The sequence below is a fragment of the Notothenia rossii genome (genome assembly GCF_949606895.1).
Source record: "Notothenia rossii genome assembly, contig: scaffold_245, whole genome shotgun sequence".
In the NCBI taxonomy this organism is placed as follows: Eukaryota; Metazoa; Chordata; class Actinopteri; order Perciformes; family Nototheniidae; genus Notothenia; species Notothenia rossii.
In genome coordinates, this window is record NW_027640347.1 from 1 (window position 1) to 62,500 (window position 62,500).

The 62,500-nt window shown below is 41.7% G+C and overlaps 4 protein-coding genes across 5 annotated transcripts in view; 1 reads left to right on the forward strand and 3 right to left on the reverse strand.

Moving 5' to 3' along the window:
* Positions 1-351: 351 nt before the first annotated feature.
* Positions 352-29,912, reverse strand: LOC307026763 (HEAT repeat-containing protein 5A-like; the record flags this gene model as incomplete). Its single annotated transcript, XM_079694892.1, is given in 27 exon segments — positions 352-492; positions 495-546; positions 548-606; positions 1,968-2,150; positions 2,821-2,965; positions 3,734-3,760; positions 7,658-7,827; positions 8,306-8,495; positions 9,533-9,692; positions 10,879-11,069; positions 11,336-11,441; positions 13,786-13,949; positions 14,867-15,036; positions 15,751-15,860; positions 16,396-16,495; positions 16,928-17,080; positions 17,408-17,519; positions 17,973-18,223; positions 18,421-18,576; positions 19,584-19,833; positions 21,244-21,404; positions 22,851-23,022; positions 24,661-24,810; positions 25,227-25,335; positions 25,671-25,882; positions 26,496-26,710; positions 29,776-29,912. Coding segments are annotated over 26 exon segments (3,823 nt in total), but the record flags the coding sequence as incomplete, so codon positions are not given.
* A 2,900-nt stretch (positions 29,913-32,812) lies between these two features.
* Positions 32,813-36,107, reverse strand: LOC307026766 (tripartite motif-containing protein 16-like). Of its 2 annotated transcripts, XM_079694895.1 has the most exons (4): positions 35,863-36,107; positions 35,595-35,663; positions 35,009-35,087; positions 32,813-34,926 (listed from the first exon to the last, which is right to left on the reverse strand). In XM_079694895.1, exons 1-4 carry the CDS (start codon positions 35,900-35,902, stop codon positions 33,204-33,206), a joined length of 1,911 nt encoding a protein of 636 aa, XP_079551021.1. In that variant the 5' UTR covers positions 35,903-36,107; the 3' UTR covers positions 32,813-33,203. The 2 variants fall into 2 exon arrangements, with proteins under 2 accessions (XP_079551021.1, XP_079551022.1); XM_079694896.1 differs by having other exon boundaries at positions 35,009-35,663; positions 35,996-36,020.
* Positions 36,108-43,322: 7,215 nt separating this feature from the next.
* On the reverse strand, positions 43,323-48,342 carry LOC307026764 (tripartite motif-containing protein 16-like). The gene is made up of 4 exons (XM_079694893.1): positions 48,271-48,342; positions 46,098-46,166; positions 45,513-45,591; positions 43,323-45,430 (listed from the first exon to the last, which is right to left on the reverse strand). Exons 1-4 carry the CDS (start codon positions 48,311-48,313, stop codon positions 43,714-43,716), a joined length of 1,908 nt encoding a protein of 635 aa, XP_079551019.1. The 5' UTR covers positions 48,314-48,342; the 3' UTR covers positions 43,323-43,713.
* Positions 48,343-52,201: 3,859 nt separating this feature from the next.
* Positions 52,202-62,500, forward strand: part of LOC307026765 (sec1 family domain-containing protein 1-like) — a 13,843-nt gene continuing 3,544 nt past the window's right edge. Inside the window, exons 1-10 of the mRNA XM_079694894.1 lie at positions 52,202-52,303; positions 53,636-53,706; positions 54,053-54,141; positions 54,468-54,558; positions 55,468-55,590; positions 56,024-56,111; positions 57,550-57,639; positions 58,196-58,251; positions 58,585-58,670; positions 58,793-58,892. Of these exons, the coding sequence (XP_079551020.1) occupies positions 52,273-52,303; positions 53,636-53,706; positions 54,053-54,141; positions 54,468-54,558; positions 55,468-55,590; positions 56,024-56,111; positions 57,550-57,639; positions 58,196-58,251; positions 58,585-58,670; positions 58,793-58,892 (825 nt within the window). The 5' untranslated portion in view covers positions 52,202-52,272. The remainder of the gene's footprint in view (positions 52,304-53,635; positions 53,707-54,052; positions 54,142-54,467; positions 54,559-55,467; positions 55,591-56,023; positions 56,112-57,549; positions 57,640-58,195; positions 58,252-58,584; positions 58,671-58,792; positions 58,893-62,500) is intronic.

Consider the following 62,500-nt stretch of genomic DNA (forward strand, 5'->3'; position numbering starts at 1 on the left):
CTTCCTGCCTTTCTTTCACACACATGCTCTCCAGTACAGGTTAGCTCTGAGTGTTAGCCATGCTAATGTAAACACCGACCATATTACGTCCAAAACAGTCGGGCATTGTTTCTGATAGCAACGTTTCTGATAGGGCCGTGGGTCCACATTTCAGATATTACGTCATATCGGACGCAAATCTGGATCAGCTCCGTTGTTCCCCCGTTTTTAGAGATTTGGGTACGGAGCAAAAGAGAGAGGGTTTATTTCCTGACGCTGCGTGAGTTCCCCGACACACCGGGGACACATCTTTATGTAGAAAAGACATCACAAAGTGACTTTTGACACCTTTAACATTCTGCACTCTCTTACCTGTGCTCTCCTGCAGGCGGCGCTCCTGAGCCAGAGCCATGTCGAAGTGCGCCGGGTCAGAAGTCTCACACTGAGCGATGATGCGACACACACACTCCATGGCGAAGCGGCGCGTGGCCCAGCGCAGCGCGGTGAACGGCCGCTGGACTCAGAGCGAGCTTTGAAGGCCGAGGAGTCGTCGTCTCGACTGGCGTCCCGCCTCCTCCTCCTCCTCCTCCTCGTCCTCCTGACGCAACTCCACCGGAGCCCGACAGTCTGAGAGAGATTACAGAAAGGTTCATCCCTGACAGTAGAAACTAAAGGTCCACTAACGAGCTTGTGTTAGCATTTTAGGATCTTCATTACCTTCATAAATATTAACTCAACCGCTCGCAACTTGGGTCACAAAGTTTATCGGCTGGTATTTATATTTTATAGATTTGTATTTGAATCCGTCTGTATAACTGTTAGTGTGATAGAGAATATGTAATGTTTCAATGTTTGATGATTGGGATTTATATTTATGATTTATATGTATTTAGAAACCACCTTCTTACATTACATTAAATGAATGTAATGATATTGATCTAAGGACAACAGAAAGTCAACACATCTTCACTTGCAGACTGAGAAACACCTGTTTCCACTGCACCCTGGCTTTTTCAGTTAATATCTTAACAGTTGATTGCACTTTTTGTTTTATTTGGCTGGCGCTTCTGATGAAAGCGACAGCCAAATAAAATGCAAGGTAATAAATAAAAACATCACCCTTTGCAGGCTGCTTCACGTCTAAGCTCACCAAATATACAGTTGTTTATTTCTATTAGAACAAGTACTATTGGGTTGGGGGGATGGGGAGGGTCGGGCTCTCTCCGGCATAATTATTGGTTCACAACACTTTGCTGCTGGTGTTTTTTTTTATTTTCTATAAAATGCTGAATGAATGTAATGCTACATGTTTTCACAACTCACGGCATTGTAGGCGCTTTCACACCGCAGTACTTTTCCCAGTAGGCTATAGTTCCGAAAATGTGCGTTCACACTAGGGATGCCAGAAACTGACCATGATCAAATTCGAAAATCGGACAGCCCTGGCGAATATTAATCGATTATTCCATAATAAAATCGAATTTTAAAAAATAATTTTCGATTATGGAGACTGTAACGAATATTTGAATAATCTAATAATCGCTGGCATCCCTAGTTCAAACCAAAAAAATCCAGAACTAGAACTTAGTTCATAGGAACCTTTTCACCCCCTTTTCAGTCCCTGCTAGAGAGCAGGTACTTTCATGGGAGAAAAAGGTTCCCATTTCTGATTGGCTGGGCAGACTGCAAGCCACGCCCCGTAAAACTCAAAAAAACGTTTTGTGACGACGCCATTTTATTTACTCGCATTAGCATTATTAGCATTAGCATTAGCCCAGCGCACCAACGGAGAGAGACTAATTTATGGCAACACAAAAGAAAACATGGGAGCGGTGGAGATGAGGAGGTGTCGGCGTTCTGGCGATTTACTCTGAAGGCTTCAGTAGAAGCTGCTGTTTCGGCCCATCTGTGGGAATTCTGTGTTGAACAAGAAAATTCATAAAAATATTTGGAAAAGAAAGAACAATTACTGCAACAATTGAACCCACCGGTGGTTGCAGACAGGACGTCCTTGCAAAGTTTGAGCCAGTGTCCAAGCTTCCCGCTGGTGGCGCTGGAGGACATCATGTGGACCAGCGTCTCCTGGATGTCCCGCCTCAGACCGGGATCAGACTCTCGGTCCAGAAGAGTGAACAGAGCTCCTTCCAGACCCACCTCCTTTATGGTGACGTCTGCAGAGAGAGGGGGGGTGTTAGGTGTCAGTGTAGGGAGAAATAATTGTCTTGATGTTCTGAATGATGGGAAAGAAATATGTGTAATAAACTGTGAATGCAACATGAAATACAATAAAGATAATCACTGTGTTTCGGACTGAATGTGCTGCAAATGTTATTCATAAAAAAGGGAAACAAATAAGTTTATGATTAAACTATTCTGACGGAATAAGTGGAACTAACGCTATTTGTCATTCTAGTCGGACCCATTCGAGCGTAAAAACTGTAACTATAAGTATCTGAAAGAAATATGTGTACTGAAACAAATACCAATAACTTTATTGCATCGTTTTCTTATGCGCAATTACTTCATACTGTCTTTGTCTTTTTCGTCCTGCATTTATTGGGCCCCCCTCAGAAAATAACTGGCCCCCCCAGTCAAATTGGTCTAGAGCCGCCACTGCTTGAATGTGCTTTTCATAACAGGAACGTAATGGAATTTTTGTGAATTCTGAATGTGGAAAATTAGATATTAATGAAGAAGTAATGTAATTTTTTCTGGAAACATCATATAGGAAACACATTGTAATGCCAGGAACAGTATTATTAAATGTATTCAAACATGCCTGGATGCTTAAACTGACATGATAATATAATATAATGAATGTATTAAGCTTTAGCTGCTGACCCAGCTGTGTGTTGTCTCGTCTGGGCAGCTCTTTGACCAGCGTCACAGCGTGTTCAGAAACCTCCAGCGCCTCCCGCTGAACCAGCTGCCGCAGACACGCCACCACGGCCCGGCGCAGACACAGGTACGAGCTGCACAGGTGGGCCTGACACACACACACACAATTTAGTTAACACTGTTTCCCTGTTATCACAGCAGGTGTAAGGTGTATAAGGCATGCAGCTACACACAATGTTTCCTCCAGTTTCCGAAATTAAACTTTGCAAACATTTTCATAAAAGAATATCTGTTAAAATAGTGATAATTATTAGCTACGAGTTCCCTAATCTAGAAAAACACAGATTTATTACATTAGATTTAAGATTAGATATACTTTTTGGATATCAAAACCAAGAAGATGTCGGATATTTTTTTCCTTGACGAAAAAATTAATGTTTTATCCAAATAGTATTTTTATTATAATAATTATTATTATCTAAAAGAACAATGCTGAAGTAATAATGCTCCAGAGTGAAAAGAGGTTACTCTCTGCTGGTTACTGTCAGGATCCTTTATCATTAAATAAATTCACAGGATGACTCTTAGTAATAATATTTAGATGAGTTCTTTCTGGAGGAAACACTGAGTATTTTCACTGTAGGAGAAACAAACAGCCAGCAGGCAGGGGGTTAGTGCAGTGCTGTGGGTAAAGTTATTGAGTTGTGCGTTAGTCTGCAAAGCAAACAGTGTTAAAATAAACTGAAAAACACGTGCGGGTTATTAGGGTACCAACAGAAAAGATGATGTTAAAAGCTCACAACAAGCCTGTGTGACGTGTTTCATGTTATTAGAATAACATGAAAGGGTTGATGGAGAAACAAGCTGAAAAGTAAAGTGAGACAAACAGCTTCAGGCCTTTCGAGAGAGAACCTACCAACAAAGAATAATCCAACAAGATCTCCTGCAAGACACAACACAGGGTCAAAGTACTCAACATAAGCCCTTGATATTTGTTTGGTTACAGTGTTACTAACAGATCATTGAATTGATGTTCATTGCATTGTTTTTGGGTATTTGGTTGATTCTGTGTCTAAAATCTTATAAATGTTTTTTCTTGTCTTATTTTTCACCACAACTAAGACTAAAGAGGTGTGAACAATTGGCTTAGTCAAAGCTCTTCCCCTTCCCCTTCAGACATTTGCTAAAAACAATTTAACTATGCTGTAGGTGTATATCAGGTGTATATCAGGTGTGTATCAGGTGTATATCAGGTGTGTATCAGGTGTGTATCAGGGGTGTATATCACCCTTACATTCACTGCATATGTTCAAAACTATATTATTTGACATATAAATCTTTAAATCTGTCCATAGATAAAAGCCAGGTGGTATAGTGTATATCATGAGTAGTTCAAGTGTAGTTCAGGTGTATATCAGGTGTAGTTCAGGTGTACTCAGGTGTATATCAGGTGTAGTCAGGAGTATATCAGGTGTACTCAGATGTGTATCAGGTGTAGTCAGGAGTATATCAGGTGTACTCAGGAGTATATCAGGTGTACTCAGGTGTGTATCAGGTGTACTCAGGTGTATATCAGGTGTACTCAGGTGTATATCAGGTGTAGTCAGGAGTATATCAGGTGTACTCAGGTGTATATCAGGTGTAGTCAGGTGTACAGGACTGTCTCAGAAAATTAGAATATTGCGATAAAGTTCTTTATTTTCTGTAATGCAATTAAAAAAACAAAAATGTCATACATTCTGGATTCATTACAAATCAACTGAAATATTGCAAGCCTTTTATTATTTTAATATTGCTGATTATGGCATACAGCTTAAGAAAACTCAAATATCCTATCTCTAAATATTAGAATATCATGAAAAAGTATACTAGTAGGGTGTTCAACGAATCACTTGAATCGTCTAATTAACTCGAAACACCTGCAAGGGTTTCCTGAGCCTTGAAAAACACTCAGCTTGGTTCAGTAAACTAAATCACAAGTATGGGGAAGACTGCTGATCTGACTGCTGTCCAGAGGACCGTCATTGACACCCTCCATCAGGAGGGTAAGACACAAAAAGAAATTTCTCAAAGAGCAAGCTGTTCACAGAGTGCAGTTTCAAAGCACATCCACAAAAAGTCTGTTGGAAGGGGGAAATGTGGCAGGAAACGCTGCACAACCAAGAGAGATGACCGCAGCCTTAACAGCATTGTGAAGAAGAGTCGCTTCCAGAATTTGGGGGAGCTTCAAAGACAGTGGACTGAAGCTGGAGTCCAGGTATCAAAAGTCACTGTTCACAGACGTGTCCGGGAAATGGGCTACAATAGCCGTATTCACATGGTCAAGCCACTTCTGAACTCAAGACAACGGAAGAGGCGTCTGACTTGGGCTAAGGAAAAGAAGCACTGGACAGTTGCACAGTGGTCCAAAGTCCTCTTTTCAGACGAAAGCAAGTTTTGTATTTCATTTGGAAGTCAAGGCGCCAGAGTCTGGAGAAAGGCTGGAGAGGAGCAAAATCCAAGTTGCTTGAAATCCAGTGTGAAGTTCCCACAGTCAGCGATGGTTTGGGGAGCCATGTCAGCTGCTGGTGTTGGTCCACTGTGTTTCATCAAGCCCAGAGTAAATGCAGCTGTGTACCAAGAGATTTTAGAGCACTACATGCTTCCGTCTGCTGAAAAGCTCTATGGAGATGAGGAATTCATTTTCCAGCATGATCTGGCACCTGCCCACAGTGCCAAAACCACCAGTAACTGGTGTACTGACCATGGCATTACTGTCCTCGATTGGCCTGCAAATTCCCCTGACCTGAACCCCATAGAGAATATGTGGGGTATTGTGAAGAAGAAGCTGAAAGACACCAGACCCAACAATGCTAATGAGCTAAAGGCCGCTATTGAAGCATCCTGGGCATCCATAACACCTCAGCAATGCCACAGGCTGATTGCCTCCATGCCACGCCGCATTGATGCAGTAATCCGTGCAAAAGGATTCCCAACCAAGTACTGAGTGCATTAATGGACATTTTCAAATGTTTGATTGTGTTTTGCTGTTATAAATCTTTTTTTTTTACTTGGTCTGAGGAACTATTCTAATTTTTTGAGATAGGATTTTTGAGTTTTCTTAAGCTGTATGCCATAATCAGCAATATTAAAATAATAAAAGGCTTGCAATATTTCAGTTGATTTGTAATGAATCCAGAATGTATGACATTTTTGTTTTTTTAAATTGCATTACAGAAAATAAAGAACTTTATCACAATATTCTAATTTTCTGAGACAGTCCTGTATATCAGGTGTACTCAGGAGTATATCAGGTGTACTCAGATGTACTCAGGTGTACTCAGGTGTATATCAGGTGTACTCAGGTGTGTATCAGGTGAAGTCAGGAGTATATCAGGTGTACTCAGGTGTGTATCAGGTGTAGTCAGTTGTACTCAGGTGTACTCAGGAGTATATCAGGTGTACTCAGGTGTACTCAGGAGTATATCAGGTGTACTCAGGTGTGTATCAGGTGTACTCAGATGTACTCAGGTGTACTCAGGTGTATATCAGGTGTACTCAGGAATATATCAGGTGTACTCAGATGTACTCAGGTGTACTCAGGTGTACTCAGGTGTATATCAGGTGTACTCAGGAGTATATCAGGTGTACTCAGGTGTGTATCAGGTGTACTCAGGTGTATATCAGGTGTACTCAGGAGTATATCAGGTGTACTCAGGTGTACTCAGATGTACTCAGATGTACTCAGGAGTATATCAGGTGTACTCAGATGTACTCAGGTGTATATCAGGTGTACTCAGATGTACTCAGGAGTATATCAGGTGTACTCAGATGTACTCAGGTGTATATCAGGTGTACTCAGGTGTGTATCAGGTGTACTCAGATGTACTCAGGAGTATATCAGGTGTACTCAGGTGTGTATCAGGTGTACTCAGATGTACTCAGGAGTATATCAGGTGTACTCAGGTGTACTCAGATGTACTCAGATGTACTCAGGAGTATATCAGGTGTACTCAGATGTACTCAGGTGTATATCAGGTGTACTCAGATGTACTCAGGATTATATCAGGTGTACTCAGGTGTGTATCAGGTGTAGTCAGGTGTATATCAGGTGTACTCAGGAGTATATCAGGTGTACTCAGATGTACTCAGGTGTATATCAGGTGTACTCAGATGTACTCAGGAGTATATCAGGTGTACTCAGATGTACTCAGGTGTATATCAGGTGTACTCAGGTGTGTATCAGGTGTACTCAGATGTACTCAGGAGTATATCAGGTGTACTCAGGTGTGTATCAGGTGTACTCAGATGTACTCAGGAGTATATCAGGTGTACTCAGGTGTACTCAGATGTACTCAGATGTACTCAGGAGTATATCAGGTGTACTCAGATGTACTCAGGTGTATATCAGGTGTACTCAGATGTACTCAGGATTATATCAGGTGTACTCAGGTGTGTATCAGGTGTAGTCAGGTGTATATCAGGTGTACTCAGGAGTATATCAGGTGTACTCAGATGTACTCAGGAGTATATCAGGTGTACTCAGATGTACTCAGGAGTATATCAGGTGTACTCAGATGTACTCAGGTGTATATCAGGTGTACTCAGGTGTGTATCAGGTGTAGTCAGGTGTATATCAGGTGTACTCAGGAGTATATCAGGTGTACTCAGATGTACTCAGGTGTACTCAGGTGTATATCAGGTGTACTCAGGTGTGTATCAGGGGAAGTCAGGAGTATATCAGGTGTACTCAGGTGTGTATCAGGTGTATATCAGGTGTAGTTCAGGTGTACTCAGGAGTATATCAGTTGTACTCAGGTGTGTATCAGGTGTATATCAGGTGTAGTTCAGGTGTACTCACGCAGAGTGCAGGTACGAGGCTGGCCAGGTTGACGTGTGGAGGTGAGAACATGTGCAGCTGCTGCATACAGGAAATGGCTCTGGCCTGAACCAGAGAGTCCGGACTGTCCTGCATCACCCCGCAGCCAATCAGACAGCTGGAGCGCAGAGAGGACACTGCTGCACCCTCACCTGACGGAGGAAACACACAGCATTCACACAAGGAGATTCAAGATTCAAGATTCCTACAGCTCCTTCACATAAAAACACAAACACACACCACTAGGGCTGCCTGATATTGCAATTGCGAAATGATTCACATTATTGAAGGGATTGATAATTCCGTAACCATAATTCTTCTTATCATTGAAAAGTTTATTAAATGATTATGCTGCTATAAGAGGATTTGAACCAAACACATACTGGATGTGTTATTAAGTCTGGAGGCCTTGATATCTCTCCAGTTCCACAATACTTGATACAAATATGTTATTTTAACACATTTAGCCTTCAACAAATATTGTGCTTCCTGATATTTGAATCTGCACTTGATCATATTGCGTTTTCCATAAAATAGGGATTAATTGTGAAGCAATTATTCACACCTGCTGCACCCTCCCCTTACAGAAACACACACACACACCACTTGTGTCTCTGTTTCTGTCCTTACCTTGCAGGTCGGGGCCCAGGCAGGTGATGAGGGCGTGCAGGCAGCGGCCCAGGCTGTGGTGCACCTCAGGGTGCGTGGGGGGGGCAGACAGCAGCAGCCGGAGCACCAGAGTGAAGGACGCCTCGGCATGGGCACGGTACAAACCCCCCGACAGATCCACCACCAGAGACATGCTGTGGAGAGACCAGGTCTGCACACAACGCAGGGAGGAGAGTTTGGGTTTATTAGCACTTCTTTCATCAAATGCTTGAGGGTTAAGACTTTGTTTTATGGTTCAAGGTTTACTTTCAGTTCAAGAAGTCTTTTGCGCTTTTGCACAGTTATGGTCAAAGACTCTTTTTCCACCTTGCTTCCTTTCCTATTTTGAACGCAATCCTGTTTTTCATAGTTCTGACTTTTCTTTTGGACTTTTTTTCAGAACGTTGACTTTTTTTCAGAATTTTCACTTTTCTTTCAAAGTTCTGACTTTTTCAGTTTTAGGGTTCAAGGTTTACTTGAAAAGGCCTTTTGCGCAATTATGGTCAAAGACTCTGGGTGTTTCTCAATGTCGAGGAAGGATGCTCCAGAGCCACTATTTCAAGCATACTACGTCATCGAGTGCCGCCGAAGGACTGCTCCCAATGTCCAGCATACTTGGAATTATACCGAGCCCGGCGTACTTCGTAGCGAGAAATTTCGAGGCTGCACATGTGTAGACTCCGCGGTCTTAAAATCCCCACAATGCTTTGCGCACGGACCAATTTCCCCAAATCTGTGGCGGAAAATGTAAGGCGGGGCCTCTCGTATGACGCACACCTGCACACTTGCTCGCCTGTTCCACTCTTTGTTTTCCGAATGCCAGGAAGTATTCTTGCCTCGCTTCTGAAGCAAGTGACTCGGAAGACATGTGCTACCAAGCAAGCGTACTCGACATTGAGAAACACCCTCTCTTTCCACTTTGCTACCTTTCCAATTTTGAACGCAATACATTTGCAAAGAAAATAGACAAACCCACTAAAACAAAGTTAAAGTTAACAGACAGCGTTTGTATTTCTCGTTATTTTCTATAGATATTGCGATAATTTTGTTATTGCAAACCTTCTGGGGAATATAATATCTAATCGACGGTCATTCTTTTATTGCAAATGTACCCAAAACAAAGTCAGAATCACCTCATCTGTGGATCTTTTTTGAAAAATGTAAGTAACAATGGACAAACAGACAGAGAAAGGACTGATGTGTGCGTACCTGGACCTCAGGTGAGGTGCTGTCCTGGCTCAGGGTGAACAGCACTCCCAGGCAGGTGGACAGGTGTTGAGCGGAGCTGATTCCTCCGGTGTAGCGGTGCAGCGCCCCCAGAGCCAGGGAGTAGCCACTGCGAGACGCTGCGTCCCGAGACGTCTTCAGCCTGGAGGATCAGCACGGTTAGAGGCAGCAGCAGCAGCAAAGGTAAAAGAAGACTGGACCTCAGGATGCTAGAATATACCTGTTTCAAGTCTCTTTATGATGGATCAATAATAACTCAATATTTAATAACTATTAGTTACAAGGATTACAGAAGCTCTTGAGAATTTTTTCCGAATTGAGATTATTTTCCAGAATTTTGACTTTATTTTACATTTTTCATACTTTTTCGGAAGTTTTGAAAAAAAAAATCATTATTTTGACTTTTCTTAAAAAGTTCTTGCTCTTAGAATTTAGACTTTTTTCAGAATTTAGATTTTTTTTCCAGAATTTTGACTTTTTTTCATAGTTCATACTTTTTCAGAAGTTTGGACCTTCTTTCATAATTTTAACTTTTTTTCCATAATTATTATTTTTCACAGAATTTTGACTTTTCTAAAAAACATCCGACTTTTTCCAGATATTTTGACATTTTTTTCATAATTCTGACTTTCTCAGTATTTTGCCTTTCTATCAGATTTTTGACTTTTTAGTATTCTTAGAAAAAATTAATTTGACTTTTATTTCAGAATTTCGACTTTTGGGGTAAACGCAGACTAAAAGTCACTGTACGTGGGATGCTGTGTACATGGACATGTGTGAAGATTAAAGAGGAAATCATTAATACTCCATTTCCACCTTCCACACTGAAACAAGTCCAAAGGCTGCTCATGAGCCAAAGAAGTGCATTAAGAGATGTTTCCTGCCTTACCCAATGAAGACACATTTCATCAAAGCATCATGTTGAGACGCACTGATATATTTGGATCTCAAAGTTATTTAAAGCTTTTTGAACTATTTCTGGTTTGTTATGTAACAGTCTCTCTTTGTGAAGAATATTTTTGGAACATGACCTTTTTGTTTTTGCTGTTTCTACTTTAAGATCATAAAGACTGGAAATAGATTGCAATGATTTTGAAGACTTGTTGTTTCATGTAGTCTGTTCACAACAGCAGGAATTATGCTTCATTGTAATAGGAATATAAGAATACTTATTCAAATATAAATACCACAAAAAAACATCTATATAGCTTGATCAGATAAGTAAGGGAGCATTCGTCAAAGGTCCTCTCCTGCAGTGAGAGTCCACTCCAACACCGTCTGCAGCATCTTGAATCTAAAGCAATGTTTGAAGGTGTGTGTTAACGTACCTGTCGAAGCAGAGCAGGGAGACGGACACGGTGAATCCGGGGTCTCCGACCACCTGAACCAGCCGAGCCAGACCCTCCGCAGCCAGACATCTGAGCAGGGGACTGACGCTCTCTAGCGCCCCCGAGAGGAGAGAGAGAGCAGGGGAGCGAACCTCCTCTGGACCCAAAGAGCCACGGATACATCCCTGGTGCTGAGGAGGACGAGGACGAGGACGAGGAAGAGAATAAAGGTAGGTTCCTTGAATCATGCTTTGTCAGAGGGTTGACTTTCAATGTTTGGTCGTAAACAAAACAAAAAACAAATAACTTTTGAAATGCTTGCTTTCTAAATGCAGTTCACAAAGGAGCATCTCAATACTGAGGCTTTTGCGACACTGCTTAATTCACGTCTTTGCATTAACACTTCATGTAATTGCTTCACATTTGGTCTCCACGCAGGTCGTGGTGGGTGTGTTACCTTGAGCAGACTGCAGAGGGCGGCACAAACGTGTGTCTGGACCGCCTGCTGGCGCTGACCCTTCAGCTGGTTCACTGTTTCCACAAACTGCTCCAATATCTTCACTCTGAGAAACACAGACAAATAATACATAAGCCACAAATGAGATAACAAAGAATAAATAAGTACAACATATAGGCCATATAAGGTGTAACACAATAAGGGTATAATACAATAAGGGGGCAGCAAACATAACAGGTATGGAGGGATGTGTGATGGGGTGTTGAATGACGTGTGGCTGCTGTAGTTAAATCAAATAATCAGTGGTTTGAAGTGTAATTTAAGTAAATACTGCACATGTGATGGCAGCACTTAGACTTGTTCATAGAGCTCAGCTTTGCTTATATTGTGCATACATAAAGAAATATGCTCATCCTATTAGTTTGCAGAGTTGCGATAGCGTAGGTTTTCTGTAATTAAAACTGTCAGCACAAGTAGGTATAACATATTCAGCAATATCTGAGCAGTGTATCAGTTTAAAATGTGCAAAGAGGAACAGCACAAATGAACCGTGAGCTCCCCACTAGTGTTAGTAACAGCATTACGGCAAAAAGAATTAGCCATAGCCTTAGTTTCCAAAACTGAAACGCTGTATGTAATGTACATAATAATGTTCCTCCTTCTACTCCAGTTGGACTCAGATGTCGCACTTTTCCTTGTTCATGTGATGTTTTGGTGTTTTTGTTTCTTTCCCATTAACTAAGTCTTTGCGTTTCTCTTATTTTGACGATACTGTTATGATTGGACAGTGGTGTAGTGGGGATGTTTTTACTGGGTGGACGCTATTTTAATTAGGTCATCCCAAACATTCGTGCAGTGCACTCACAAAACGGGCAGACAGGTCTACAGAAACCACCGGTAAGCTTAGTCCTACTTTAGTTACTGCCTCTCTTACAACCTCAGATCCAGTGCCTGATACGGTTCCAGGTTCCTGCTGTGCGGACTGAGGCTGGAAAAAGGAGTCTTTTTTATGATGGTCCTTGGTCTTGGAATGACCTTCAATCAAACCTAAAACTGAGGGCACTTGTCTCAATCGCATGTTTTAAGTTGAAGTTGTCTGAAGTCCTTACCACCAGCTGCTCTTGCAGTAATAAGTAGTGCACCTTAATGTCCCAAATGTGCACAATGTAGTGACTCCTCTAGTCTTTTGTTTACTTAGTTGTGTTCTCTGTATTTTATATGTCTGTGTTATGTGTAATAATGAGTAACGTTGCCAATCTCAATGCTTCTTATCTGGTTAAATAAAGGTTAAAAAAAATGTAGTTACTGTACTGCAAAAAGTAGTATGGTTTCTCAAAACCATGAAAAAAAAAAAATCATACTTCAAAAAAGTGGGGGCTCCAAAAAAGTGGGGGAACGGCGATCCCCCGCGTCCAACGACCACCACTACACCACTGGCTGTGAATAAGAAAATATGAAGGACAGACCATCTTTTTCTATTTGTTTTTTGGAGAAAGCAGCAGGCTATGTAGATTATTTTCTTCTCCCTGCTCCTTTTTGGGTATGGTGTGTTTATTGAGACATGTTTTGTTAGTAATCGTTATACATTAGGTTGTGCATAGTTACCATGAGCGGAAAAAATACAAATTAAATGAATGTACAGTAGGTTCCTTCTGACCAACATCAGCAGTGAGTATGGATATAATTTAAAGGGGACCTATCATGCAAAATGCACTTTTTGATGTCTTTTATACATAAACATGTGTCCCCGGTGTCGGGGAACTCACGCAGCGTCAGGAAATAAAACCCTCTCTTTTCCTCCGTACCCAAATCTCTAAAAACGGGGGAACAACGGAGCTGATCCAGATTTGCGTCCGATATGACGTAATATCTGAAATGTGGACCCACGGCCCGATCAGAAACGTTGCTATCAGAAACAATGCCCGACTGTTTTGGACGTAATATGGTCGGTGTTTACATTAGCATGGCTAACACTCAGAGCTAACCTGTACTGGAGAGCATGTGTGTGAAGAAGCAGGAAGTAAAAAGGAACTCACCTTGTGGTATAACCGGCAAGAGAGAAAGCCTTTGAGCTCCATACTGTTTCAGAGATAATCCTTGATAATCCATGATATGGCGTTTCATCACGGCAGCATTTAGTTTAGACGGTAGCTGCCGGGTCCCGCATGAGCTCAGACCCCTCCTTTTTTATTTTTTAAAGCTTTATACCCCAAATCAGCACTTTAGAAACAGGAAGTGAAACAGAGGGATATGAGGCATGGCTAGAATGGGTGATCTGTTTGGTGTTTGGAGCAAAACACTTCATAGACATGTTTTTTATATATTTGTATCTGAGACCTATGCTATTGCCTAAACATAGCACGATAGGTGACCTTTAAGCTGTAGGGCGCTCCTTCTGTTCAAGTTGACTTGTAGTTTTTATCTCGAGCAGCTGAGAGGATGTGATTTACCTCTGAGCGGAGATGACGTGGGGGTAAAGCGCTCCGAAGAGTCGAGCAGCTGCAGCGGTCAGAGCGACGGGAGGAGGAAGAGGAGCTGGAGTCGCATCACTTTTCTCACACAGGCTGAAGGCGTCGTTGTCCAGAGAGCCTCCTCCCACACTGCTGCCGTGGAGCTGGGAACAGAACACACAGATTCAAAGGTTGTATAGTCCTATGCACAAAGCTACAGTGAAATGGCAATGAAATTCTTCTGACCTGAGCTCCTCCAACAACGCAACATATATAGTCAAATACAAAAATACAAAATACAAAGTAGTGCAAAAAGTCTATATACATGTCAATAGAATATGATATGTACAAGAACAGAATATGAAATTAAATCATGTACATTAAGACAAAATGATATACGGTTTATTGTGGTGATAACTATTTAAAAACTTAACACAAAAAAGTAAGGGAATTTGTGTTTGGTAGATTATTTCTTTGTTGTAAAAATGCTTCTTGGCAATAAATTGTATACCATTGAAAGCCTGTTTTCTTACCTTTCAAATGGTGCCACATTGGTGAGGACCATGCATTTATGGGATGAGCAGCAGAGCCGAGTATGTGGGGTGCGCCCATGAAAAATGTGACAAATCTCCTCTGCCCAGATTATAAATAATTATACTTATAAAACGGACAAGTCAAATCAAGCAATCTGATTGGTTCTTAGCCGTGATATAATGAGCGTATATCACGGGTAGAATTGTAGTTACTTTTCACAACAAGTCAGTATCCCTCCGCGTCTGACAAAAGCTACAACCGTTACAACTGTTACATTACATCCGTTACGAAACTAACTAACTAACAAAGCTTAAGATGGAAACATGTAAGGGATAATGTGTAGCAAGGACTTATTGACCGTTGTTAAGGACCCTCACATCTGCAGAAAGAAGTCCGGTCGATTTAACTGTATACAGTTTGGTTTGCGTCGGGCCGAACCACGCCCCTGAACAGTGATATAATGGCCATATACCACGGCCTGTCGTGAGCTATTGCTTAAATATACAGCCCTGCGCTGTGCAGTTGGCATCCTGTTAGCATCCCTCACCTGTTCCTCGATGTATCTGTGGTCGGTGTTCTGGAGGGCGGGGCCAACGAGAGGCAGGTCGTCACGGTGACAGAGGGGGGGCAGCAGCGTGAGCTCTGAACACGGCTGGTTCAGATTGTTCTGACCCGACAGATCTGAGACCAGCTGGTTCATCACCAAACCAAAACTCTCTGCAGGAGGACGAGAGAGGGGCTTTCAGTTCAGTGTCTCACAACAAATAAATAGCCACCAATAAAATGTTGACTTTTTTCCTAATTTCGATTTTCTTTCATAATTCTGACTTTTGTTTTGAATTTTATACATTTTCAGTATTTTTTGAAAAAAAAGACTTTTTTCAGAGTTATGACTTTTTCTCACAACAAAAACAAAACAACTAAAGAGTTTAAAGGGAATTAGGAAGGCTTTAAACATAAAAATGTATAAGACAGATATACACAATAAGACACAAAGAAATCAAGGAGAGAAGGAAGTAACAATAACCAGGTTTTGATAAAAATGTTTTGCATATTTTAAACACATTTCGATAAATCTACAAGAGCAATTTTAAGTAGTTTGATCATCAAGTGAGATGTAGGCGGTCCAGGTGCTGCTCAACTCAGAACATTATTATACCATGACTTAACCATTTTACGATTCTTTCAAATGTTTCAATGTTAAAAGGCGGCGGGCCATATGCAGTGGGTTCGGAGCCTGTGGAACATTTAAAGCAATGTCATCCCCTCTATCTCTAATAAAGGCCCTCTCTGGCCCAGAAATGTCTTAAACTAGTGGACCTAAAGACACGGGGCAAATAAGAAATTGAAAAGCAGCACAGCAAACACAAAGGAAAGTGGGAAAGAAAGGTAGAAGAGAGGCAGGAGGTAGGAAAGGAGGTGAGTGGTAACCTTGGTAGATGTGAGGAGGCAGCAGAGCCAGCAGCTCGTAGACTCTCAGTCTGTAGATCAGAGACCAGCTGCGCACTGAACTGCCGTAAGACCGGAGGAGAGCAGGCAACCTGAACACACACACACACACACACACACACACACACACACACACACACACACACACACACACACACACACACACACACACACACACACACACACACACACACACACACACACACACACACACACACACACACACACACACACACACACACACACACACACACACACACACACACACACACACACACATAAATAAGCATGTTCTGGATAATACAAAATGTTTGTATTTGAATTAGGTCTGCACACATTGTTGTTTCAGTGTTGACATTGGGACGTGCACATACAAAAAAGTTATAATACATGAAGAGCAAGTTCAAATAACGCAAACTAACTCTTTACTTTTTTGTACCGTTCAGTTATCATGAGAAAATCATTCTTGTTGAAGGCCGAGTCAGTTTTCTGTCATCTGCTGAAAATAACTGTATTTCTTTTCAAATTGTTATATACGTTGGAAAAAGTAAATGTCCTCTCCTACCAATACCACGCAGCTCTGATTTCAATGTATTATATATATATTTGTGTTATAAAGCGACTGACTTGGTGAGCAGGGCGACGGCGCAGGAGAGGGGCGTGAGCAGACGGCTCATGATGTCATCGCTGACGAGCTCCCTGCAGTGAAGAAGCAGGTTCTTCATCGCTGAAAGACAGAAACACAGCCGTTTTCTTTTGATGCCTTTGTTTGTTGTTAACCTCAGCTCTTAGATGGTTAGTTAAACACAAAGATCCCTCCCACTGCGTCATGCTGTGCTTACAAAAGAGAGTTTATAAACAACACATAGTTCCCTGGATGACTACTTTAAGCTGCCGCCATTAAGGTCTTTTAAAAATGTAGTTAAAAGTTAAAAATAAACCACAAGAAATTCCCCAGAAACAGAAATAAAAGTAAAAAGATAATAGATAAAAAATGTTGCTATTGAAACTGTTAAATAAATAATATAAGATGAATGAAGGAAAATGATTGATCTCAGGCTCCCTGAAACGATTCTCATAAAATATTTTAAAAAACGAAATCACACGAATAAAAAATTGGAATCTAACACATAAAATAGTGCAGCAGTGTGGGACTGACCAAAGAGCGCCCCAGCACGTCCCTCCAGCGTAACCTGCCACGTAAAGTAGTCCCCGCGCCTCAGCTCCATCTCCTGCTCTCTGAGTGAAGCAGGAAACACACACCGCCACAGGAGGAGGAGACGAGGCAGGTGGTGCTCCACTACAGCCGGGCCTGCACACACAGGTCACACACACAGGTCACACACACAGGTCACACACACAGGTCACACAGGTCACACACACACACACACACACACACACACACACACACACACACACACACACACACACACACACACACACACACACACACACACACACACACACACACACACACACACACACACACACACACACACACACACACACACACACACACACACACACACACACACACACACACACACACACACACACACACACACACACACACACACACACACATTAACCAAACGGCTACAGCTTGTTTCTCTCACTACAGTGACAGAAGTGTTTTTACCTAAAGTGATGAGCGAGGAGACGAGCAGCCAGCCGGCCTGAGTCCTCTGCAGAGAGATCCGGCTGCTCTGAGAGGCGGAGCGCAGCAGGTCCTCAGCCAGACTCAGCACCATCTGCACACACAAGAGCACGTTAATACATTTAAATATACTGTCAAATAATGTTGTCACGGGACTGGCATTTCTAACTTCAATACAACCTTCAGCTGGCTTGAGTAAATATGGATATCTGATGCCATTTTTAATAACAAAATGAAATGATTCTTAACACATAAATAATGTTTAAAGATAAATATAACAAGGCTATAAAATGACTTATCTTTTCTTGGTTAGTAGCAGAGAACCACAAAATGATTGCAGTTAAAAATAATTCAACATGTTAACATCAATAAAACAAGACCTGACATTATCCCACAGTTAAGGCAAGAAAGCGCCCAAAAACAGAACGTGTTCGCTTTACGTTTTTTGTGTTACATGTTACATTTTTTATGTTACTAAATGCAAACATTAGCATGGGATGTGTAGTAGTAGAAATACTTAGTCATGTAGTGGGCTTATTTCACCCACCATGCCTTTGGTGTGTGGTATTCCCAGGGGGCAGTGCTGCACCGCTGCCACCAGGGCGGCGACGGCGGCTCCATATCCGGCCACGGCTTCAGGGGAAGACTTCAGCGCCGCCAGCCGCTCGGTGCAGCGATCCAGCAGCAAGGAACACTGGGATGGCATCGCCGTGGCAACGCAGCGTAGACACCATGCGGCAGCGAGAGAGGCGGAGGGGGCGGGGTGAAGGAGGACCGAGATCACCGTGTCCAATAGGGCTGCAGCACCGGTACACACATCAGAACAATACAACCTCCTGGTTTTTCTGATGTGTGTGTGTGTGTGTGTGTGTGTGTGTGTGTGTGTGTGTGTGTGTGTGTGTGTGTGTGTGTGTGTGTGTGTGTGTGTGTGTGTGTGTGTGTGTGTGTGTGTGTGTGTGTGTGTGTGTGTGAGTGAGTGAGTGAGTGAGACCCACCTGTGCTGCTGTCAGTGAGCAGGGGGGCTGCAGTGGATCCCAGTCCCTGTACGAGTCCTCCGAGCTCCAGCAGGCAGCAGACCAGCACGTGCTGACTGGCTGAAATGTCTGCAGAGGAAACTCTGGTCTCCACGTTCCCATCATTTACAGCTGCATCTGCACACACACACATTTGAATACTTTATTTGGTTCCACACATTACATTATATATCAAATACATCGGGGCTAAGCAGCACAGAACACTTAAGGGTACACATAGCATCTCCTTCTCCACACTAGAGGTGTCAATAAAAGCTGAGACAGAGAAATATTTGTTTGGCTTTTCTCTTTGACATTCCAGCAACTCTCAGACCAATCATGGTGCTTTTATATACATGGCCAAGACTTCCGAATATGAGTATACGATATCTATTCTTGTACCCAAAGCTGGTTATCACATCGAGCAGTGGTTGGTATTTGATACTTGTCCTGGAAAGCCTGGTCGTCCATGTACAGGTCAAAGGCACAGCCTACTTCTAAGGTTAGCACCTCCTTGTGATTGGTGTCAACTAAAACAACATCAGGTGTATTTGGGATGTTAGCAAAGACATCATTGGTAAAACCAAACCATTCTGGTAACACTCTAGTGCAGGGGTCTCAAACTCAAGGCCCGGGGGCCAAATCCGGCCCGCGACTTCATTTTATGTGGCCCCACAAGAGCTTGCAAAGAATATAATACGTTTATTATACGATTACATGCCACTTTACAGAAGCAGGTTGCCCATAAGCTACATGTCCCACAATGCATCTCGTTTTGTGACATGCACACTGAAGAGACTTGCAATTATTTGCCCTGGACTTCTGCTTTCAGGCGTAGTTAATTACTAAGCAATTATCCTATCCGATAATAATCCAATTCAGAGGCAATAATTTAATACATTATTTTATATATAAATTATATATTTATATAGTTACAACCGGCCCTTTGAGTGCAACCTTTATGCGAATGTGGCCCGTGATGAAATTGAGTTTTATAGTGTTGCATTGCTGGAGGAGCCTGTGACCTCAGACTTTCATGTACATATCTACACTGTAGCTATGTACACATGAGAATAAAAGCCTTGAATCTTGAAGTCATTCAATCTGAACGTCATGTCTGAGAGTCTTTCCGGCTCTCTGCTCACCGATGGCTTGTTTCTGTGCCGCCACAGCGAGGCACAGCTGTATGGCGGCGTTAGTTTGAGCCTTTTCCCCCAGCAGAGACCCCAGGGTGCTCCTCAGGATGAAGGAGATGCAGCAGTGCGTCACCACAGCATCGCCTGCCGTCTGCGTGGCTTTGCCGTGCGACGCCAGCTCCATCAGCAGCGACAGGAAGGCGGGGAAGTTCGCCTCCAACCAGGAGCCTCCGAGGGTGGAGACGAAGACAACGCAGGCCTGAGGAAGACGACGAAGAGGAGAAGTGATGATGAAGAGACCGCACACATAGAGACTATGCAAAACATGTGGACTGTTGAGAAAATCCTGAATGTCCTCTTCCAATATATGGAGAGAGACATATGACAAGCATGCTCATTTCTGACGTGGAGCTAATATTATATATATATATTCCTCCATCTAGTGACTGTGGAACTCCCTCTCTTGGATATCAGCATTTGAAGGACACTGTTCAGGAACTAGTTGATGCTCTGTATGTGATGACTACTTCCATTCTGGAGAGGATCACAGATACATGGATCCTGAGATTCAAGCTCAAGCCGGGGACTAGTGATTATTAACATTTTTTAGAAAAAGTCAGAATTTTGAGAAAAAGTCAATTTTTGGGGGGGGAAAAGTAAGAATTCTCAGGTAAAAGTAAGAATTTTGAGATTTTGAAAAAAAGTAAGAATTTTAAGAAAAAGTAAGAATTTTGAGTTTTTGAGAAAAAATAAGAATTTTGAGATTTTGAGAAAAAGTACGATTTTTGAGTTTTTGAGGAAAGGTAAGAATTTTAAGAAAAAGTAAGAATTTTGAGATTTTGAGAAAAGGTAAGAATTTTGAGATTTTGAGAAAAAGTAAGAATTTTGAGAAAAATTCAGAATTTTGAGTTTTGGAGGAAAAAGTAAGAATTTTGAGAGAAATTCAGAAATTTTGAGAAAAAATAAGAATTTTGAGAAAAAGTAAGAATTTTTAGAAAAAGTAAGAATTTTAAGGAAAAGTAAGAATTTTGATTTTCTGAGAAAAGGTAAGGATTTTGAGATTTTGAGAAAAAGTAAGAATTTTGAGTTCTTGAGGAAAAAGTAAATATTTTAGATTTTGATAGAAAATGTCAGAATTTGGAGAAAATGTCAGAATTTTGAGAGTTTTGAGAAGGGTCAGGATTTTGAGATGTTGAGAAGAAAAAAAACTCTCTTTTGCTTTTTTGGCTTGAGCTTCAATCTCAGGATCATAAATACATGATCCTGAGATTGAAGCTCAAGCCGGTGACGAGTGATATTTTTCTGGACGATCATCAGTCGGGGCTCTGAGTCTGCGTCAGACGCCTCTTAACTCTCTGTGCATACTGTTACATATGGTCTGTTAACTGTGTGTGTTGATACACAGCTTGGTGAAATACTCAATTCTGATTGGTCAATTTCTGACATTTGCAAGGTTATTAATATTTGATAACACACTGATGCTAAGCAAAATAATGACCGAGGAAGTAGTGAGGGTTTTGTTTTGGTTTGTTTTGGTGTTTAGTTCTTCACATTTACTCTGAGTTTAAGAGTCCTCTTGTTGTTATATTTGTTTGCTGAACCCAGCACACGTTTGTTTCTCCTTTAAAGCTGCTAAATCTACTTCCCTAAATTCCCCCCCCCCCCCCACCTGTGTGACCCCGATGCGGATGTCCTTGCTGACGGAGCTGGTTCCCTTCAGCATGTCTCCGCTGGCTCGTAGGAACCCGGCGCCCCCGCGCAGGAACCCCCCCGACAACAGATCCATCACCTCCTCCAGGGAGCTGCGACCCCGCCCACTCTGCCTGGGAACTGCTGGGGGACAAGATCAGATCAAAAAGAGAAAGAAAGGAGGTCAAACATCAGTCGGTTAAGTTAACAGTAAATCGTAAACTATCACATTACATTTCTTATCTCTCCTGATTTTTTTCTGCGTTTTGAAACATTATATTCCAGGGTATTTCCCTTCAGTTTTATTGGAAGATATTTGTGATTTTTTTAGATTTGACAGTGATGCAAATAGGACTACGAAGAAAACAGAAATCATAAATCATTTAGCACTTTTCACACTTGACGAGGCTGCTTGTAAATGGTGAAATATCCAAAACATTTCATATAAAATGTAATGCTGTCAAAATTATCGCGTAAACGGTGGTAATTATTTTATGAATTAATTGCGTTAAAATATTTAACGCATTTAACGCATGTGCAGAATGGCCCGCCCCGTACATCCCACCATTAGCAGCGCTGGGGTGGGCTACAGCCATACCAAGAAATGGCTTAGCCCCACCTTAGCCCCACCATGAACAATGATGTTAAAGTGAGCAAAATAAAGTCCACCAACTCGCGCGGAGTAAATCACACAGACAGCAGTTAGTCAGATTGATTTCAGTAGCCACTTGTCTGGAAATACCGAAGACCAGAAACGGTTTTGAACACTTTTGGCACGTAGTGATCGTCTTCTCAATAGAACATCTTTGATAATGTCTTCTGGCCAATCAGAATCAAGATAACGGCGTGGTGTTGTTGCAGGAAGTCCTGACGGAGAATACTTTTGCTGTCGTACATCTCTATATACATCGATACAACATTACGTGTTGATAGAAATCAACACGTAATGAAATAAGACCCCACGGTTTGATGATTGATAGGTGTGTGGGCTGTCTTTCATTTTGACTCACAGAACAATGTTATAATAAACATACTGTGTGTTAAATGGATATATCCGCCTTCTTTCATTTATCTTTCCATTCCCACAACAATACATAAAGAAATGGCATATTTTGGACATAGTTCGAATGGTGATTAATCTGATTAATTCATTTTTAAGTTGTGATTAATCTGATTAATTAATTTTTAAGCTGTGATTAATCTGATTACAATTTTTCATCGTTTGACAGCCCTAATAAAATGTATATTTCTTTTATATATAAATGTATAATATTAGTCTTTACCTGGTTAAATAAAGGTTATATATAATATTAGATGCCATCAAGCAGACACTTTAATCCTAAGTGACTTGAATACACTTTAGTATCAAAGTAACGCCTATGGGAGCAAGTTAAGTTTAAGTATCTTATCTAAGGAATCCAAGACATGTTGGCTGAAGTAGATTGAAGTGCTGACCATCAGACCACCTGATTGGTAGACGCCCATTCACCCCCGTGAACCAAAGCCACCCAAATTAAAAACGTCTGTGTTTATCTCTGCGTTAGATTAGTTTCCCCCTCAGAGCATCCGTGACCCCTCCTCTCGTACCGGTGGGCTGTCGCGGCTCCACAGCAGCAGCCAGCAGCGTCCCCAGCAGTTTGGAGACGGACACCCTGACGCTGTAGTTGGATCCTTCGAAGGCTCTGAAGCAAAGCGTGGCCACGTTCTCCAGCTCGCTCGTCCACAGGAACACCGCCTCCCTCTGCAGCTCCATCAGACACTGAGAGGACGACACTCAGAGAGTTAGAGAGACACACACTCTGCAGCCAGAGGTGGAGGACAAATACTTTGTTACTGTCCTTACTGTAAGTACATTTTTCTGGTATCAGTACTTTACTCCACTACTTATTTTTCTGACAACTTTTTACTTTGACTTCTTACTTTTCTAACACAAATACCTGTACTTTCTACTTCTTACATGTTGAACTCAAATACCTGTACTTTCTACTTCTTACATGTTGAACTCAAATACCTGTACTTTCTACTTCTTACATGTTGAACTCAAATACCTGTACTTTCTACTTCTTACATGTTGAACTCAAATACCTGTACTTTCTACTTCTTACATGTTGAACTCAAATACCTGTACTTTCTACTTCTTACATGTTGAACACAAATACCTGTACTTTCTACTTCTTACATGTTGAACACAAATATCTGTACTTTCTACTTCTCACATGTTGAACTCAAATACCTGTACTTTCTACTTCTTACATGTTGAACACAAATATCTGTACTTTCTACTTCTCACATGTTGAACTCAAATACCTGTACTTTCTACTTCTTACATGTTGAACTCAAATACCTGTACTTTCTACTTCTTACATGTTGAACACAAATACCTGTACTTTCTACTTCTTACATGTTGAACTCAAATACCTGTACTTTCTACTTCTTACATGTTGAACACAAATACCTGTACTTTCTACTTCTTACATGTTGAACACAAATATCTGTACTTTCTACTTCTTACATGTTGAACACAAATACCTGTACTTTGTACTTCTCTCATTTTCCAAACAGGCTGGTTCCTTTAGTCTGAATGTGTGTTTGGTGGCGTGATCATTATTATTTAGAGTCATTGCGTGCCTATTGATTTGAACACGATCCGTGTATCCATCATTTCCTGGTCTTCTCTAAAGAAGAGGGACCAATGAAAACGTTGTCATGTTGCCGTTGGTCACCATGGAAACATTCATTTGCTAACAATGACATTATTGTTCTATTAATATAAAGGGAGGTCAGGTACTCTTTAAAACAGCTGCTAGTTATGGGTACTTTTTACTGAAGTACATTTCAAAGCCTCTTTACTTTGACTTGAGTAAAGAAGTTTAGTCAGTACTTCTACTTTTACCATACACGAGTATCTGTACTTCTACTTGAGGAAAGGATGTGTGTACTTTTGCCCTCTCTGTCTGGAGCTCTAGCGTCACAGAAACAAACAGCTGAGTGTACTTCTTATTTATTTACTTAGTTTGTACAATACAAACTCGTGCTTTTACACAGTATGAATAAAACAAGACAAAGAAAAATTTTTTATCGTATGCCTACAGAACCAAGTGGGTTTTTTTACGTAAAGGAAATAAAAAATAATTATAATAAATATATTCAGAATAATAAATAGAAAAGAAAAGCCTTAAATAGAAAAAATTACAAAAACATTTAGTTTTTTGCATGTGAAGAAAAAACTAAAATAATAATAAAAATAATCCAATAAATTGAAAATAAATGTATTTTATCAAGGGGGATTTTTATAGAAATCAATAAACACTAATCTAAATTGAGAATTTGGAAGATAATGATCAGCAGCGATGTGACGATCAGCTGTTAGGAGGCGGTGTATATCGTTTGCTGTTACCTTTGCAGCGGCGCAGCGTACGGCCATGGATCGGTCCGTCAGACACGTCCTCGCCGCCTTGTAGACGTCACGATGACACGGCACGGCGCTGACGCCCAGACCCTGAAGGATCTTCTCCAAACTCAACATGATCTCATACCGACCCTGAGACTGAGGGAGGAAGAGGAGGAACGTTACCACGCGTGTTTTAATGTAATCAATACACAGCTAAACATTTCAGACATCTGATCAGAATACACATCGTATCAAACATTCAATATTATTGACACTGAAAACTCATTTGATAACTCAGAGATGTTTTTAATCTCAGTGGAGCTAAACACAAATAATAATTTTAAAAAGAAGCGCAGGGTGAATTACTCCTACTGTAATTTCTCACATGGTAAATTCAGTACAATGTTCTAATTCCTAGCGGGGGGGATTATGTGCTTTAATCCATTGAAAGTCTTTTAACATCTGTGCATGAAGATGAGAGCTTGTGGGTGGAAAAGTGAAACACACACGTACTCTGGTTTTTAATTTAATTAAAGAACAAATATAAAAAAACTAGGGAGATAAAAATGAACCTCTGCGTTCTTCATGGCCTTCAGCAGGTTGGTCAGAGTTTCTTTAAAAGTGCCGATCAGCATCCGACCCAGCTGCTCAAACAGAGCACCGAGACACGCGATGGCTGCCCTGAAACACACACACACACACACACACACACACACACACACACACACACACACACACACACACACACACACACACACACACACACACACACACACACACACACACACACACACACACACACACACACACACACACACACACACACACACACACACACACACACACACACACACACACACACACACACACACACACACACACACACACACACACACACACACACACACACACACACACACACACACACACACACACACACGTTCAACTTCATGTAAAGAAAACTTTTATTTGTTTGACATTTCCCTCCCATCTTTTCTGTGTGCATCGTGACTTACAGTCGGGTCGGGAGTCCCGACGGAGAGTCGTCTCTGCTGCGTATGATGTCATTGCACCTGTCCACAAACAGGCAAGCAGAAATGGGGTCTCCCAGGCGGTAAAGCAGGGCCAAGCAGTGGGCTAGCAGCCAGCGGGTCGGCGGGCCGGGAGAGCCAATCAGAACGCCCGAGAGCTGGTCGAGCAGACGCCGCTGGTTGTGTTTGAGGTCGGTCTGAAACGAAGAAACATATTCTGATGTTTTTAATTCTGTCAACACTTTTAGGTTTTTGACCTCTTTAAATCATGTGAGTCTAATTTAAAGAGTCCTCTCCTGCTGATGTTCAGGTGTATATCAGTATGTAGTGTCTCTACTTTAAAGAGTCCTCTCCTGCTGATGTTCAGGTGTATATCAGTATTTAGTGTCTCTACTTTAAAGAGTCCTCTCCTGCTGATGTTCAGGTGTATATCAGTATGTAGTGTCTCTACTTTAAAGAGTCCTCTCTTGCTGATGTTCAGGTGTATATCAGTATGTAGTGTCTCTACTTTAAAGAGTCCTCTCCTGCTGATGTTCAGGTGTATATCAGTATGTAGTGTCTCTATTGTGTTGTGATTGGTCAACCGCTTAGAGATTTCCCATTTCTCATGTACAATGTGTTGGAGCGCCAGCCAATAGAAGCGTGAGTGTTACATAGTGATGTCATCATGTTACAGAAGTAAACAAAGCCGTTGCAGACCATTTACATGCACACAAACCTATAGAACACATTACAGGAAAGGGAAAACCCCTTAAAGCATAATAAGGCCCCTTCGATGAAATGATCAGTCTGATCTCGCTCAGTACTCACCCGGTCGGTGGCAGGAAGCAGCTTCTTCAGGTGGTTCAGCCACTCAAAGATGAACTCCGCCCTCTGATGTTCGGCCAGCTGACTGAACGCCTCCTCGTTCAGCAGGAGGCTGTGAGCTCGCTCCATCATTAACCTCCTCCTCTTCCTCCTCCTCTTCCTCCTCTCCTTTCAGTGAGGGTGATCTCTTCTGTCCTGCTCCGACATCCTCCCAAATCCTGTCAGACACAAAGAGAAGTGGGAATAAATAGACTGATTCCTTACAGCAGCTTCTGAAAGGCTGGTGTGTTATTTAACATCAACCAAAACAAAACATATGAATACATCACCTTGGACTAGGATTTAAAAAAAGCTGTGATTTCTCCTTTTCAGAACAAATGTCCAGCAGGGAATAATAGGAAAACTAATCAAAAATGAAAGTAATCTTTATACGCAGCCATACACTTATTTGCTGCCCATTTTCGCGATTGTATATTATATATTTTAAAGGTGTTGTGATTGCTGTCATTAACTCTTAAACTGTTTTTTGGATGAGCCAAAGACACATTTAGATAATGTCTCTCGGGCGTGACAAACTTTTTAAGAACCCTAAAAGAATTCTGGTTTCTAGAGACTGACTAAATGTGACTTTTAAATCAAAGTTGACTTCCACAATTCGTTGGATTTCCCCCTTTAAGTGTTCCATGTTGTGCTGTGTTCATGTGCGTCTGAAAACTAGGTTTTTTAACGTGTCGTACGGTGGGAAAAAACCCGACCTTGAAGACAAACACTGAACCAAATAAAGAACTGCGAGCTCCGCTGAGAGACTCAAGTGTTTCAGCAGAACTGTTGAGTCTTTGTGTCCCATTGAGAACTGACAGAGCGGATCCGCACGGGAAGAAGAGACGCTGGGAGAATATCTGAGACAGAGCAGAGCTCATACATTATTCAACGATACAACTCTGTCTCCCACACACACACACACACACACACACACACACACACACACACACACACACACACACACACACACACACACACACACACACACACACACACACACACACACACACACACACACACACACACACACACACACACACACACACACACACACACACACACACACACACACACCACTAAGATGCAGGACGAATCTAAAAATAACCGTCTGTCAAAAGAAGAACACACTCTGATTCAAACAGAAACGGTACTGCAGAAGAAGAACACATCATCCACGCCTACAAGCATCCCAGTGCAGTGTGTGTGTGTGTGTGTGTGTGTGTGTGTGTGTGTGTGTGTGTGTGTATTTGTATGCATGTAATCATAGTCAGTGAATAGCTGGAGTTTATTTTCTCTACAATACCATTAACAACTTTTAACTTTATTTTTGAACTGAGAAATTACTTTTCGCTTGCTATTTCTTTACTTTACACAGGAGTATACAACACCCGGCTCTACCTATTTGCTTATTGAATTACCAGAAGACATTAAATGACTTATAATTATTGAGAAATGAAATGACTTATATCAAGATAGAAGATGTTCTACTGACAAGAATCCAAAAATATGCAGTTTTATAATATATAAAAACAGAGACATAAATGTAATGTTGAATTCCTGTCACCATGCTTATAAGAGTCGGTTACATACCAGAGCCACAGCCTCACCCATCTCATGTTAACATACTAATGATCCCTGGGTCTGGGAACAACAGAGGAAAGGTGTTGGATAACCTTAATCAACTCGGCACCACTTTACAATAAGGCTCTCTTTTGGCAGTTATAAATGTTAGTGACTCATAAATATTTCCAGACTCCGGCCTTCACTCTCTGACTCAGAGGCAGAAACACTCGTACAGCCTTCATTACATCCCGTCTGGACTACTGCAACGGAGTCCTGTCCGGGGTTCCCAGCAAAACCCTGGATAGGCTCCAATACGTCCAGAACTCTGCAGCCAGGCTTCTCACCCGCACCAAGCCATGGCAACACATCACCCCCACCCTCATCCACCTCCACTGGCTGCCTGTCAAGTCCTGGATTCAATACAAAACACTCCTCCTCACGTACAAGTCCCTCCATTCCCTCGCCCCCCAGTACTTATTGGACCTCCTCCATCCCTACACCCCAGTGTTGCGGCCCCCACCCTTGGAATGCACTGCCTCCCTGGACATCTTCAAATCATCATTAAAAACACAGCTGTTCACCCCGGCCTTCGTGCCCTAGCCCTTTCTTGGTCCCCCGGCTTCCTTTCTTTTTTGTTTGCCCTTTGATTGTCTGTTTGTCCATCATGTACAGCGACCTTGGGTCCCTTGAAAGGCGCTATATAAATATCATTTATTATTATTATTATTATTATTATAAATAAATGGTCATAAAGTGATGCCAAGAAACATCAAGATGGAAGAGGGGGAATCAACTCAGTGAACAACGGATACCAAGGATGCTGGCTGATGAAGAACATGAAGTAAGCTATGTAGCCAATATAAGGCTTAGTCATCTTGCCAAATAGTGAGCCTGTGCTGATGTATGAAAACTATGTAGGAACTGATTTATAAATGGTTCTTAATGATTCATAAATTGTTTACCACATAATTAAAAGCCTAATTATAAATAACCTTATTGTAAAGTGGTACGCTCAACTCTAACTCAAGGGTTTATTGTCAAATAGCTACAGCTACAGTCTAGTCATGAACATCTGAAGTCTCCTTCAACAATGCAACATATATATATATATATATATATATATGACATAAAACAATAACATTAGTGCAAGAAGAAACAAAAGAAATAAAAGAGTGCAAAGGAATGTTGAAAGTGACAAAGTAATTCAGGAGAAGACCACACACTTGTGAAATAAATACTGTAGAAGAATAAAATACTGATTCTTGTAGTTATAACAATAAACATCAGTAGATTATCTGAGTTAGGAAACTGTAGTGTTAGAGGAGAAACATAGCTTTTTGTCTGCTATGCAATGATTAGCCTGTCATTTTGTAGCTTTGTTTTATATCACATTAAATACCAGGAATAATACAAACAGTCTACTCTTTTACAGACATATAAAAGACATATAACGCATCACTTATAAGTGATATGTGTTCTTAAGTATACCAACAGTTGATATAAAACCACAAACTGTCCCTTGTCATCTCACAAACAACAACAAAACAGCTTCTTCATTCATGTTTTTTAATACACAAACAGCATTTAACAAGCTTCGCTGATAGCATTGGGTGGCTAACCGGGTTAGCTAACGAGCAAAAGTTTAGAAACAACGCGAAATTATAATGAGACTGTTTACCTGTTAGTGTCCGTTAAAAGCCCTTTAATCCAAACAGAAGAGTGTCGGTTGAAAAACAAACAAGCAGGGAGTTTATTTCTGTTTATTTTGATGCTCTTAATGTCGCCAAGCAGCTCAACCGACCCGCCGCTGACTGGACCAACTGTCAAGCTAGCGGAACTCACAACATACTACATCCGGTTACTTAATTTTTTCAGGCTTCTCTCTGCACTTTTTCCCCTAAAAATGAATTGTAATCAATACTTTTAGATGTAAATGGTTTATTGTATCATTACTATGGGTCTCTGAAACAAACAGACTTTTACCAAACTGTTATCAGAACTTTAGCAGACTGTTGTCAGACATTTAGCACTCTTTCAGCACTCTTTTCCCCGCTGAAACGACTTTAAATCATCAGTGTCACTATTGTGGGGATGTAGGAATTTGCATGTGCCTGGCGTGGAGCCCCCTTGCACTTTAAATCAATTTATTTGCCTTTTTTTAATTGTGTTTTCTACTGTTAATGCGCTATGCGCCCCGTAGAGCCCTCCTGTGGCGAAAACTGAAACTGCACCTAAATACTACACACGGTTACCTTTCTTTCAAAAATAAAAGCCACTTGTTCAGCATTGAATTATTTGTGGCATACCAGAGTAGATTACACATTTTGTTAGCATATTTAAATACTCAAACACGTAAAAGGGTCAAACAAGAAATAAAGACACCCTTTAGGCCCTGTTAAAGCACCGTAAATCAGCACAACATATATATATATTTAGGGAATTCAGTCCATGAGGAATTAGATATTTAGCAAATGTGTTATTCCTTAGTCATCCGTTGAAATGGGGCTCAATCTTGAAACAAGAACACCTAAGAATTAAGTGCAGTTTACCCCAAATAAATCAAGTAGTAGCTTGAATCAAGGTCAAATTCAGATTAATTCACACTGTGGTACAGTCTCAATATCACTCCCTTACTAAATCAATTATTCAATTATTTTCCTAGCTTCTCCATCACTTTATTCTTAAAACACGTTTTCATTTCAGTTGTTTAGTGTAGTATTGTGTTGCTTCGCGAATTGTGAGCTTTTATTGTTTAGGATTTTCCCTTCCGGTCTCCTGCTTTCTCGACATCTCACTGTAGCACCAAGTCGATAACAGAATCATCGAGCGCCTTCACGGCTCACAACAAACAGAAGGGCGGGTTTTCCCTTTATTTAGTCTCCTAGGCAAAACACGTATACCATGGGTGTTTCTCAATGTCGAGGATGATGGACGATGGATGAAGACTGTCCACACCAACGGAGATATGACATCTTATTGAACTTTGGCCACAAGACACAGATGTGCACTTACTGTGAATGAAGGTCCTTGTTGTGTTTGTGATATATAATATGCAACATAATGGTTCACTTTATTAACAAAGAAACAATGCATTATTCATACACTTTGACAGTAGCCTACATCTCCCCTTTGAAGCCAGTCTCCTTAACTGTTGCTGAACATCAGACAGTGCAGCCTCTAAGTTATAGAAAAGTGCTGAATGTTTCAAATGTAGCTTAGTCATTTAGCATCATGGTACAAGGCTTTACTGGAGCAACATTAAGAAAGTCACAAGAGTCAGTCTGGATTGCAGAGGTTTTTTACACGAGGCACATCATTTCTCTTTATTCTGAGAAACATAATCTAATTTTAAAGATTATTTTTGTTAAACCTATTCAGCAATTGTTGGTCAGCAAGATCTCCTAAATCAGAGCTGTGGTCTGTTCCTATTCAGTTTCATAGAAAGGCCTTGTGGCAGTCATTTGACTATTCCCCTGTACGTTATGCCCACACATCAAAACACATCTCTGCTCACTGTTATCAGAGCATTCGTATTGTACTATCTTCCTGATTTTGTTGTATATATAGTCTATATTTGTGTTCAAGTGCATGTTTAGAGCTTTAGTAAAGTGAATTTTCAGAAGGAAATACTTGTGTGCTTCGGAGCTACATGCTGTAATGTAAAAGTACTTGTTGTGCCTTGTGGCCACTGGAGGGCAGCAGAGGAGCAAGTCAGTGCGACGATCAGTTGTGAATGAAAAGAAACATGAGACACAAAGCAACAAGTCTCCCTGCCTGAAATGAATACAGTATGTTTTATACGATGTATCCACACAAGCTTATGGTCTGTTTTGTCTAATGTTCATCTTCATTTTGCACAAGCTGGGAATTATTTGTGATAATGTGGTGTCTCAATGAAATGTTTACAAAGCTTTAGTGTGATCGGCAGCTTGGCCTTCACGTGCTAGAAAGCATTTTAAAAACAGACCATTATCCCGACCGACCGACATCTTCTGGAGATTGTAAAGAACATTTGTTTTGGTCTGGCAATGTTTAGCACTGCCAACGTTTGATTTAATATCATTTACTCCTTGTCAAAAATGTAGAGAAGGTTTAGTGCGACATCTCCAGGTGAGCAGGTAGTCTGCTTCTGCTTATGTTAAGGTGTGGTTGTGTTTAGTGTTGCAGAGTTCAGTTGACAAATCATATATTAGGCCAACAGTGAAAACACCCTCTCTGATGCATATGTGGTAACTGTGTATTGTTGACTAATGCAAACGGACCACACCGGGTTTAACATACATTTGTTGAAAACACCTCTTTTTATTGCATTTTAATAATTTAAATAAGTTTTTTTAATATGTTTTATGGGGAAATTAGCATATTTCTTTAATACCTTCTAGATCATGTGACCTAATGACTCAAAATCAGTGCTGGATAAAATAACTAAACTTGCTGCATAGGACACACCTCTTTTTGTTGCATTTTAATAATTTCAATTCCTTTCCTGCTACATCTTAGCAAGAGATGCCTTTTTCATCTTGTTCAAGTACACCTTTTTCAGCTCTGGTTTCAACATCCTCCTGGTTTTACGGTTTAAAAAGTGTTGCAGCAGTTTTCATCACTCTCTGAAGAACAAGAAGAACATATATTTGACCTTTTATTACTTTACATTCGATGTTTAAGTTTTAAATGTACAAGAGATATTTTTATAATTAAAAAACAAAAGACTGAGATTTTCACTTTTGTCCTCTTATTTCTTTATTAAGTAAAACCCCAACATATTATTTTGTACAGACATGTGTTAATGTGGCACTCGTCTCACATCTTGAAAATAGAAACATCATTTATGACAAACTCAACCCGTTAGCTTTTCTTTTTTTATCACTTTTCTTTGAATGTGTTTTATTTCCTTCTTCAATTAGCCTCCATGGCTAAACCGACACGGGAAGGAGCGCCGCCTCAAGAAACTCCAACATCTACAGAACAACTCGTGAGAAGATGTTAAAGCACATCCCATAATGTTTGATTGACAGCTGATCTCTGTGCAGTGAAGACATGAACAATCAGCTCTGATGGACACACAGTGAGTTTAAGAAGTGGAACATTTCCTCAAATGACTTCAGGCTATTTCAGGTTACAAAACTCAGCTGTGTTTCCATGATAAACACAAAGCCAAACTCCAGCATGTAGCGGCTGAGTGAATGTGGTCTGCACTCTGTGGAGGAGAGTCATGGTTTCAGAGACGATGCTGTAGAAGGACAGAACACCTGCTCTGTGATCCAGGTACACTCCTACTCTGGAGGACAGAGGACCTGAGACGGGAGTGATGATTCTGTTGTAACGAAATGAATAACTGCTTTGATTATACTCTAAGGACCAAGATTTGTCATTGTTTCCAAATGCACATTCATCCCCCAACCCTGCTCTGCTGATATTCTTGTATGCGACTGCAACACGAACTCCTCTCCCTCTCCACTCCACCTCCCAGTAACAACGTCCAGTCAGACTCTCTCTACTCAGGACCTGAGACCGTGAAGTGAATCTGTCTGGGTGACTGGAATAAGACTGTTGTTGTCCCATGCGTGTTGCTTTTCTGCCCCCCTCAGATAATAACAGCTCTGTGTGTGCTGTGTTTGGATCCAGAGTGATCTCCTGTGAATATGTTAAGAACCCAGCTCTGGTGGTGGGCTCTGCTGCTGGCAGTAAAACATCCACTTCAGTCGGTGAGACGTTTGTCCATTCCTCTCTCAGGACGTCCTGTAGTTTGTCTCTGACTGCTGACAGGGCCTCCGTCACGTCCTCAAAGTATCTCAGAGGACGGATGTTGATGCTGGAGGAGTGTGTAGCTTCACTGAGGGCTGGCAGTGAGGAGGGGTAGCTGAGCAGAAAGTGGTTGTGGTCCTCTGTGTGAGACAGCAGCTTCAGCTCAGCGTCTCTCCTCTTCAGCTCAGAGATCTCCTGCTCCAGCTTCTCCTGGAGCTCTCTGACTCCACTCACTTCTCTCTCCTGCTGGGATCTGAGCTGCTGCTTCACATCAGAGCTTCTTTTCTCCATGAGACGGATCAGCTCAGTGAACATCTTCTCACTGCCCTCCACTGCTTTCTCAGCAGAGCCATTGACGGCCTCCACCTCCTGCTGAAGCAGCTTCACCTCCTTCTCTCCGTCCTGGATTCTCTGCTGGATGTTGAGTCGACTCCCCTCCAGCTCTCTCTGCCTCTCAGTCCTCTCTGCTGCAGCTGACACCGTGTCGTGGCCTTTGTGTTCGTCCACAGAGCAGATATAACAGATACTCTGCTGATCAGTGCGGCAGAACAGCTTCATCACCTCGTCGTGACGAGAGCAGATGTTCTCCTGGAGCTTCTTGGAGGGCTCCACCAGCTTGTGTTTCTCAAAGGCAGGTGATTCATAATGAAGCTGGAGGTGTTGGTCACAGTAAGATATAAGACACACGAGGCAGGACTTACAGGCTCTCAGTTTCCTCCCAGTGCAGACATCACAGGTCACGTCTCCAGCTCCAGCATAGCAGAGATCAGCAGGAGCAGCTTGGAGTCCAGTCTTCTTCAGCTGCTCCACTAAAGCTGCTAACATGGTGTTCTTCAGCAGGACAGGCCTCGGTGTGAAGCTCTGCCTGCACTGAGGGCAGCTGTGGATCTCCTTCTCATCCTCTCCGTCCCAGAAGCCTTTAATACACTTCATGCAGTAGCTGTGTCCACAGGGAATAGCCACCGGATCCTTCAGTAGATCCAGACAGATGGAACAAGAGAAGGTTTCCCGGTCCAGCTGAACTCCTTTCTGCGCCATTTCTCCTCTCAGTAGCAGGGAGTGTCTGAGTTTCACTTCCTGAGAACTGAAACTATGTGAGCTTTGATCTGAACAGCATGTGTGTGTGAGCAGTGAATGTGGCCTATCAGCTCTTGTGCTTTACCCACGTGTTGGTTACACACCCCTCCTCCTCGGTGTGGATCTGAAGGGGAGGAGCCAGGAAATACAGAGTGGAGCTGGCTGTGTCTGAGCAGGAAGAAGAGGGAGGGCTCATCAAACTCTGACTCGTTCCAGGAGGACGAGCGGACACTCTGAACTGTTTCCTCATTTACAAACGGAGCCTCGCTTACAACTTGCTCTCCATTTGAAAATAGTCTTTAGCTGTAAAGTATTTGTTTTAAATTCAGGCTTTCGTAGCACACGGCTCCACACTCAGGGTAGCAGTGATGTAAGAAGTACTCAGATATTCTACTAAAGCAAAAGTAGAAATACTACGGGGTAAAAATACTCTGTTAAAAGTAAAAGTACAAAAGCATTATGGGCTCAGAACAGTCTCATAAGACACACATGCACACAGAAGGATCCACACTTGTGTTTTTCAATGCACACACAAATGTGTTCCGTTTCAAATACATGTAAATAAAATCCAAATACAGAAAAAAGTTTTAAATGTGTATTTTTGAAAAAAAACGCAACATAATAGTTGCCAGCTCAAACACCAATTCGATATAACATTAAAAGACGGTTAAAAACCAGGCTTTCTTTGACAGAGTAATAGATCCTCCTGGCTCCATCCAGGAGGGGAAACGCTCATACTCAGCTCTATGGATTAAACACAAAACAGATGTTATAAATAATAATAAAAGATAGAAGAAAGTTAAAAAATGTCCATAGCCAGTTTCCCGGGTTGCTCGGCTGGTTATGAGCACTTCTACACTCTGCAAAACACGTACAAGCTGCTTAAAAACGATAACAACTTTGAGTAAAACACCATGTTAAAAACACATTGCTTGTAACAGACCTGGTCTCGTGATTTGAATGTATGAAGAGTTTCCCTCCATGATGGGGAAACGTATCTAATCCAAACTGAACTGAGACACTTCCATAGGCTCATTGAAAAGACCATAAAACCACCTTAAACCCGCGAGTCCTACCTTGAGGGAGATAACGGTGCGCGTGTAGCAAAGAGAAAGGTTTTCTGAAACTGCCAACTTTTATAAATTACATTCTACCGGTCACCGGTCATGTGATCACGTCACGTGACAATGATGTCACATTCCCACACATATATAAAGAAGCAGCCCCTCACTTGAAGCTTCACAATCGCCATCCCCCCTTTCCAACGGTTCAGTGCAACTTTAACAGACAGAGCCATCATCATCATCATGCTGGTTTTCCTCTTCCTGTTGGGCCTGGCTCTGGGTGCTGTGTCTTCTTCAGATGACCCTCCAATGGAGCTACAACAAGACACCTGTCCCTCCTTCTGGTTCTCCTTCAACGGCCGCTGCTACAAGTACTTCAACACAGAGAGGACCTGGGCTGATGCAGAGCTCTACTGTGTGTCCCAGGGAGGCAACCTGGTGTCTATCCACAGCACAGAGGAAGAGGATTTTGTCAAATTCCTGATCAAAAGCTCTGACCCTGCTGAGGGAGTAACATGGATCGGACTCCATGACATGGCCAAAGAAAGAAGATGGATGTGGTCTGATGGGTGTGCAGCCAAGTATTTATTTTGGTATAGAGGAGAACCAAACAACAGGGGACGAGGTGAAGACTGTGTACACAACAACTGGAGGGGGAAGTGGAATGATGGGCCATGTTCAAGAACTTATCCCTCAGTTTGTGCATCTCGCACAACTTGTCCTTAGCAGCAGAGATGTTACGTGTTCACCTGTTTTGTTAACATGACAACAATAAAGACACAGATGTACACTTGTATATGTGTGTGAACAGAAGTCCTTTTGTCTAACCTTTATTTTCATGAATGTTACATATCCACACTGGTCGCTCCAGGGGTTAATCAAAGGAATTATTTCGACACCTTTTTAAAAATATCAATACATTTAGTAAATAATATTGATGATGCATTATTTAGTGGGAATACTGATAACAGCATTCCCACTAAATGTTGTTTTACGAAAAGTTTATTATTCCGCCGGAATTTTGCACCTCTCCTCCTCCTGCATTGAACATCGCAGACACTCCGTTCAAACATCAAAATGTTCAGCTCGGTCGGGAATCGATGGCTATTACTTTTCTCATTCATAACTTTCATAATTCCAGAGATACATCCCATAATTCATCACATTTGTAACATTGAAGTCAATGGAGAAACTCTTCAGACTTAACAAATCTTCAAAATCTTCATGCGACTTCAAACGCTAACTGTTCCTTCATACTTTCACTCAAACCTCATTCCAACTTTAAAATGTTACACATCTTTCTGACATTATTCGTGTAAAACAACTTTTAAATCTGATTCTTACTTTTAGAGATATTAAACATTGTTCAGACCTTGTTAAAGAGGTTTTCAGATTTTAACATTGACTAGAGTGTGTGATGTCACAGCTGAAGGACAGCTTGAAATTTGCATTCATATTTTCTTTTAAAACTGCCATAATTCCCAAACCCTACATTCCTGAGACATCATTGTTCATGACAAATGTAGGATAACATCTCGTAGCTCGAAAAATGACTAAGTAAAAATAATTAAACAAAATGCCACTTGAGGGCATGAAGTGACAAAAACGTCCAACATTCCTCCATTAAAGCTCATTGTAATTTCAGGCTGATATTTCCTCACGGTAGCAGCCGCACACCTTTAGTTAAACTGCCAAAAAGGCCACATTATTAACCCGAAACTACACACACATTACTCTTCAGATAGGCCTACTCAACTTCCTTGACATGCTTCACGTTTTGAAATTTCACAGATATCTTTTACGGTTCTTCCACAAAACGTTCACATGTAAGAGGTTTATCTCTCATTCAGAACAATGGAAACCTGTGATCTCTGCATACCTCGTTAGCTCAACTATAAACACCTGTGTAATGGAACACGATGATGTCATCGCTCCAACTGACATGCTCAGAGCAGCAGACTTCAGATAGCAGTGTGCTAACAGTCCAGCCGTGAAGACATCTACGGGACAGTTTTGAGATTTCTTCAAAATGCCGTTGCCATGGCAACACAATGCTCGCCATGAAACACGGTTTTCTCATAACTTCAGTGAAAATATTCCAAACGCCCCAAAACTTGACAGGTTTGGTAACGATGCAGCCATCAACGCATCTAAGCGTATTATGGTGTGTCATCAAATGCCGTTGCCATGGCGACAGATCATTCGCCATCAAGTTAGTTCAGAAGTTTACAGCTCAAATATTCTGCTGCTTTTACAAGCCTTTTTACTTTCTTTTCTTCTCTCATCACACATTCAAGCCCCCAGTGTTCATGTATCATTTCAATCTAAATGCTTCACTTTCTTCTTACACATTACATTTCAGCATAGCAGTTTAGCGTCAGCTTTTCAGCAAAAAGCATTCCCACTAGCAATTTCTTCAGGAATTGCATTCTCTAGTTACATTTTGATCCACAGATTTGAGCCGTATGCTTATTATTCCTGGTATTCTACTTATTTGTTTGAACCACACACAGTTGAATATCATTCAATGATCACATGGATGTGGTCAGGTATTTACGGCACCTGGTGTGTGGATGACCAACGGGCTGAACCTGCTCTTTCCTGTTGACCCTATAGTCCTGCTTTGGTTATTGTTTGTTGTTTTGTTCAATTCACTTTTGCACAGATTTGATTTAGGAATGCTTCAAAGTGATGAGCGTAGTCTTGGCCTCTAGTGACTTGACTTTATTGGGAAAAGTACCATCACTCTGTTTCTGGTTATGGGAACAACCAGTGTTTAATGGACAGGGACACTACTTCTCATGTTTCTCTTTCACATGGACGTAAACGTACAGGTAACACTTTATGGTAAGGGTACATGGATCATCATGAATTCATGCATGACTTAATGCATAAAAAAGCATGAAGTCATGCATGTAGTACTTCATGAACTATCAGTAATGTACAAGCATTAATAGTATCTCATGCATGACTTAATGCAGGAACAATACCTTAATTAAAGCATCAACTAAGGTATCTCAATCATCATGACTTCTGAGTTATTAATGATGTTCATGTCTTCTTCATATAGATCTGCAGTTAAAGTGACAGGCCAACAAACTGACCAGTCACAGCAATTCCAAGTGTTGTAATGATGAGTAACTAAGCATCATTTTGTCATTACTTCATGTTTGTGCCCCTTCAAATAAAGTGGTGACCCGGCTGTTCCGTCGTCTACACTGATAAATAACATGTGATTAATGGCCTGTGTGAAATCACCTTTATTAACCATTTGGTGCTCATACATCAACCATCTTTGTGATCCCTCAAATAATGTCAGCCCTTATGTCTACATGTTTATCATCACCTGCGTCTCAGATTTCAATGCAATTCATATAAAATGAATGATTCTTGGTTTTTGTTGGGAAACAAAAACAATCTAAATGATTCAAACATAAACCTTTGGATGATTGATCATCATTTTCAAAAGAAAGTCAAACTTCTTGGGTTTTTCCTTTGTGTGTTATTTGATTGAAGAGGTACTGGAAAATAACCGGGTGAAACAAAAGTGCCCACAATCCTTCTGTGTATTGTTGACTAATGCAAACGGACCACACCGGGTTTAATGCTGTTGTCCAGGGTGTGGCACACCCTGGACAACAGCATTAAAGTTTAAACTCCCGAAATAACCCAAAACTAAATCAATCAGCTTCAGTTCAAAGGTCATGGAAAGGAAGGAGGGAAGGAGATAGAAATAGTGTATGGTAAATTGGCAGCATTTATATAGCACTGTTCCACTCTCGTGACCCCTCAAATGACTTTGACATAAGTCAAGCTGAACAGCAGGATACACACGTTCATATAGTGCATGCACCTGCTAAGGGAGAAAAAGATTCACACGGATCGCCATGCAATCAGGAGCAAGTTAGGGTTCATTCTCTTTGTCTCTTAGAGTTCAGGAGAGCCCAGCAATGATGGAAATGAAGACTGTCCACACCAACTACGGTTTGGATCACACATGGAATGATTTCCATTATTATTCTTATCACTCAGTTTGTGCATCTCGCATAGCTTGTGTTTGGCAACGGAGATATGTCATCTTATTGAACCAGGTCACTGTTCAGCTGTTACTCTGTTAACGTGCCTTTGGCCACAAGACACATATGTGCACTTACTGTGAATGAAAGTCCTTGTTGTGTTTGTGATATATGAAACACGATGGTTCACTTTGTTAACAAGGAAACAATGCATTATTCATACACTTTGACAGTACATCTCCCCTTTGAAGCCAGTCTCCTAAACTGTTGCTGAACAGCAGACAGTGCAGCCTCTAAGTTATAGAAAAGTGCTGAATGTTTCAAATGTAGCTTAGTAGTCATTTAGCATCTGGGTACAAGGCTTTGCTGGAGCAACATTAAGAAAGTCACAAGAGTCAGTCTGGATTGCAGAGGTTTTTTACACGAGGCACATCATTTCTCTTTATTCTGAGAAACATAATCTCATTTGAAAGATTATTTTTGTTAAACCTATTCAGCAATTGTTGGTCAGCAAGATCTCCTAAATCAGAGCTGTGGTCTGTTCCTATTCAGTTTCATAGAAAGGCCTTGTGGCAGTCATTTGACTATTCCCCTGTACGTTATGCCCACACATCAAAACACATCTCTGCTCACTGTTATCAGAGCATTCGTATTGTACTATCTTCCTGATTTTAGTGTATATATAGTTTATATTTGTGTTCAAGTGCCATGTTTAGAGCTTTAGTAAAGTGAATTTTCAGAAGGAAATACTTGTGTGCTTCGGAGCTACATGCTGTAATGTAAAAGTACTTGTTGTGCCTTGTGGCCACTGGAGGGCAGCAGAGGAGCAAGTCAGTTTGACAATCAGTTGTGAATGAAAAGAAACATGAGACACAAAGCAACAAGTCTCCCTGCCTGAAATGAATACATTATGTTTTATACGATGTATCCACACAAGCTTATGGTCTGTTTTGTCTAATGTTCATCTTCATTTTGCACAAGCTGGGAATTATTTGTGGTAATGTGGTGTCTCAATGAAATGTTTATAAAGCTTTAGTGCAGGGGTGGCCAACCCGCAGCTCTCGAGCCGCATGCGGGTCTTTGCCTAGTTTCATGCGGCTCTTCAGTTCATATCGAATTTTATATGTGTGAGTTTGGGGGAGAGACACTGACTCCTGACTAATGTTTCACGGTGTACCGATACTTGAAAGGTATACCGCGATACCCTGCCGTTAAAAACGTTACTATTCCTCCGTTTCATTAGTATGGTACTTTAAGAATGAAGGGGGAAAGTACTGCGGTGAGAAAGCGCTGTTTTAATAAGAGCCGTGTGTGTTCAGCGCTCTGCTTCCACTCCCTGCACTGCAGCCGTGCCTACAGTCCCGCCCCTTTCAAGCACGCTCTAAGTCCCTCCCCTCTCTCGTGCACGCGCTAGCTGCCAGAGCATATGAGAAAACGAGAAGCATGGCTGCAAGTGGGAGTGCAACTGCTGCTGTGCCTCGGCTTGTTGACAAAAAAGAGGCCAGAAGCGAAATGTTGATGTATTTTAGCTCTGTCAGTGAGGGCAAGCCTACGGACTAAACGAGGCCTGTCTGTAAGAAATGTTTTAATTTGATTTAATACGAATTCTTGTCATTTATTTTATTTATTGTTCTCATTGTTTAAAAGTTTGTGTTATAGTTATGGTTCTGGTGTGAAATAAAGCACAATAATTACATTTAAGACTGTTTCGAAAAAGAATCGGAATTCTTGACTTGGTATCGAAACCAAAATGTTGGTATCGTGACAACATTACTCCTTACAGTTAAACCTGATATTTAGTAGGTCTGTTAAGTATCGAATGCTGATCATTATGACGTAATTTGGCCGGTCAAAGTTGTTTGGGCTCGGATAAAATCGCTCTGTTACTTTCGTCCCGGCTCTCCCTACGTGTGTATGTGTGGTGTCAGGTGTCAGCATGAGAGGATGACAGCGCGTCTAATTTTGATGTGGCCCAAGAGCCAATCACAAAAATACCTGCGATGCAGTGAACCAATCACCTTTGGGGGGGGGAAACCTATCGTTGATTAAACATTATCCAGTGTTTCCCCTACCATTGTCTTGGAGGGGCGATGCGCTCCGCCAACTGAGCCCCGCGCCCCCCCTGAAATTCAAGGTGTTTAAATAATATATATAATTTTTTTTTAAAAATATATATATATATATAGCACCAAATTGCAAATAATCTATAACTGATTGAACATGTGCTCTTTTATTAAATAAACTAAACACTTTCATTTTAAGTTGTGAGTTTAGTGTTTTTGACCCTAAGAAACACTGATGCATTAATCAATAACAATAATCCACAGCTCCTCACTCTGCTTCAGAGGATTTAAAAAAATATATATCCCAATGCCACAAAAATGCATCAGTGACGTGGTTGAAATCTTGTCTCCAGAAAACAAAAAACTGAAACAAGTGGTATCAGTGACTGTGTGTTTGATGTGGCTCTTTGCAGTAACATAGAAAAAATGTGGCTCTTAACCTCTGACTGGTTGGCCACCCTTGCTTTAGTGTGATGGGCAGCTTGGTCTTCACGTGCTAGAAAGCGTTTTAAAAACAGACCATTATCCCTCCCGACCGACATCTTCTGGAGATTGTAAAAAACATTTGTTTTGGTCTGGCAATGTTTAGCACTGCCAACGTTTGATTTAATATCATTTACTCCTTGTCAAAAATGTAGAGAAGGTTTAGTGCGACATCTCCAGGTGAGCAGGTAGTCTGCTTCTGCTTATGTTAAGGTGTGGTTGTGTTTAGTGTTGCCGAGTTCAGTTGACCAATCATATATTAGGCCAACAGTGAAAACACCCTCTCTGATGCATATGTGGTAACTGTGTATTGTTGACTAATGCAAACGGACCACACCGGGTTTAACATACATTTGTTGAACACACCTCTTTTTATTGCATTTTAATAATTTAAACAAGTTTTATCAATATGTTTATGGGAAATTAGCATATTTCTTTAATACCTTCATGTGACCTAATGACTCAAAATCAGTGCTGGATAAAGTAACTAAACTTGCTGCATAGGACACACCTCTTTTTGTTGCATTTTAATAATTTAAATTCCTTTCCTGCTACATCTTAGCAAGAGATGTCTTTTTCATCTTGTTCAAGTTCACCTTTTTCAGCTCTGGTTTCAACATCCTCCCGGTTTTACGGTCTAAAAAGTGTTGCAGCAGTTTTCATCACTCTCTGAAGAACAAGAAGAACATATATTTGACCTTTTATTCCTTTACATTCGATGTTTAAGTTTTAAATGTAGAAGAGATATTTTTATAATTAAAAAACAAAAGACTGAGATTTTCACTTTTGTCCTCTTATTTCTTTATTAAGTAAAACCCCAACATATTATTTTGTACAGACATGTGTTAATGTGGCACTCGTCTCACATCTTGAAAATAGAAACATCATTTATGACAAACTCAACCCGTTAGCTTTTCTTTTTTTATCACTTTTCTTTGAATGTGTTTTATTTCCTTCTTCAATTAGCCTCCATGGCTAAACCGACACGGGAAGGAGCGCCGCCTCAAGAAACTCCAACATCTACAGAACAACTCGTGAGAAGATGTTAAAGCACATCCCATAATGTTTGATTGACAGCTGATCTCTGTGCAGTGAAGACATGAACAATCAGCTCTGATGGACACACAGTGAGTTTAAGAAGTGGAACATTTCCTCAAATGACTTCAGGCTATTTCAGGTTACAAAACTCAGCTGTGTCTCCACGAGGATAATAAAGCCAAACTCCAGCATGTAGCGGCTGAGTGAATGTGGTCTGCACTCTGTGGAGGAGAGTCATGGTTTCAGAGACGATGCTGTAGAAGGACAGAACACCTGCTCTGTGATCCAGGTACACTCCTACTCTGGAGGACAGAGGACCTGAGACGGGAGTGATGATTCTGTTGTAACAAAATGAATAACTGCTTTGATTACAATCTAAGGACCAAGATTTGTCATTGTTTCCAAATGCACATTCATTCCCCCCTGCTCTGCTGAAATTCTTGTATGCGACTGCAACACGAACTGTTCCTCTCCACTCCACCTCCCAGTAACAACGTCCAGTCAGACTCTCTCTACTCAGGACCTGAAGATAATTAGTGAATCTGTCTGGATGACTGGAATGAGACTGTTGTTGTTTCATGAATGTTGCTTTTCTGCCCCCCTCAGATAATAACAGCCTCTTGTTTGCTGTGTTTGGATCCAGAGTGATCTCCTGTGAATATGTGAAGAACCCAGCTCTGGTGGTGGGCTCTGCTGCTGGCAGTAAAACATCCACTTCAGTCGGTGAGACGTTTGTCCATTCCTCTCTCAGGACGTCCTGTAGTTTGTCTCTGACTGCTGACAGGGCCTCCGTCACGTCCTCAAAGTATCTCAGAGGACGGATGTTGATGCTGGAGGAGTGTGTAGCTTCACTGAGGGCTGGCAGTGAGGAGGGGTAGCTGAGCAGGAACTGGTTGTGATCCTCTGTGTGAGACAGCAGCTTCAGCTCAGCGTCTCTCCTCTTCAGCTCAGAGATCTCCTGCTCCAGCTTCTCCTGGAGCTCTCTGACTCCACTCACTTCTCTCTCCTGCTGGGATCTGAGCTGCTGCTTCACATCAGAGCTTCTTTTCTCCATGAGACGGATCAGCTCAGTGAACATCTTCTCACTGTCCTCCACTGCTTTCTCAGCAGAGCCATTGACGGCCTCCACCTCCTGCTGAAGCAGCTTCACCTCCTTCTCTCCGTCCTGGATTCTCTGCTGGATGTTTAGTCGACTCCCCTCCAGCTCTCTCTGCCTCTCAGTCCTCTCTGCTGCAACAGACACCGTGTCGTGGCCTTTGTGTTCGTCCACAGAGCAGATATAACAGATGCTCTGCTGATCAGTGCGGCAGAACAGCTTCATCACCTCGTCGTGACGAGAGCAGATATTCTCCTGGAGCTTCTTGGAGGGCTCCACCAGCTTGTGTTTCTTTAATTGAGCTACGTCATAATGAGACTGCAGGTGTTGGTCACAGTAAGATACGAGACACACGAGGCAGGACTTACAGGCTCTCAGCTTCCTCCCAGTGCAGACATCACAGGTCACGTCTCCAGCTCCAGCATAGCAGAGATCAGCAGGAGCAGCTTGGAGTCCAGTCTTCTTCAGCTGCTCCACTAAAGCTGCTAACATGGTGTTCTTCAGCAGGACAGGCCTCGGTGTGAAGCTCTGCCTGCACTGAGGGCAGCTGTGGATCTCCTTCTCATCCTCTCCGTCCCAGAAGCCTTTAATGCACTTCATGCAGTAGCTGTGTCCACAGGGAATAGCCACCGGATCCTTCAGTAGATCCAGACAGATGGAACAAGAGAAGGTTTCCCGGTCCAGCTGAACTCCTTTCTGCGCCATTTCTCCTCTCAGTAGCAGGGAGTGTCTGAGTTTCACTTCCTGAGAACTGAAACTATGTGAGCTGTGATCTGAACAGCATGTGTGTGTGAGCAGTGAATGTGGCCTATCAGCTCTTGTGCTTTACCCACGTGTTGGTTACACACCCCTCCTCCTCGGTGTGGATCTGAAGGGGAGGAGCCAGGAAATACAGAGTGGAGCTGGCTGTGTCTGAGCAGGAAGAAGAGGGAGGGCTCATCAAACTCTGACTCGTTCCAGGAGGACGAGCGGACACTCTGAACTGTTTCCTCATTTACAAACGGAGCCTCGCTTACAACTTGCTCTACATTTGAAAACAGTCTTCAGCTGCAAAGTATTTGTTTTAAATTCAGGCTTTCGTAGCACACGGCTCCACACTCATGGTAGCAGTGATGTAAGAAGTACTCAGATATTCTACTAAAGCAAAAGTAGAAATACTACGGGGTAAAAATACTCTGTTAAAAGTAAAAGTACAAAAGCATTATGGGCTCAGAACAGTCTCATAAGACACACATGCACACAGAAGGATCCACACTTGTGTTTTTCAATGCACACACAAATGTGTTCCGTTTCATATACATGTAAATAAAATACAAATACAAAAAAAAGTTTTAAAGTGTATTTTTGAAAAAAAACGCAACATAATAGTTGCCAGCTCAAACACCAATTCGATATAACATTAAAAGAAGGTTAAAAACCAGGCTTTCTTTGACAGAGTAATAGATCCTCCTGGCTCCATCCAGGAGGGGAAACGCTCATACTCAGCTCTATGGATTAAACACAAAACAGATGTTATAAATAATAATAAAAGATAGAAGAAAGTTAACAAATGTCCATAGCCAGTTTCCCGGGTTGCTCGGCTGGTTATGAGCACTTCTACACTCTGCAAAACACGTACAAGCTGCTTAAAAACGATAAACACTTTGAGTAAAACACCACATTAAAAAACACATTGCTTGTAACAGACCTGGGGCCGTATTCACAAAGGATCTTAGGGCTAAAAGTAGCTCCTAACTGGCGAATTTAGGAGAAACTCCTAAACATAATGGGCATGTCAGTCTTAAATTTAGTACTCCTAATTGTATTCACTAAAAGCAATTCACAAAGTATTTTAGGCCTAAAAGTAGCACCTAAGTTTAGGAGAGCTTAAAAGTCCTCGAGAGGACTCCTAACTCAGTAAGACCTATTCACAAAGAATCAGAAAATGGCTGCGAGACGAAATGTTTTGGAGACAATGGAAGACTGTGAATTGATCAAGAGATATAGGCTAAATCGTGAGGGTATCAAACATGTTGTGGAATTAGTGCGGGATGCAATAACATCCCCGACTAACAGGAATAACCCGATTAGTCCGGAAATAAAATGTTTGGCAACACTACGATATTTAGCAACAGGGAAAATGCAACTTTGCAATGCTGACGATTTAGGAATATCGCAACCATCAGTCAGCAGTGCCATAAACCAAACCATCAACGCGCTCTCTAGACCACATATCATCCAACAGTTTATCCGGTTTCCTCTGGACAATCAACAACTACACAGGATCAAAGCCAACTTCATGGCAATTGCAGGTATGCCCGGTGCGGTCGGTGCTATTGACGGGACGCACATACAAATAATTGCGCCATCAAAAGATGAGGACGTGTTCGTCAATAGAAAGAAAGTACATTCCATCAACACGCAGATTGTTTTCATTCATCATTAGCTTGAACGGCGGTATGGGCTGTTATTGAAAGTGTTTAAGTGCTGGAAATATGCTCATTGGATAATAGTTTGCGGGGTGCTTTTAATTGCCTCCTTGATTTAATGCAATTTACGTATTTTTATTGTTTGCTCTCTCTTTAACGTGCATATACAACGTCATGATCGTGGTCTGCACAAACTTGTCATCATGCGTGTATTCTGCTAACTACACTGTCCATAACTATTTGATAGGAATACATTTCTAGCCTAGGCTATTTCCTTGTTTTAGTGGGCTCGTTTGTGGGATGTTGCGGATGAGTTTCACCGAGACCGCCTGCTATGAACAACCAATCACCGTACTGACGGCTTCTAAACTCATGCACGAGAATCGACGTAATCCATAGCAACGGCGCGTCACTCTTAGTTCACTCTTAGTGATTTATCCTTAGTATGAGTAGGTCTCAGCGGCTTTGTGAATAACTTTTAAGAAAAAACTCCTACGTAAAATGTTTTAGCGCGAGTTAGGAGCACTCATAGCGGTAAGATAAAATGCTTTGTGAATACGGACCCAGGTCTCGTGATTTGAATGTCTGAAGAGTTTCCCCCATGCAGTAGCGTGGCGTGGGGAAAAAATTAGGGGAAGCCAATAATACGTCCTTTCTTTTGGGGTGGGGGGGGTGTGGTGGTCAATGTAATAACGTAACCAGATGAGTGATTACAGCGCCCGGCATCATTTTACACATATCATACAGATGCAGGACTTACACACGCCTGTTATCTGACCGACAGGTCCGCACGCACTCTCCAGCCGAAACTCTAATAAGCATTCATTCACAAACTAAATCAGGAGACCTTTAACGTTTTACGTCCGGTTCGCTCCTTTGTTCCTCGCTGTACACAGCTCCAGTTTGGGCATTGGCCTGTCATCAGATTGTATTTCTTGTTGCTGCTGCAGCGGAAGTTTAGTACAATTATTTTTGATGAAATACTCCAAATCTCCACCCTCCATAATTGCACTTGCTTCAGTTGCTTGCTACTTTCTAACGGCGGTGAGAGTGGTGCAGTGACGCTATCTATCTTCTATTGATTAGATTTATGATTCGAAAATTATAAAAGTAGGGTAGACATGTGGATATTATCCGACTGAACAAAACGTGCATTTACCTAACAGGTTCGTTTTCCACTGACCTTTTTTCGAGCTATTTTCCAAAACCCTGTTGAGAAATCCCATTGCTATTTTGTTGAGGGAAACCGGGCGCAGCTTACTTCCGCTTTTTGGGACGCGTCACTGCACCACTAAGTTGATGCGATTTGATTGGATTGTGAGGCAAGGGAAACCAGCCGCCTCTGGCTTCCCTTGGCATGGCCCTGACCAATCACAGGTTGGCAGGGGCATGACGTGAGCCTCATCTGATTGGTCAATCCCTCCATTTTTTTTCACCAAGGGAAGCAAATTTCGGCTGGCCTCCTCTCGCAACAGAGAGTGTTTCACCATAACATCTAGAGGGGCGCTGTTTCACTCTTTGTAAAATACTCAATGAGAATGGGGGAGAGACGGGCCGGCAGCAACACACAACAAAGAATTTCCGGAACTAAACGAAGTGTTTTTATTTAATTATTAAAATTATAACTACAATCCGAAAAAACAGGGGAAGCCTGGCTTCCCTTGGCCTCCAGGAGAAAACGCCACTGCCTCCATGATGGAAAAACGTATCTAATCCAAACGGAACTGAGACACTTCCATAGGCTCATTGAAAAGACCATAAAACCACCTTAAACCCGCGAATCCTACCTTGAGGGAGATAACGGTGCGCGTGTAGCAAAGAGAAAGGTTTTCTGAAACTGCCAACTTTTATAAATTACATTCTACCGGTCACGTGATCACGTCACGTGACAATGACGTCACATTCCCACACATATATAAAGAAGCAGCCCGTCACTTGAAGATTCACAATCGCCATCCCCCCTTTCCAACGGTTCAGGTCAACTTTAACAGACAGAGACATCACCATGCTGGTTTTCCTCTTCCTGTTGGGCCTGGCTCTGGGTGCTGTGTCTTCTTCAGATGACCCTCCAATGGAGCTACAACAAGACACCTGTCCCTCCTTCTGGTTCTCCTTCAACGGCCGCTGCTACAAGTACTTCAACACAGAGAGGACCTGGGCTGATGCAGAGCTCTACTGTGTGTCCCAGGGAGGCAACCTGGTGTCTATCCACAGCACAGAGGAAGAGGATTTTGTCAAATTCCTGATCAAAAGCTCTGACCCTGCTGAGGGAGTAACATGGATCGGACTCCATGACATGGCCAAAGAAAGAAGATGGATGTGGTCTGATGGGTGTGCAGCCAAGTATTTCTTTTGGTATAGAGGACAACCAAACAACAGCGGACGAGGTGAAGACTGTGTACACAACAACTGGAGGGGGAAGTGGAATGATGGGCCATGTTCAAGAACTTATCCCTCAGTTTGTGCATCTCGCACAACTTGTCTTTAGCAGCAGAGATGTTACGTGTTCACCTGTTTTGTTAACATGACAACAATAAAGACACAGATGTACACTTGTATATGTGTGTGAACAGAAGTCCTTTTGTCTAACCTTTATTTTCATGAATGTTACATATCCACACTGGTCGCTCCAGGGGTTAATCAAAAGAATTATTTCTACATCTTTTTAAAAATATCAATACATTTAGTAAATAATATTGATGATGCATTATTTAGTGGGAATGCTGATAACAGCATTCCCACTAAATGTTGTTCTACGAAAAGTTTATTCCGCCGGAATTTTGCACCTCTCCTCCTCCTCCATTGAACATCGCAGACACTCCGTTCAAACATCAAAACGTTCAGCTCGGTCGGGAATCGATGGCTATTACTTTTCTCATTCATAGCTTTCATAATTCCAGAGATATATCCCATAATTCATCACATTTGTAACATTGAAGTCAATGGAGAAACTCTTCAGACTTCAAAAATCTTCAAAATCTTCATGCGACTTCAAACGCTAACTGTTCCTTCATACTTTCACTCAAACCTCATTCCAACTTTAAAATGTTACACATCTTTGACATTATTCGTGTAAAACAACTTTTAAATCTGATTCTTACTTTTAGAGATATGAAACATTGTTCAGACCTTGTTAAAGAGGTTTTCTTCAGATTTTAACACTAACTAGAGAGTGTGATGTCACAGCTAGAGTGGAGTCCATTTCTCACTTATTCTGACAATGTACTTAACCCTAAATAAAAGAACCCAATAAAAAGAGTTGTTAAAGTGGACCTATCATGCTATATTTTAATAATATAGAGTAGGACCATACCTATATAAGGTATATTTATACTTTTTATTTTTTTAAATACCAAACAGGTCATGCATTTTGGCCATTCCTCATTTCGCTCAATTTAACACTGACTTTGCATGGGCTGATTCTGTGTGAACAGCACCATCTACAGGCCTGGCATATACATTACAGTGTCTCCAGCGCTTTCGAACGGTAATGTCCGTGGCTGTCTCCTCCTGATTGGTGGAGTTGGCCCAATAGCCGTAGCGCCACTTCTGTGATGTCATAGAAGTGTTCAAATCTGGATCAGTCTGTATCAGATCCGTTGCAGCCCCTTTTTAAGAGATTTGGGTATGGAGGAAAATAGAGAGGGTTGTGTTTTCTGACACTTGGTGAGTTCCCTGGAACACCGGGGACACATGTTCATGTAGAAAAGAGGTACAAAAGTGCATTTTGCATGATAGGTCACAATAGTGAAGTCACGTTGTAATAATAACTCATCTCTCTCTCGTTTTATTTTTCAGCTTTGCCAAAAGCCACTGTGTCAATTGTCCTTCTTTGGTTGCCGTCCGGAGTTCTCCAACATGGCGGACCATCATGCGCACTGCAGATCGGGCAGAGCTGCAGATCGGGTAGTGACAGTGGTCACCAAACAGTCGATAACGATCGACCGGTCGATGCTGAGTGTGGTTCGGGTAGATCGTGCACCGTTAAAAAAAAAAAGTAACAAAAGAAAGAAAAGTAAAAAATAAATAAAAATAATATATATTTTTTAATAACGTTTTTAGATGTAAGCCTATTATCCACCACCCCGATTCACATATCTTTGAGACATTCCTTGTCGCTCCCGAAAATAATAGCTTGACTTCAAGTGAATCTGCATATTTTTGAACTCACTGGACTTATGGTAGATTCATCCCTGAAGTACATACTGTAACGCAGCGTGCACACGGCGGCGTGCGTTGAAGCTTGCCGGCGGGCGTGTCTGAAGCTCGACTAACAACCAATCACATGAATCTCCTGCCCCGTACACACAAGCACGCGGTTTGATTGGCTTGAGCTTGTACTGGCATGTGATTTGATTGGCTGACGCTTCCGTCGAAGCTTCAAAAGTTGAACATTGCTCAACTTTTGAAGCGAGCAACGCGAGCAAAGTGAAGCAACGCTCCCACAATGCAGTTCGGCAAAGTGTGACGTCACCCCATTCAAAGTCAATGGGCAGAAGCGTTGAAGCTTCAACGCACGCCGCAGTGTGGACGGGCCGTAACGGAGCTTACACACGGCGGCGTGCGTTGAAGCTTGTCGGCGGGCGTGTCTGACGCTCGACCAACAACCAATCACATGAATCTCCCGCCCCGGACACACACGCGGTTTGATCGGCTAGAGCTTGTACTGGCATATGATTCGATAGGCTGACGCTTTCGTCGAAGCTTCAAAAGTAGAACATTGCTACGCTTTGCTCCCACAATGCAGTTCGGCGAAGGGTGACGTCGCCCCATTCAAAGTGAATGGGCAGAAGCGTTGTGTTTAGGGGCCGTCCGAATGTCTTGAAGTTGAACCTTTTGTCCCGTTGTTTTCCTAATAAAAAATTCTACATCATACCCCAATATTCTACAATACAAACATTCATAAAATAAATGGCCAATAGTCTTTTCTTGCAGATTACAAAATGTACAGGAATATATTAGACCTCTTTAAATTACACCCATTATAAGTGTCTAGAAGCATCATCAGAGTGAGACGTCTTTAATTGTTATCTCCTTATCGCTGTCTGGAAACATCATCAGAGTGAGACGTCTTTAATTGTTATCTCCTTATCGGTGTCTGGAAACATCATCAGAGTGAGACCTCCATTCTTCCCTCTATCTCTTCCGGACTGCGGCCACGTCATCAGACGCAACAACATCAAAGATGGCGGCGTCTGTCCGGGAGAAGCAGACAGGTTCGTCAAACTCTTTATTTCCCCTCTAAACGGTTATTTCCCAGCCGCAGACAGCGACTGTAACCGAGGGAAGACAGTCTAACGGACCCGGTGTTTGAACCAAAGGATTCATTAATGAATGTCCTGCTGCTAATCAGCTAACGAAGCTAACCGAATGAGCCGCTAGTTGAGCTTCTTAGCAGACGTTACAGAAACCGAAACTCATAATACTTCTCCTTCACTCACAGATGAATTAACTTATCAACTAACCGGACTGTGAACTAGTTAAGATGTACGTTAACTAGCAGCATAGCTTGTTAGCTTGCTAGGTTTTTAATGCCAATGTTAGCTAACTAGGTGATGCTAGCCTGTTGCTAACCTGTGATTTGTTACCATATTTTAGTATTTAAGTGCTTCGGGTTTTGTATTAAATACCTAATTATACCTGATTATAACTTTAAAACTCTGTTTGGTGATGTGGTTACACTGAAACGTGAATTATGTACATTTTAAGCAACCAATAAACCAAAATACTTAATTGTGACTGATAAAAAACAAATGTCAGAAGCCATTTTTCACAACAGATAATCTGTAAAGAAAACCTATATATATATATATATATATATATATATATATATATATATTTTTTTTGTTAAGGTTGGATGTGTTGAGTAAACAGAGGCTTTCAATGTTCTTTCAACCAGGACTGGTTGAGTTTAAATAGTTCTGCATTTCCACAAAATGTAAAAGATCAGCTGTATCATGGGTGAACAAAACCACAAAAAGTGGTTTCAGTCTACTGCCAATATCTTTACTTGAATTGTATTTAAGTGCCTCAGGATTCCTATTAAAACCCAAATTATACCTTTTAAAACGATGTTGTTGTCTGTAGCAAATTACACAATATTCTTCATTGTAACTGATTAAGAAATACATGTCGGAAGAAACTTTACACAAGATAATCTGTGAACATATTTGTAAGGTTGAATAAGCAGAAGCACTTTCTGTTTGTTTTACCAGGAATATTAGTAAATGCAAATATTTATTTTTCCCCAATTGAACACATCTGCTATATTTGCATCAGTCTTAATTTCAACATTCTTACTGACCGAATGACCAAAAAAACAGCACATCACCAAGTTAATTTGGAGCAGAACCTAATGTGCTCACAAGATGACTCCAGAATATTAATGTCAGAGTTTCTCCACTGTTGTTTAAGATTTGAAAACAATAACATTGATCCACCTAACCCCAACACTGTAACATAGAATATATATATATAATATTGCATATATCTTCTGCAATGTGCTGTTTGTGTCTCTGGCTTTAAACAGTTTGTGTTTTTACCTGCAGTCGCCCTGAAGCGGATGCTGAACTTCAACGCCCCTCCTCTGAAGAACTCAGCAGCGGAGCCAGTATGGAAGGTAACAACATGATCAGTATCTGTCACATGAAAGTGAAACACATGATGTATATAATGTAATTCAAACATTTTAGTTAAGAGCATAGCAAGGTATTGAATGTCTGGTCAGATTTTCTTTTGTTCAGAGATGTCCTGATTTGGTTTTCACTAACTTTGACTAACATAACATTTTGTTACAAGTTCCTGGTACATGGATAACAAAAACTACTTTCAGGTTTTGTTTTATATTGAAAATAATATTATGGTATTTAATAATACAAATCAGTTTAAGTGTGTCATGTCTTGTCTTCTCTGTGCTTTAACCTGTGTGCGTGTGTGTGTGTGCGTGTGTGTTTGTGTGTGTGCAGGTGTTGATCTACGACAGGTTTGGCCAGGACATCATCTCTCCTCTGCTGACCGTCAAAGAGCTGAGAGACATGGGCATCACCCTTCACCTGTAAGACACACACACACACACACACACACACACACACACACACACACACACACACACACACACACACACACACACACACACACACACACACACACACACACACACACACACACACACACACACACACACACACACACACACACACACACACACACACACACACACACACACACACACACACACACACACACACACACACACACACACACACACACACACACAGAATGCATGGCTAAAACTCAACCGGTCCTCACAAAACATGTTTTTTTTTAAGTTGCTTAACCTGCTGTTCGAGGTGTTATATTGCATGTGTGTGTTTCTTGTAGTCTGCTTCACTCGGACAGAGATCCAATCCCGGACGTTCCTGCCATCTTCTTCGTCATGCCAACAGAGGAGAACATCGACAGGATATGCCAGGTACACACACACACACACACACACACACGCGCGCGCTACGTTTTTGCCATTAGTCAATCAATTGGCTATTGTTGTTATAGACCAGAGGTTGCGCTAGACTCGTGAACTGTCAACGGGGGGACTGTTAGCGCCGTGTTATGCATGCCCACTGCACCTCGCGGGAGCGCGCACAGCGTAAAGCAAATACTCAGACATTTCAATGATCTGTTCGGTAAAGTTAGGTTTGGAAACGGTATAATTTCCTTGGGCATGCATAACATGGCATAACACCGGAGCCTCACTGCGGGGAAACTGTGGGGCTGTTCTGAATTTGTTCTAATCCGTCAAAATGACGGACGGCTTTCAGATTTTTCCGTCATTGTTAAAAAAAATCCGTCATAGACGGAAAATATTCAGTTAACGCAACCTCTGTTATAGACACATGCATTTCCGAGCATTTGGTCTACCTATGTTGTAAATGTATTATCTTTTCTATTTACACACGGCATCTATTGCACGTCTGTCCGTCCTGGGAGAGGGATCCTCCTCTGTTTCTCTCCCCAAGGTTTATTACATTTCCCCATTAACTGTGGGGTTTCTTTGGAAGTTTTTCCTTCCGATGTGAGGGTCTAAAGGACAGAGGGTGTCGTATTGATATTCTGTACAAACTGTACATTTGGGATATTGCCCTATATAAATAAACATTGATTGATTCTGTTATGTCCATTTATAGTAAGGGATTGTGTGTGTGTGTGTGTGTGTGTGTGTGTGTGTGTGTGTGTGTGTGTGTGTGTGTGTGTGTGTGTGTGTGTGTGTGTGTGTGTGTGTGTGTGTGTGTGTGTGTGTGTGTGTGTGTGTGTGTGTGTGTGTGTGTGTGTGTGTGTGTGTGTGTGTGTGTGTGTGTGTGTGTGTGTGTGTGTGTGTGTGTAGGACCTGAGGAACCAGCTGTATGAGTCGTACTACATGAACTTCATCTCTGCCATCAGCAGGAGTAAACTGGAGGACATCGCCAGCGCCGCTCTGGCTGCTAACGCTGTCACTCAAGTTACCAAGGTGACCATTGTTACCCTCGTACATCATTCTGTGCATTAATAATGATATGGTCTCAGAGCTCCTTGGATTCAGAAATGAAGAGGAACTAAGATTTATGTATCTAATGATTCTGTTTTTGTAAATGAACAATTCCCCTCTGCACTGTGCAATGCCAGCAGGAGGAGTGTTAAATGAATAGCTGTGTGTGTGTGTGTGTGGTTGTGTGTGTGTGTGTGTGTGTGTGTGTGTGTGTGTGTGTGTGTGTGTGTGTGTGTGTGTGTGTGTGTGTGTGTGTGTGTGTGTGTGTGTGTGTGTGTGTGTGTGTGTGTGTGTGTGTGTGTGTGTGTGTGTGTGTGTGTGTGTGTGTGTGTGTGTGTGTGTGTGTGTGTGTGTGTGTGTGTGTGTGTGTGTGTGTGTGTGTGTGTGTGTGTGTGTGTGTGTGTGTGTGTTTCAGGTGTATGATCAGTACCTGAACTTCATCACTCTGGAGGACGACATGTTCACCCTCTGCCATCAAAACAAAGAGCTCATCTCCTACCACGGTAACACACACAGGAGTGGGAGGGTTACTTAAATACAAAATATATTCTTATGTAATTAGGAGTGTTGTGCTAGTTACTGAAAAACAGTAACTAGTTACTTCCTTTCAAAAGTAACTCAATTACTTTACTGTGAACAGTAACGCATTAGTTAGTTAAACAAAGGGCTCCCATTAATGCCTTTATAGCCTTCATTTCAGTACTGTTATTACATTGGAGAATAATACAATCTGTTGATCAAGAAATATAAATAGTAGAACTAGCCTGCATGTGTTCTACAACATACCGTGCAATGGCTTTATCAACTTTTCCCTGGCTAGCAGTCCCTCGGTTCAAATCCAGCCGCTGTTGCTCAGGTGGAGGTGGAGTGGGATGAGTCTGGGTCTGTGGTCTTAGCTGCTAGCTTCGTCCCAGCATGTTGTTTCTGCAGATGTTTCAACAGATCTGAATTGCTGTTTTGGGCAGCAGATAGGATCTTTGACCCGCCAAGACACAACTTACATTTAACTAAAACGCTCTTTTCTTTGTGCTCGACAAAAGTGAAAGAGTGAGAATATCTCCAGGCGGAGAAACTCGACTTCAGCTCCTCAGCCGCCGCCATGATAGTCTTGTTAGTAAACACAAACACGCCCACAGCGCGTCTCCGCATGTGACACAGGAAGTATCTAAGTACATTTACTCAAGTACTGTACTTAAAGGTAGGGTAGGTAAGAATGGAGAAACCAGCTCGCTAGAATTTGAAAATACGCAGCCGAAAAAAATCTGCCCCTTCCTTCAGACTTCCTCACAGAGCCCCTCCTCCAACACACACGAACGCACACATGACCAATGAGGGCACGAGATAAGTTTGTGCACAGATGGAAGGCTGACAGGCAGGTAGGCCATCCAGTTACTTTAGCCGGCTCAGATGATTGGTCGTGCTTTTTACAGAACCACGGCTTCCACAGATGATATTTCTTTTTGTATTTGTCGCAAAGCACTTCAGATATTCATTGCTATCGGGACATTAAGAGCATTCCATGGAATATAACAACAAGTGTTTCTGAAGTGAATTACCTACCCCACCTTTTACTCATCTCTGTTTGCCTCGCTGTTGGCGCCGCTCACCAACGTCTGGGAGCCGAGACTATATAAAAAGTGGAGTAACGCACAAGGTAGTAACGGTAACTGAGTTACTGAATTTAAAAAATAACGCGTTAGAGTACTAGTTACTGCCAAAAATAACGGCGTTACAGTAACGTGTTACTTTGCAACGCGTTAGTCCGAACACTGGTAATTAATAGCTATTCAGGTATAACTATTCCTGAATGTGATCGGTTTGTTCATTTCCATAAGAACAAACGATCTAATCAATGTTTCCCTTTTGGTCCAAACCAAAGCAAACCAACTCTTAGATGTTATCATAACATTGATTTAATATAAATACTTGTCTCACCTCCAGCCATCAACAGAGCAGACATCCAGGACACAGACATGGAGGCCATCATGGACACCATCGTGGACAGTCTCTTTTGTTTCTTCGTCACTCTGGGTGAGTTGGAAAGGAATTGCTAACCATCTTAAAACATTGTTTGATTATTTATTTCAGGCCAAAACTCACCTGTTTTATTTAAGGCTGTTTTTAATCCTGATTGAAGCAGTTTTTTTATTAATGTAATCTTTCACTGCAAAAAAAATGCAGTGTGGTTTTGATTCTGTCCACCAGATGGCAGTGTTCACTTTAATCTCCAATATTTTCCTTCCGTCTCTAACTAACAATCTTTTTTTAAGTTCTTAAACTCTTAGATGCTACAACACTCAGAGTCCTTGAAGTTGTTTTTAATATTTCCATATGTTTAGCAAATACTATAAATAGAATGAGAAGTAAAAATACCACAAAATGTGTTCTGATTATACGAAAGTCTTGAAATCTGGTACATTAATTATTTGGGAAATGGTACAACTTTAAAGTTTCACAAGAAAATATAATATATTTTGAGAAGAACAACTAGCCTCGGTTTGACCCATTTTGTACATTTCTTCAGATTTATCTTGATTTCAGTTGCAAGACAAAATGGTTTAAGTGTGTTTTGTTGTTGGTTGTTCAGGTGCAGTACCGATCATTCGCTGTCCCCGTGGTAACGCAGCGGAGATGGTTGCCGTGGTGAGTTGACGTTCAATGACAAATCAACAACTATTTCATTCAGTTTTTATTTTATTTCTCTCTCTTTTGAAAGTAAACTAGTGTGATATGAGGCAGCACACATATATTAATTGTGTGTGTGTGTGTGTGTGTGTGTGTGTGTGTGTGTGTGTGTGTGTGTGTGTGTGTGTGTGTGTGTGTGTGTGTGTGTGTGTGTGTGTGTGTGTGTGTGTGTGTGTGTGTGTGTGTGTGTGTGTGTGTGTGTGTGTGTGTGTGTGTGTGTGTGTGTGTGTGTGTGTGTGTGTGTGTGTGTGTGTGTGTGTGTGTGTGTGTGTGTGTGTGTGTGTGTTGTAGAAGTTGGATAAGAAGCTCAGAGAGAACCTGCGGGACGCCAGAAACAGTCTCTTCACGGGAGACAACATGGCCGCCGGACAGTTTAGGTAAACAATCTGTCACAAATGATCAAACTGAGATCATGGGAAACTAAACTTCCCAGAATGCAGTGCTGTATGAGTTCAGAGGTGGGCTCTGTGTTTCATGACTCTTTTTTTATCTTCTCCAGTTTCCAGAGGCCTCTGTTCGTTCTGGCGGATCGTAACGTGGACATGGCCACGCCCCTCCACCACACCTGGACCTATCAGGCGCTGATCCACGACGTCCTGGTGAGCTGTCAATCATCTCTCTCTCATATTGTATTGATCCATTAGAAAACATGAACACAAACACCTACATTTTAGTCAGATTTTCAATGTCTAACTTCCTGTCTGTGTCACCCAGTTCAGCAGAGTGGCTCATTGGTGTGTTTTTAATAGTTTTTGGACATTGATGGAGCTCTTTGGCACAGAGGAAGAAGATAATGAGGCTTTGATACACACACCATACTGTGGGTTTTGGTCTGGACATATGTGTGTAGGAAAGAATGTTTCAAAATTGACCTTCAACCCTTAAAATTAAACATGAAGCTGCTCCATCTGTTTGAGGTTTGATGGGAGAACTGTCACCCTTACTTACTGGGCCCAGCAGAGTAACATTTGGCAAGTGCAGTGTGAAAGCATCTTAACAAGTCCTTACATTCATATTCATCTGCTGGACTTCAAAAGGAACAACATATATTACATATAAACGTAAACGTATGAATGCTTTGTTATGGTTTGTTAAGGAATATCCATTGAAAAATGTGCTCCTGAAGACACCTACTTTAGCAGGAACCACTGCAGAGGGGCTTTGAGCACTTTGCCATGTGTTTACATCTGTGGACAGATTTTCATTCATTTCAACCGTGCAACATCACACACCTATACAGATGTGCAATTACTAGGGATGTAACGATACCAAAAACTCACGCTACGATAATATCGCCATAAAAAGTCCACGGTACGATATTTATAGCGATATTGAAAAATAAAGAATTTTTTTTAATTGAATTTTTTTCTTTCTTAAATAATAAATCTGATTTGTACAGCATTTTAGTAGGATAGTAGTATTTTAAAGTGTCAACAATATAATAATCAGACCCTGCAATAGAATAAATTAAGTTTCACTTTAGTTTTTCAAGTAACTCAACTCTAACTCACTCACTCAGCATCATCAAGGTTATCTTTTAGGGATATGAGCATGTCCACATTTCCAGGTAGAAGCTGGGATGTTTGGGCGTTTACAAAATCCCCTGCTGTGGAAAAAACTCTCTTGCTTGGTACTGATGTTGCTGGGACAGAGAGATATGCTTTGGCCATGGGTGACAGCAGTGGGTCAAACTGAGCATTGTCTCTCCACCACTTCAAAAACAATACCGTTGTTGCCAAGAAGGTGAGGCTTACTGACAGGGCGAGATATAAATATACTGTTGGTACTTGTCAATGTCTCTAGGTGTGTACATGTAGCCCTGTGAATACCATGTCCTTTTGTGTTATCTGTTGTTTTATGTTGTAACCTACTTGCTGCCATGTTGGACAGGTCTCCCTTGTAAAAGAGATCGATAATCTCAATGGGACCATCTGGTTGAATAAAGGTTTACATTTTTTTAAATTTTATTAAAATTAAAAAATATCGCGATATATCGCTACATCCCTAGGAATTACAATGAAAGCCCTCCAATCCACAGTCCTGGTTCAATCTGGAGTCAAGGTCCTCTACAGGTGTTAACAAGGGATTAAATTAAGGCAGAGGTTGAAGATAGGTGTGGTCCAAACAAAGGCGCTGCAATTTGGGGGCGGAAAGTTAGATTAATGGCTAATCTCTAATAGTGGAAAAGCTGGTTTCCCTAAAACGACTGCCCACTGTTTACTTCAATACTTTTATTTAAAAAAAATTATAATGATGCTATTTGATTTTTTTAAAGAGGCTGTATTGTGCTTTTTCTGGTTTCCCTTCCCTGTAGTGTGTTCTATAGGTTTTAGTGGTCGGCAAAGGCTACAAGGCTCGTGTTCCCTCCAGAGGGAGTTGGCCCTCTAACGTGTGGTTTATTCATTTCTATTTTCGATATGCAAGTCTACTATTTTCACTTTGACCTTTTATCTGCACTCTACCTTCTCGTTGCTGTAAATATCCGCGCTGTGGGACCTAAAAAGTATTTCTGATTTCTGAACCGAGCCAAAGCAGGAGTTGTTGCTAACATGACTAACCCTCGGCGTTACAAAATGTCTTGTTTAAGGAATTATTTAAAAACAACCGCCAGCATCGTGATTTAAAATCAGAGTGTTGCCGCACCAGAGCCAAGACACACGTCTAGCGTTTGTTTTTGGAAACAGGTGACATGACGTTGCTCCATCTTAAGATTCTATTTTCATTGCTTACATCTGGTCCAGGATCCAGACTGTGATCTAGTTTCTGCTGTGGCTCCAACTTTGACGGCGTGTCCAGATGGCGTAACTCTCTGGTCTCTAAAACCAGCCACCCAGCAGGAGACCCCAAAACTAAATCCCCTCTCATCCCTCGACTGTTCCCATCACAATTCCCTGAGATATTATGATCTGCTGCTGAGGATCCGTTCCCCGCGGCCTCCGAGCTGATGTCTTTGGTTTTTGGACTTCTTCCCAGATATCTTTTAAACATCAGGGCTTCATGTGCTGGCCCTTCATATTCATTAAGTGTCCCAGAATCACTTGTAGGATTTTAAGTTAAAGGTCCAATGTCATGGCCATTTCCACTGATCAAAATTCCATTGTTGAGGTCTACTAGAATAGATTTATATTGTGCAATTTTCCTAACTCACTTTGGTTTCTCAAACAGCATCTCTGTAAACTACGTGTATTCACTGAATTTCACTCTCTACCTTTAACGGCTCGTTTTAGCTCCAGTAGCTCCAGCCCCCACCCCCCCTGTGAGCACAGTGTGCTCTGATTGGTCGGGACGTTGTGAATCGCGCTGAGCTCCGTGGAGGTGTGGTTTCCTTGTTTAGCGATACACAGCCAAACACAGCCAAACTCACCCTGAGCACACACAAAGTCACAGCTGAAGTAAAAACAATAAGTGTGGCTTGATATTGAGTAAGAGAAAGGTTGATAAACGCTGTGAGAATGGGTCTGCAGAGAGAATGGGTCTGCAGATAGAATGGGTCTGCAGAGAGAATGGGTCTGCAGAGAGAATGGGTCTGCAGAGAGAATGGGTCTGCAGAGAGAATTTCAGAGAGATCCCAACTGTCTGTTATCAGCCTGCAGCCAGGGAGGAGAGATCAGCAGAGCTGCCTGCACTGAGTGTGTGTGTGAGGAAGTTCGTGGATTGGTCAATTTGGACCAATCAGCGGGGGCTTAACGTAACGGCTTCACGAATTGGTCCATTTGGTTCCGGGTAACGCATGACATCATGCGTACCCTGAAGAATCAATGGACAGTGACGTTTCTCCAACGAGGCGTTTTGGGGAGGTCTTCTCTATGTTAGAGTTTTACTCTCTACAGGGTGTACTTTGAGGGTTTTGACTCGGCAGACTGTTTACATGCAGAAAAACCTTCATAACACACAAGGGGACGGGTGATAACCGGGAAAGCATGGACCTTTAAATGATGACGTCTTTTGGTTTTTCTTGGTGGTTTAACTTAAGACTTTAAGAGCTCATTCTGATGATCTAATGCAGGGGAATGTGTGTGTGTGTGTGTGTGTGTGTGTGTCTGTCTGTGTGTGAGAGATTATTTCACGTAATTAACATTTTGAATCCAAGACTTGCAATGGAGTATCTTTAGACTGTATTTTTTAATACTTTTACTTAAGTGAAGGACCTTTATTCAACACTGGGACACACACACAGACACAGACACACACACACACACACACACAG

What these genes read in the sequence shown, in the direction of transcription:
- LOC307026766 (XM_079694895.1), bottom strand. Translation starts at nt 35,902, where the DNA reads ATGGAGGGAAACTCTTCATACATTCAAATCACGAGACCAG. An exon ending in ACTCTGTCAAAGAAAGCCTG is followed by an intron (nt 35,088 to 35,594) that starts GTTTTTAACCGT and finishes CTTCCTGCTCAG; the next exon opens with ACACAGCCAGCTCCACTCTG. An exon ending in GAGGGGTGTGTAACCAACAC is followed by an intron (nt 34,927 to 35,008) that starts GTGGGTAAAGCA and finishes ACATAGTTTCAG; the next exon opens with TTCTCAGGAAGTGAAACTCA.
- LOC307026764 (XM_079694893.1), bottom strand. Translation starts at nt 48,313, where the DNA reads ATGGGATTTCTCAACAGGGTTTTGGAAAATAGCTCGAAAAAAG. An exon ending in GGAAAATAGCTCGAAAAAAG is followed by an intron (nt 46,167 to 48,270) that starts GTCAGTGGAAAA and finishes TTTAATCCATAG; the next exon opens with AGCTGAGTATGAGCGTTTCC. An exon ending in GAGGGGTGTGTAACCAACAC is followed by an intron (nt 45,431 to 45,512) that starts GTGGGTAAAGCA and finishes ACATAGTTTCAG; the next exon opens with TTCTCAGGAAGTGAAACTCA.